Below are 60,948 nucleotides of genomic sequence, written 5' to 3' on the forward strand. Positions count from 1 at the left end.
AAGGAATTGGACAAAGTAAAGAAAAAAACTAATTGATAAAAATATTCTAATTAATAATAATTAAAAGTCAACATTTTTTTTTTTTTGAGAAATAATTAAAGTTCACTTAACAACAATAATTAATATATATATATATATATATATATAAAACAATAATTAATATATTTTTAGCTTTTTTATTTTTTTAATATGATATGGAAATCTCACTCTAACCTAATCTAAGTGTATATATGTGTGAAACTCTATCCTAAAAACTTGAACATTGGCCCTTGTCCCCCACCCCAAAAAGAACTTGAACGTATGAAGTGATCATCATGCCAGGGGTATACAATTGTATTGTATTTAAAAACTATAGATTATTTCCATGATTTAGTCTTAGCAATCATAATTAGTATGTTCATTATATGAAAAACAATATACCAAATGAACTTATAATTTATCTTTTATTATCTTATTAGTACTATGAAAGAATTTGAATAAAATCATGTAAACCACAAAATTCATCTCTTACTCAAGATTCCTTTTTTTTATTGAACCCTAAGAAAAAAAAAATCTTGCAGCCGCAGTCGTATAAAAAGCATTGCTACCCCAAAAAACTTCTACTTTGAACTATAGTCAATTGTTCCTAAAGAAGCCTATGATTAATACTTAAAACAATATATATATATATATATATATATATATATGTATGTATGTATACTCAGATTGTTTAACCTAATTATTTAACCAAGTTGATACTTATGTTTATTATTTAAATCTAGGTTATACACATACAGTCATATTACTTAGTGCGGAAAAGTAAAGAAGGCAAGCAATGTAATGACCTAGGGAAAGCAATGAAACCAACAGTTTCAAGGTAAAAAACCTAGGGAGGATTTAACCTAATCTATAATCAAAGCAACAAATTCGCTATGATAGAATGAAAATTTTACAATAGATTTTTCCCTAAATCTAAAGCTACCTCTTATAGTACTTATTCACACAATTATATGCAGCTCCAAATCTACGGACTCTTTTATTTGAATTTGTCGCACACAAACACCCACATTTGTGACTCTGAGATCTCACTCAAAGCTTTAAATCGTTAGCTATGCATGATTTTGTAGCAGCAACTTTAAATCTACTGGTTCTAATAATGTGTAGATGGAATTCAGGTAGTGATTTTAAAATGAGAAGGCACAGAAACTTTAAGGTCTCAAAAGAGTACCTCCAAAGTCATAATAAAACGTGACTTAATTAGGGTTTCCTTTAAATACTAGAAGACTTAGATCTGAAACATTAATCACTAAATGGGCTTAATAAGTTGTTGGGCAGCACTTTGAGTATTGTCTAATATATATAAACCTATAGACTTAGGAATCTATGTTTAGACAAGTTTGTGCTCTCGATTTGTGAATTGTTCTAAACTTTTAAAACCTAACAGGAATTACAAATTACTTTAGCATTTATATTTTGATGTTAAAGGCACTGGCATATATACCATATAAATAGAAAATAAAAGTGTAAAATTTAAATACTATAACTCGATATAATATTTGTCAACAGAGAAGAAATGTTATCTACATCTTAAGTATCTGCCACCTAGTTATAATATGGTCTTATTTGATGATTATTATTCTTGCTTAATTTCTCCATAGGTCCTGGTTGTTCATCTCTTGCTTATGGAGCAATGCAAGAGCTCGGACCATTTCGTGTGCACAGTGATGGCAAAACACTTTACGACAACAAATTTTCATGGAATAATGGTATAGCTATATATCTCATAACATTTATTTTATGGTTATTATTTTTTTCAAAATTTAATAATGTCATTCTCATTATTTTCCAAAAACAGATTTTCAATATTTATTTATTTGAATTTTCTTTTCAGCCGCAAATGTTTTGTTCCTTGAATCTCCTGCCGGGGTAGGATTTTCGTATTCCAACACAACATTGGATTATAGTAAAAATGGGGATAGAAGAACTGCAGGAGATAATTATGTGTTTTTGTTGAATTGGCTGAAAAGATTTCCTGAGTACAAGAATCGTGATTTTTATGTTGCTGGAGAAAGCTATGCCGGGCATTATGTTCCTCAACTTGCTCATACTATTCTCTTCCATAATAAGAAAGCTAACAAGACCATTATCAACCTCAAAGGAATCATTGTATCTCTCTGTCTCTGTCTCTCTCTCTCAAAACACACACATATAAAATTGTAAATTAGATAATAGTCTATGAGAAACAATTAGTTAGATGTCACACAACAAGCGTTTATATATCTTTAAGCTTTTCGAAATGAAGAATTTACTGAAACTTAGATGATATACTACTTGTTAGTCTTTCCATTCTAAAATATTATCATGATGGTGAAGGAAGACATCCTTAGTATATTAGACTGTAATTAACAACATACTTCGTTTTGGTGATCACATGACTTATAAACTTTAAAATGATTTACAAGGTGAATTGACGTTCTAGAGTGCAATTATTTATTGAAAAACTGTTTGGTAGAAGCTTAAATAAACAAAAAACAGTTTATAAATTTTATAAAGTTTGTTTGGTTTGTGAGTTTTTATTTTTTATTTATTTTTTTCAATTTTAAAATCTGATATTCATTATTCAAGATCATTGAGATGTTTTTAAACTCCAAATTGTTTTTGAAGCCAATTTGTAAAACACAGCGGACTGCAGATATATTCACATATGGATAAAATGAGTATTTTTTTTTTTTGGGGTTGTTGATAATTCGATAGTTAGAATAAGATAGAAGAGATTTAAACTTAGAATATTTTCGTTAAAAACACCAAACATCTAGAAGGTACCAACTAGTTAAGTTATAAGGTTTTTAATAATAAAATATGAGAATATTGATATCGTTTTTTAGAAGTAAAATGTTGATTTGCTAGACTGATTAATCATAGGAATAAGGATATTCTCATTACACATGTAGAGATAAGAGATTTAAGTCACTTTGATTCCATGATTTCTTAAGTTACAACTTTTACCATTTGTAAAAGAAATTTCTTAAAAAAGTTATAAGATATAAATACTATCAAATGAAAATTATAGATGATTTAATTATACAAATTAAAGGTTAAAATGTGTGGGCGGCTGGTGTTTAATTTACATAGAAGTATCCATGATTCAAATTCTCCCAACTATCGAATTGTTAAAAAAAATAATAATAATAAAATTAAAAATAAAAATTAATTTTTTATTTTTAAAGCAATAATGGTGAAGCAACGAAGAGATGAAGGTAAAGGTAAGGTTCTCGGTTCAAGAGGCTTGAAATAGTTGTAGTGCAAGTGACATAATTCTAAAACTACTTATATATAATAAGTATTATAATTTTAAAATTAGTTTCTTGGTTAGCCTAGAATTATTTTGAAGTTTAACTAGTTAACATCTTTGACGTCTCTAATAGAAACATGTATTTAGGGTTCAAAACTTTCTTCCATCGTAATTATAGAATTACAAAACAAATATCTTAATGTTTTTGTTTTCATAATGCAGATTGGAAATGCAGTCATCAACGATGAAACAGATACGCAAGGAATGCTTGATTACCTTGAGACCCATGCAATCGTTTCAGACCAAGATGTGTATCAATTACAAAAATATTGCAACTTCTCATCCAATGCCTCCACTCAGTCTCATGAGTGCATTGCGGCCAGTGAAGCAGCGTCGAAAGATATTTCCTACATCAATATCTATAACATTTATGCTCCCTTGTGCTTCTCTTCCAATCTCACAGCTCAACCCAAGAAAACATCTGTAAGTTGATAAAGTTTTCTAGTGAGTTTGAAACGAGAAAGAATAGAACAAGAGGGAAAATGTGCAAGTGGTTAGGAAATTAAGGAATCCAATTTCTTAAAAAGTTTTGTAATTTTTTTTTTCTAATTTCCTTCATTGCATACATGCTTCTAATTAAGATCCAATGGTTCTTAAATTTTTAACGAACAAATGTGCTTTTAGCTTTAGAAGTTATTACACGCATCATTCATGTTGCATCAGTCTAAAAAACTTGGGTGCGTTTGTATAAGTTTGGGAAATGGCGTTTTGGGTTTAAAATGAACGTTTATAAAAAGGTTATGTGGAGTTGTAACAACCTTTTGATTTTTAAAAATGCATTTTTAACACGCTCATTATTTAAAAAGAGATGTCATTTATAATATATCATATTATGACTTTTTGCTCCTAAAAATGTAACTTACATTGTTCTGTTATTTTGTGGTGCAGATATTTAAATTTGATCCATGCAGCGAGTACTATGTATACGCTTATATGAATAGGCCTGAAGTTCAAGAAGCCCTACATGCCAATGTTACTAGACTCACACATGACTGGGAACCATGTAGTAATGTCATACAAAAATGGGTTGATAGTCCATCAACCATCATTCCCCATTTGCAGGAGCTCATGGCCAATGGCATTCGAGTGTGGATTTTCAGGTAAAAATATTATTGTCATATCTTTCGTTGTTCTATATTGACACAATTAGGAATTAACCTTTATTTTTTGTTGTTGTTACTCTCTCTAATTAATTATGTCCACCAAAATGAAGTCGTATTGGAAAGCGAAAAAATTATTAAAACTGATGATGATGTTTGATGGAATTAGACAAGATGACTAAATGAAAAACAAATTAATGTTAAATGTTTGGAGAAAAAAAAAACTTGAAGAACTGAAGTGAAAACAGGTCAAAGTTAGATCATTGTGATTTGTAATTTAGCATTATTGTTATTATTGCTAATTGGTTTATAAATAATTACATAGTTCATCTTTACTAAGATCAGTACTCCACCTTAATGGAAAAAATTAACATCTTTCATTTGCGAAATTAGCACAAACTTATCTAGCTCCTTTGAGTCTCTTTATTCTAGAGAAAAAAAATTCCAAAATAAAGAGACCTAAAGGAGGGGGCAAAGATCGAGATTTAAGTTTTCAAATGAAACTTTACAGAATTTTTATTTCAGATTAAAAGAAAAAAAAATTTTGAAACCAATAGGTCTTAATCACTATTACTTGGGGTTTAATTGGTTATAAAATGGTTACGGACCACAAACTACAATATATAGAGGAAATCAAATCCCAGATACAAGTCATCTTAACTTCAAAATCACGAGTTTTGAAGAGTTAACCTTAATTTCTAGGATGTCTCAGTGCTTACCACACGTTAACATGTTAAAGGCAAAGAAGTTATTGATTATTTCACTGACTTTTTACCTCTTGTTTAATACTTGTGGATCATATCTTGGCATCCTTATATATTCTGATCAATATATGATAATCAAAGTATATATACAAATCTCAAATGAGTCTTTATTGGATGAAATGCAGTGGTGATATTGATGGAAGGGTTCCTGTTACATCAACAAAATACTCTATAAACAAAATGAAGCTTCCTATAAAGACTGCATGGCATCCTTGGTTCCTCACTAAAGATCAGGTATTGCATAGTTCTGTTTATCTTGAAAATTTCAATACATGTTTTTGCTTCAAAAAGCTCAAAATATTCTAACATCCTTTATTCAACAGTGAAGATAACTTTTTTTGTTGTTTTCACAGGTTGGTGGCTATACACAAGTGTATGAGGGAGACCTAACATTTGCGACAGTAAGAGAAGCAGGACATCAAGTGCCGAGCTACCAGCCCGCGAGAGCATTTTCTTTGATCAAACACTTCCTTGAAGGCAAACCACTTCCTGATATTAGCAGACATAATTAATTTCATTTTTATCTACATTTCATAAGTCTACATAGGCTCTAGCTAAGTTGGTTCCTTTGCCTTTGTAGTTTCAACTATGTTTCTTTTGATCATCTGCTTTTACCTAATAAAAAGTTAATAGCATGTTTCTATTTTGAGCAAAAGCCCAACTTGTTTTTACTTTTCAATTATTTAATATGTGGTCCACTTTTGTTCCAACAATTATATCACTGTTAGGGTTCATAAATGTGTTGGTGAACCCTGGTGTAGAACATATCAGAATTAGGTTGTATTAATTAAACTGTTTTAGGGTTGAGTCTGGGCTAGAAGCTACTCAAAGACGACAAAGGTTGGATTTGTTCAAAAATGATGAGTTGGTGATCTTTTACTTATATATATTATCTTATATATAAATAATTTACGAGTGAAACTTGTTGTTTCATTGTAAGATAAATATTTGAGGCTTTAAAATTGATAAAAATTGGACTCAATTCAGATTTGAAATGAGTGAGATGTGATCATTTGAAGTTGCTACAATTTTGCTATCTCTAAGTGTTTAATTAACCAAAAATTAATTCACTTGGCTGGAAATTGTTTAAACAATAAATTCACTTGATGTGATACTTTATTTAACCAATATTTTTCTCTATATAAACCAACTATTGTTACAAAAGAGGGTGAAAGGCTCACATACAAGAGTAAATCTAAAAGCCAAACTTTCTTGAACTTAAAAGAGTTCTAAATTCCTCTCCACAGTGTTTCTCATTATTAAGGGACTGGATTGTCTTTCTCTTCTTCCATTGCGACCTGTCGTTTCTAGAATTGGGTGTGGGTCCTATTGTTGCCTTTGTTTCTGTGGGAGCTCTTTGGCGCTGCCACTGATTTCTAGGACAAAAGAGAAAGAAGCACAATGACCATGAAAGTGATTTTTGTTTTTTTACTTTAACCGTTTAATCATTCATGTATCAAACTAACAAACATGTCCATGTTGGCAATGGTACTTTTTTTTTTTTTTTTGGGTGCAATATTTAATTTTCTAATAATTTTTTTTAAACATGCATCTAGTAAACAACCTAGCATTTATCTACAATAGCATATCATATGGCATTTTATAGACATATCAACTCGTTGCATCATTATCAACGTTGACGTATGTATCTCATCATGTCCTAAAATTCATCTAAATGGACATATCATCATCTCATCCACAATCATAATCTAACATTCATCTACGCATGTTACACGTCCTACCCTTCGTCTAGCCATTTCATTCTTTATCTCATGGAATAAGATATTAAATGGCATCATGTAGCATAAGGGCAGCAAGCATATCATTACAACATTCAAGGGCCGTAGGCATGGAGTATCAATCATGTTCATCATCCAAGCATTGCACATAGCAAGGCATCATATGTTCATCAAGCACATCGCATTCATTGCATATATGCATGTCCATGTCATAATGCATGACTTACATTCACTTATCTCACTGTTTCACAACACCACAACACATATACATTAATGTATGTCCATGTTCAAACGTATGTTCAATTGTTCACACAAGTATATTAACCCTAGTTCTTAATCTAATAATCAAAGCATGTAAAATGTGTTATGCTACTACATACTAACCTAAAAAAACATAAACTAAACTATACCGACCTAAAACATGCATTTAAACTAATAAAATAAAAAGAAAGTAAAAGAACAAACAATTCTAGGTTTCTCGGTTAAACATGCATGCGCATGTAGAAGCATGCATATGCATGTTCTTGTCCAAGCATGCTTCTAATCTACAAAGCAATAAACCTAAACTATATAGAGGATAATCAAAACAATGGAAACAAGAAAAAAAAACAATAAAATAAAAGAAATTAAGTTAGACCCTTACCTCAAGTACGAGCTCTTGAGGCTTGATTTTGACCATTCCCCTCGGTCAATTTACAAAACAAAATACCCAATGAGTTAGTAAGTTTGACTAGAGGGATAAGAACCAAAATAGGTCTTAGCCAAGAAACTTTACTTTAAGACGTTTTTTGAAGTAAAAAACCTCTCTTAAATTACTTTTTTTGGAGTGGATTTAGCGTGTTTTGGAAAAAGGACCATGAGGCCTTTCATAGTGTTCAAAGAGGAGGGGTAGGGGTCTTCCTAAGTGATGTGGGATTAGCTCTACCACATTTTCCATCAAAAACTTTCCTTACATGACTTTTTGAAACCCTAAAGTGCACGCATGTGCAAGGCTATGTATTCATGCTCGAAGCTATGTACGCATGCTTAAGATTCATGCAAGGTTTTTCTTTTCCAAAACATCTTTCAACTAAAGAGTTCTTTTGGCTAGACCTTAGATCAGCCCTAAACCTTTCTAGTGGTATCGTCATTGGGGAACGACTGAACGAGGGCTCAAGTCATAAGAGATACAAAATGAAGTGTTTATACAATCCAAGGAATCTTATTGGAAAGAATTTTTGTAATTTCAAACAATCTCTCAAACACTCTTTAGGTCACAAGTTGAGTGAGTTAAAAACAAGTTCTTTCAATGTTAAACAATACATGTATGTATCTATATATATATATATATGTACACACACTTGTATTTTTTGTATTAAAAATCTGTCCCCTAAGTAACAAATCCTGGCTACACCCTTGTCTTACAGGGTAATAGTTAGGTACTCAATGCTCTACCTTTCTTAATATTGCAAATGTTAGGTCTCCATCGCCCACTTGTGTACAGCCACCGACCTGTAACACCAACAAAGAACTTAGCTCTCCACTTTAATTAGCCAAGGAAAAATCCATTCCTTGGAGTCATCGTCTTTTGTCTCATACTCATCTTTTCCAATCCTCCTTTGTTTTTATTTCTTTTGTTCAATTAGTCAAGGACAAAGGGTTCGTTTTCTATCAGAAAAGTGTAAGCAGTTATAAACAAATACATTTTCTTTTTCTTTCTTTCTTTTTTAAATCAGAAAAGTATAGAAAATTATCTATACTATTATTAAGACAATAAAACTCTTTGGCGTCTAGTTTTTGTACTTCCAAAAACAACCTAATACACATTGAAAGTTATTTAGCAATTATAAAGATGGACACGAAAATTTGAAACTATCCATCAAATTCTACTCTCACTAACAACCGCACACACCCACATAATTACCCCTTAAGGTTACAATCCCACTAATACAGCAGTGGAAATTAAGTACTTTTCCAAATTTTATTTTTATTATTCATTATTTATTTCATTTTTAGGAAAAACAATTTCTCTAAAATAAAATGAAAATAAAAAAGCCTCCAACACGCGCAAAAAGAGTAAAATGTGAGAAGATACTATTAATTAACTTTTAGTGTGCATTGAATTATAAACGTGATCTAAAATTTAAGAATTTGAAATATGTTAATGTGTTAATCTATAATTTGGAATATGTTAATCTATAATTTAAAGTGGTTTTTATAAAAGAAAAAATTAATGTGTAGTTATTTTGGACCATTTAAAAAAGTGGGCACCAAGAGGTCAATTCTCTTAACAGTGGTATAGATATTCTTATAAATGAAATACTGAAATAGTATAGATATTGGACCGTTACTCTAGACAATTATATGATAGTTTGAAGTTAACTCTATTATTTGGAGTCTCTAATGGGCCACACTTATCATGTGCATTTTTGTTGCCCTGCATTTTTGGTCTTATTTCTAGAAGTGGGAGTAGATACGTGGAGGAGAAAGAAAAAGTGTAGAAAAAGATCAAAAGGCAATATTAATAGTGGTTAAACATCATTATAGAAAATAACTAAAAGTGTAGGGATACGATTTTAGTTAATCCGGTCCTGGACGGTCAGGCCTTAGCCCAAAAAGGTCCCACACAATGAATTTTTGTAGAGTGTGGGTTGAAGAACTCAGTCACAGTTGGATTAAACGTTTTGTTGCATGGGCTCAGGAGATATAGAAACACCAGTCAAGAAAGTGGATGTGAAGAGGGGAATTTTATTCATGGGCACGTATGTGTACAATGAAACTTCGCTCCTCTGTTCCCTCTGTCTCCTGTTTTTCCCGTCCCCCTCTCTTGAGGGACTCTTGCATTTTATATAGGCCCTCTTTTGTCATCTGGGCTTTACACTTCTTAATCATCCAAACCCCTACTTGAGCACCTGTCCTATCAGACGCTCTTACCAGTTCTTTGTGAGTTGCAGTGACCAAAGTAGCACTGTTCAGGGGTCTTCTCTTCATTAATGTGGCCAGGAGAGTAGTTGTGGTGCATTTAATATGGTGGTGACAGCTTTTACTGGAATATTTTAGGTCTCCTTTCTTTTTATGTGTTTGGAGTGAGGGCTATAGTAGCTGGGATGCATCGTTGACCTGGACTTTGGAACATCCGAGAAGGAATTACTCCTCGGACGTGTTCTCCTTGCTCCCATGGGCCTGAGTAAGGATTCTGAGCCGCGACATCTCCTCGGACAGAATGGTCCTCAGACGGGCCCAAGGCCCAGCCAACCTGTTATTTTGGGCCGATCCCCACAATAGCCCCTCAAAACTCCGGTTTTGATCTCATTTCGAGGAGAAAAGCGGGGTTTTGACATTTACAAATGATGGAATTAATGAGGTCTTGGTCCGCGCGTGCGGGCGGTTACTTTTGACGCGCCACAATTTACGAGGCGCGACCATTTACTCCAAACAGCTTTATGTCTCCTTTATCCAACAGCGAGATGTAGATCTGACGACCAGCATTGTTCCTTGAATTTTCGAGCGGGAGGGACTCTCTCTTTCTCCCTCCTGCTATATAAAACGCCAGAGAGGTTCACTTTTTCTTTTTTATCTGCACATCAGAAGTTCAGAGAACTCCAGAGAACTCCAGCGCCCAGAAGTCCTCAAGCACCTCCGTTCTTCAAATTTCCATAATCGTTTCCGCGAAGCGTCCTTCCTAAAAGAGATTTTCAATCATCTCACCGGTCATTTGTGAAGATACCCGTAAGTTCCGTTCGTTTCGTCACTTCGAATTTCTCCTCGGATTTTACTTTTCTCCTCGGTCTTTATTTCCATCCCTCCAGTTCCACTTAGATGGGTAGATTTAAAGACCTAGTAGACACTCCGGCTGCCATGGAGGCCTTTAGGGCAAAATACCATATCCCGTAGGGAGTGGCTCTGTGGTATTGTCCCCTAGAAGGAGTACTGTCAGATAGAGACGTGGGTGAAGTGGTCATTCCTATGATTGCCTTTATACAAGGGGAAATGACACTTCCCATGCGTAGGATTACTCGGGACTACTTGTTCCACCATAGGTTGACACCACACCAGTACGCTCCAAACATGTTCAGGGTATTAGGCTGCATAGATGTCTTAAACGAGCGAATGGGTTTAGGCCTGACCTGGCATGATGTGGTACACATGTACGAGGGCCACTACGTCGAGAAGGGAGGGTATTACCTTAAATCTCAATCCGAGATGGTTAGGCTAATCTCCTATCTCCTCATATCCAATAAGACTATGAATGATGACTTCCTCATTGCCTCAGGAGAATGGAGCGATGGTTTTCATTGTCCAACTCGGGCAGGAAATCCAAGTGCGGCGCCTTTAGGCCCAATCCTTTAGGGAAGGCTTAGCTCCTCGGATTTACTCTCTTTTTTGCTTAAGTCATAAATTTTGTAGTTTAATTCTAATTTCCTTCTTAGCTGTATTGCAAATAGAGTTTTGGTTGCTCCCAAGCTGAGCCATGTGAACATTCCGGCCCTGAACTATCTTCTAAGGTCAAAAATCTACATTGCCAAGGACGGGCAGCTACACGCGTGTCATTTGGTTTTGGGCTATCGACCACTAACCTGTGCTTTCCAAGCTATTAGCCACGCCATCAGAGCTGGTAGTCCCAAGTTGGCTAGGATTGACGTATCCAAGCCTAAGTTTCTGGCCCGAGAAGATCTTAAGCTAGTCGTGCTACCTGGTGTTCGGGATCCTCCACCGGTCGTGCAACTGCCTCCACCAAACGACCATGAAGCCACTGCGCCAGCTAAAGGAGAGACCGAATCATCTCGTCTTTCCCATGAGGAGGAAATAGACGAGTTTTATTTTGAAGAGGAGGTTGATAAAGCACCCTTAATTGAGCTCTCGGACCCTGAAGGAGAGCAGGATCGAAACTCCGTGGCTGGCGCTCCGATTATTATAGCCTGCTCGGACGACTCTTTGGATGAGGAAGTAGACAACATGGCTGACAAGGGAAAAACTTTGCGAGAATTGATGTCCAACCGAGGAAAGGGTCAATCTTCGAAAGCGCCTGCTAAGCCGCAGGCCCAGGACCCTCCCCCAACAGCCCTTTAGGTTCCTTCCAACCTTGGCCTCAAGATTAACCCGGACCTAAAAAAGAAAAGGCCGGTTGACGTTCCTGAGGAAGGTGAAGTGGCCCCTCGCCTAGCCAAACAGCAAAAAGCAACTCGGGGGCAGAGGAGTAAAAGGGCTAACTCCGTGGAAAGCCGAGATGAGGAGAATCGGGCTGAAGTGCGCGTTAATCCACGCGTATGGAGTCCGAAGCTAGAATTAGACAGGGTCGCTATCCCCTATACTGCCTCGGTTCGAGAATACAACAGGGGCAGAGCAGGTTACATAGCTGAGGCCCTGGAGCAACCAGTGCTCCTTCCTCGGGACATGGAGGCTTACAGGCGATTCTCCCAGCCCGAGCTTTTTCTGTCCCTTAAGAGGGACCTTGCGATGGTAAGTCATTCTTCTACCCTTTCGTTAAGTCATCAAACATTATTTCATTCTAACACAATTTTGGTTTCGTTTTGTTGGCAGATCACTCAGCAGGTGTTTGTGGCTGAGGAGTTCTGTCGCAGCAACCGCAGCTTGGCTGAAGCTGAGGTCCAATCTCGAACGGAGGTGGAGAAGACCGTGGGGTCCCTCAAACAGGAGAACCTTGAACTTGCGGAGAAGTTCAAAGAGTCGGAGAAACAGCGCCGGAGCGCGGAGGCTGGCCTGAAGAGTGCTGAAACCCAAGCGGAGGACTAGCGCCAGAAGTTGTTCGTAACCGAGACCAGTCTTGCTACTAAGAAGCCAAATGTACTAGATCTTAAGGCCGCTCTGCAAAAAGCTGAGGACGAGATACGGCGGGTTAAAGAAGAGGCTCAGTTGATCCGGGAGGCTGCAGAGGCTGAAAAGAAAGCTGCTCATCAACTCAGGATTCAAGAAACGGAGGCCAGGCTCTCTGAGGAAATTCTCGAGGTGTGCAGGGACTACTGCAGCATCTCGTGGGCTCACGCCCTTGATGCTGCAGGAATTCCTGCAGATTCGGCGCTGAGATTGCCTGAGAAGGTCTTCTACCCTTAGGAGATCCGAGAGAATCTTGATGGCACCCAAGCAGCTTTTGAGCAGGGCTTGGTTGTGCCTGATGCCATCCCTCTGCTTAATAAAGCCAAGGATCCTGCCAAGGACTCCATCTCCGAGGCTCTTCCTGCTCAACCAGAGCAGAAAAAGGATCCTCCTGCTGAGGCTTACCTTTTAGGTTTTTAATTTTTGTACTCTTCTTTTTTTTTTTTGAATGAAAGTTGTCTTGTTTTTGTTCTTTTGTAAAGACCTCTCTTTGTATTGACTTTGGAATATTAATATAGAATGCTCTCTTTGTTTTCTATGGATGTTTACTAATACTATCCATTTATTTAACGTTCGCAATGATATAAATAAATACAAACGAATGAGAAAGAAGAATGTCGTGCAGCGAATTTGAATAATGGTTGCAATGATGCTAGACTACGCACGCATCTTGAAATTGCACAAGGGTTCTAAGTAATAATTTCCCCTAAGTCTGTGATTCGAGGAGCCATGCAAGACTTAAGTTCTGTTTAAAACTTGTATAAGTTGCATAAGTAATAATTTCCCCTAAGTCTGTAGTCCGAGGAGCCATGCAGGACTTAGGTTCTGTTTAAAACTTGTATAGGTTGCATACGTAATAATTTCCCCTAAGTCTGTGGTCCGAGGAGCCATGCAGGACTTAGGTTCTGTTTAAAACTTGTATAGGTTGCATAAGTAATAATTTCCCCTAAGTCTGTGGTCCGAGGAGCCATGCAGGACTTAGGTTCTGTTTAAAACTTGTATAGGTTGCATAAGTAATAATTTCCCCTAAGTCTGTGGTCTGAGGAGCCATGCAGGACTTAGGTTCTGTTTAAAACTTGTATAAGTTGCATAAGTAATAATTTCCCCTAAATCTGTGGTTCGAGGAGCCATGCAGGACTTAGATTCTGTTTAAAACTTGTATAGGTTGCATAAGTAATAATTTCCCCTAATTCTGTTATCCAATGAGTCATGCAAGACTTAGGTTCTGTTTAAAACTTTGAATAGTTACCATAAGTAATAATTTCCCCTAAGTCTGTGGTCCAAGGAGCCATGCAGGATTTAGGTTCTGTTTAAAACTTGTATAAGTTGCATAAGTAATAATTTCCCCTAAGTCTGTGATCCGAGGAGCCATGCAGGACTTAGGTTCTATTTAAAACTTGTATAGGTTGCATAAGTAATAATTTCCCCTAAGTCTGTGGTCCGAGGAGCCATGCAGGACTTAGGTTCTGTTTAAAACTTGTATAAGTTGCATAAGTAATAATTTCCCCTAAGTCTGTGGTCCGAGGAGTCATGCAGGACTTAGGTTCTGTTTAAAACTTGTATAGGTTGCATAAGTAATAATTTCCCCTAATTCTGTGATCCAATGAGCCATGCAAGACTTAGGTTCTGTTTAAAACTTTGAATAGTTGTCATAAGTAATAATTTCCCCTAAGTCTGTGGTCCAAGGAGACATGCAGGACTTAGGTTCTGTTTAAAACTTGTATAAGTTGCATAAGTAATAATTTCCCCTAAGTCTGTGGTCCGAGGAGCCATAGGTTCTGTTTAAAACTTGTATAAGTTGCATAAGTAATAATTTCCCCTAAGTCTATGGTCCGAGGAGCCATGCAGGACTTAGGTTCTGTTTAAAACTTGTATAGGTTGCATAAGTAATAATTTCCTCTAAGTCTGTGGTACGAGGAGCCATGCAGGACTTAGGTTCTGTTTAAAACTTGTATAAGTTGCATAAGTAATAATTTCCCCTAAGTCTGTGGTCCGAGGAGCCATGCGAGACTTAGGTTCTATTTAAAACTTTGAATAGTTGCCATAAGTAATAATTTCCCCTAAGTCCATGATCCGAGGAGCCATGCGGGACTTAGATTTGTTTAAAACTTTGAATAGTTGCCATAAGTAATAATTTCCCCTAAGTCTATGATCCAAGGAACCAAGGACTTAGGTTCTATTTAAAACTTTGAATAGTTACCATAAGTAATAATTTCCCCTAAGTCTATGGTCCGAGGAGCCATGTAGGACTTAGTTTCTGTTTAAAACTTGTATAAGTTGTATAAGTAATAATTTCCCCTAAGTCTGTGGTCTGAGGAGTCATGCAAGACTTAGGTCCTGTTTAAAACTTGTATAAGTTGCATAAGTAATAATTTCCCCTAAGTCCGTGGTCTGAGGAGCCATACGGGACTTAGGTTCTGTTTAAAACTTTGAATAGTTGGGAATGGACCAGTGGGTACACGATGATCACAGAACAAAACATGGGAAAGCCGTTTTCATTAATAATAATATCTTCTTAGGTTATTTACATTCCACAAGTGAGGTACAGTTTTTTCATCCAAATCTTCTAAATAATAAGCACCTATTCCGGCCACAGTTGTGATGCGATACGGTCCTTCCCAATTGGGCCCCAGCTTGCCCCAAGAGGGGTTTTTTGTGCTGCCGAGAATCTTTCTCATCACGAGATCACCTAGACCTAAAGGTCGCAGTTTAACATTAGCATTATATCCTTGTCTCAGCTTCTGATGGTAATAGGCCATATGGATCATTGCTTTTTCCCTTCTTTCCTCGACTAAGTCTAGACTTTTCCCCAATAACTCGTCGTTGTTGTTTGGGGTAAAGGAGTTAAACCTCAGTGTGGGAAAGCTGTTCTCGATTGGGAGCACGGCCTCAACCCCATAGGTCATTGAAAAGGGAGTTTCACCGATTGACCATCGCGGCGTTGTCCGATAGGTCCATAAGACATGTGAGAGCTCTTCCACCCATCTCCCCTTTGCCTCATCTAACCTCTTTTTTAGTACATTTACTATGACCTTGTTCACGGCCTCAACTTGTCCATTTCCTTGGGGGTAGGCGGGAATGGAGTATCGGTTAGTGATCCCAAACTCACGGCAATACTCCCTGAAGTTCTTGCTATCAAATTGGAGACCATTGTCCAAGATGAGTGTGTGGGGAGTTCCAAAGCGGGTAATAATGTTCTTCCAGATGAATTTCTGGGCATCCACGTCCCTAATGTTGGCCAAAGGTTCAGCCTCCACCCATTTGGTGAAGTAATCGGTTCCAACTATTATGTATCGCTTGTTCCCTGCAGTTTTGAGGAAAGGACCGACAATATCAAGACCCCATTGAGCGAACGGCCAGGGGCTAGAGAGGGGGTTGAGGACCCCTCCGAGTTTGTGGATATTTGGGGCGAATCTCTGGCACTGATCACACATCTTTGTGTATTCTTGGGCCTCTCTTTGCATGTTCGGCCACCAGTACCCTTGGGTGAGCGCCCTGTGTGCTAGCGACCTCCCTCCAGTGTGACTTCCACAAATCCCCTCGTGTAACTCTTTAAGTAAGGACTCAGATTCTTCTGGATGTATGCAAAGTAGGTACGACCCAGAGTAGGAGCGCCGATATAGTTTGTGGTCTTCCGATAACCAGAACCGAGGAGCATTCCTTCGTATCTTCTCGGCCTCCAATTTTCCCTTTGGTAGGGTGTCATCTTTGAGGAAGTTCTTTATAGGATCCATCCAACTGGGATTCCTTCTAATCTGATGGACCTGAGCCGGGTCTCTTCTAATGGGACTCGCTTGGACTAGATCTTCGACAAGGATCATTCATGGCAGATCATGCGCTGAGGACATGGCGAGAGTGGCCAGTGAGTCTGCATGGGTGTTCGCACTCCTGGAAACGTGCGTCAAAATGAAGGATTCAAAACTCAACTATAGGCGTTTGACTCGTCTGAGATACTCTTGCATTCTAGCATCTCTAGCTTCCAACTCACCCATCACTTGGCCAATGACCAATTTAGAGTCCGAGAATGCTTCCATTACCCTTCCGCCCAATCTTTGAACCATCGTCATCCCTTGAAATAAGGCTTCGTACTCGGCCTCGTTGTTCGTAACCGAGAACCCGAGTCTCAGTGATTTCTCAATGGTAGCACCGTCCAACGATATTAAAACTATCCCAACTCCAGATCCTCTCTGGTTAGCCGTGCCATCCACGTAGACCTTCCAACGCAAGGTCCCCGCTGCTGAAATTGTACCAACTGATTTTCCATCCATGTCTTTCTTCTCGGTTATTGTTTCTACAGAGGGTTCAGCAAATTCCACGACTAAGTCTGCGAGGACTTGACCTTTGATGGAGGATCTGGGCATATATTTAATATCAAAGGCCACCAAAAGCGCACTCCACATGGCGATCCTTCCTGTGTAGTCAGCACTTCGAAGCATCACTCTGAGGGGAAGCTGGGTTAGAATGATGACCGTATGCGCCTGAAAGTAGTAAGGGAGCTTCCGTGTGGCGTGTACTATCGCTAGAATTGCTTTTTTCAAAGGTAAGTATCGCACTTCGGCCTCATGTAATGATTTGCTTACGTAGTAAACCGGTCGCTGCACCCCATTATCATCCCGTATCAGTACCAGGCTTACAGCATGGGGAGCTACGGTTATGTACACAAACAGTACCTCGTCCGTCTCAGGGCTGGACATGGTAGGTGGTCGCTACAAGTATTCCTTAAGTTGCTGGAAGGCCCAGACACAATCCTCCGACCATTCAAACCCTTTCCATTTATTTATCAAGAGGTAGAAAGGTCGACATCGCTCTGCAGATCGTGATATGAACCGGTTTAATGCTGCAATCATGCCAGTGAGCTTTTGTACTTCTTTTGGATTCCGAGGAGCCTGTAGGCTGTTAATTGCTTTGATTTGATCGGGACTTACTTCTATTCCCCTGTGGGTCATCATATAACCTAAGAATTTCCTAGACCCGACCCCGAATGAACACTTGGAAGCATTGAGTCGCAACTTGTGCTCCCTTAAGATAGCAAAGATGATTTCAAGGTCTTTCACGTGCTCGGACACCATTTTACTTTTTACAACCATATCGTCTATGTAAACCTCAATGACTTTGCCCAGTTGTGGCTCGAACATCCTGGTCATCATCCTTTGGTAGGTTGACCCTGCGTTCTTTAGTCCGAACGGCATCACCTTATAGTGATAGTTTCCGATGGGTGTCATGAAAGCCATCTTTTCTTGATCATTTTGACGTAAGGGGTATCTGATGATAGCCCTGGAAGGCGTCCAAGAAACTCATTCGAGGGTGGCCCACGATTGCATCCACCAATCGATCAATTCGAGGTAAGGGAAATGGATCCTTCGGGCATACCTTATTTAGGTCCGTGAAGTCCACACAGACTCTCCACTTCCCTGTTTTCTTCTTCACCACCACCGTATTTGCTAGCCATTCAGGGTAGAAAACTTCTTTAATAGCTCCTGCCTTCTTCAATTTCATCACTTCGTCTCTAACGGCACTGGCGTGCTCCTGTGAGGGACGTTGGGGTGGCTGTTTCTTTGGAATAGAAGATGGGTTAACATTCAAGTGGTGACAAATAAGGCTAGGGTCAACCCCCGAGGTGTCGTAAGCGTCCCACGCAAACACATCAACATTTCTTCTCAAGAATCCAACTAGCTCATCTTTTTCTTCAGGAGGCAACTCGGAGCCGACTTGGAAAAATCTCTCCAGGTCGTCATCGATGATAAACTTTTCTAAACTTTCGCACCTTATCTCCTCGGTAGGCTCGTTGTCTTGCCCCACCGAAGCGGTTGGTTGCTATAAGTTCCCTGGGGTCGAGGACTCGGCATGGGACCGATGTGAGATGGCGGCCACCATACACTGTCTGGCCATGGCTTGATCTCCACGAATCTCTTCTACTTGGCCGCTGGATGGGTATTTTACTTTTTGGTGAAGTGTAGAGGGTACGACTTCTAGTGCATGGATCCATGGCTTGGCTACTATCGCTGTGTAGGGTGAGTAGGCATCAACCACGATAAAGTTCACCTCCACCACTTTCGATCTAGTCTGTACGGGTAGTTTGATATGCCCTTTTGGCGTAACAGTCTTCCCTTCGAAGCTGATAAGGGGAGAGTCATAGGCCATCAAATCCTCCGGCCTTAGATTCAGCCCCTTGTATAGATCAGGGTACATTACCTCTACTGCACTTCCTGGGTTTACCAACACCCTTCTCACATCAAAGCCTCCGATTCTCAGTGTAACCACTAAGGCATCGTCGTGAGGTTGGATAGTTCCCTTCTTATCCTCATCCGAGAATCCTAATATCAAAGAACTTCCCTTTTTTGACCTTTTAAGTTCCCTCTACCTGTCCTCAGGGGAACCGACTAACAGCCAGTACCCTGGAAGGAGATGGCCCAGTTCTTCTTGGTGCGGCGAGGATGACATGTATCGTCCCGGTGGGGGGTCTTAATGACACATCCTTTCGAGGCTCTTGTATTGTCTGACCCGGATGGCCGCTCGAGGGGTGCAAAAGGTGACGTAACATCCCTTCTCGGACCAACTGATCTAGGTGATTCCATAGATTCCTGCAATCCTCAGTGGTATGCCCATGGTCCTGATGATAGTGGCAGTACAGGTTTTGGTTACGTTTTGAAGGGTCTCCAGCCATCTTTCCCGGCCATCTGAAGAAGGGTTCATTCCTTACTTTCTCCAGCACTTGTTGCACTGGCTCCCTGAACACGGCACTCACCGTTTGCATGTTATTCTGTCCAGCCTGTCTCGAAAAATCTCTCCTCAGCTGGTTATGGTTATACCGTTCCGACCTGAAATCATTCGCTTTGGGGGGAACGATCTTCTCCTTTCCCTTTCCTTGTAGCTGATCTTCTTCCACCCTTTTGTATTTGTCGATCCTATCTATCAACTGATGAACGTTGGCAACTGGTTTACCAGTGAGAGATTTCCTCAAGCCATGCTCGGTGGGGAGACCGCTTTTGAATGTGCTGATAGCAACATCATCATGGTTCTCATCTAACTCATTATACATCTTCCAATATCTATCCGAATATGCTTTCAGGGTCTCTCTCTCGTGCACGGACAAGGACAATAGAGAACTGAGGGGTCGAGGGACTCTGCTATTTGTAATAAAGTGGGAGCAGAAAGCCTGAGTGAGCTGCTTGTATGAGCCTATGAAATTTGTCTTCAGGCTATTGAACCACCTCATCGTGATTGGTCCCAAACTGGATGGGAAGACTTTGCACATCAGGGCTTCATTCTGCGAGTAGATAGCCATTTTCTGGTTAAACTGACTCACGTACTCCACTGGGTCTACTCGGCCGTTATAGATGGCGAACGCTGGTCGATTAAAGCATCAAGGCAACTTAGCCCCTTCAATTCTGTACGTGAAGGGTGATCTTGAAATCTGGTCTAGCGCCTTATTCATAGCATCGTTTCCTGAACTCTTGCTAGACGGGCTCTCATATTTTCGTACAGGGCGTGGTTCCCTCTCGTAAGAAAAGGTTTCACTTGGGGGGGTTCTCAACCTCCGTCGATAACTCGCGTCCTCCCCATTAGAGGACTCGTCTGAGCTAGAGGGAGATCGCTTGCATTGTACACGTCGTAACTTCCTTTTCAGGTCATCTATCTCTCGCTACATGGCCTAATAACTATTTTGCCTCTGGGACACGTGACTGCCTATCTGGGTGTGACTCTGACTCGTCTGGGTAGTATGCATGCTTCCCTCACGATTCCCTCTGCCGCCTAGGTTGGCAGGGTTATTTTGTCGCTGGGACTCAATGGGTTCTGTCTGTTGAGGGTTAGCCTGGTGAGGATTCTCCTGGTGTGGACCTAGCTCTGCCATGCTCGACCGTTGCGCTTACTGATACCTTAGTTCTTCCCACAGACGGCGCCAATTGTAGGGACACGATTTTAGTTAACCTGGTCCTAGACGGTCAGGCCTTGGCCCAAAAAGGTCCCACACAATGAATTTTTGTAAAGTGTGGGTTGAAAAACTCGGTCACAGTTGGATTAAACGGTTTGTTGCATGGGCTTAGGAGATATAGAAACACCAGTCAAGAAAGTGGATGTGAAGGGGCGAATTTTATTCATGGGCACGTATGCGTACAATGAAACTTCGCTCCTCTGTTCCCTCTCTCTCCCGTTTTTCCCGTCCCCCTCTCTTGAGGGACTCTTATATATTATATAGGCCCTCTTTTGTCATCTGGGCCTTACACTTGTTGATCATCCAAACCCCTACTTGAGCACCTGTCCCATCAGACGCCCTTACCAGTTCTTTGTGAGTTGCAGTGACCAAGGTAGCACTGTTCAGGGGTCTTCTCTTCATTAATGCGGCCAGGAGAGTAGTTGTGGTGCATTTAATGTGGTGGTGATAGCCTTTGCTGGGATATTTTGGGTCTCCTTTCTTTTTACGCATTTGGAGTGAGGGCTACAGTAGCTGGGATGCATCGTTGACCTGGACTTTGGAACGTCCGAGGAGGAATTACTCCTCGGACGTGTTCTCCTTGCTCCCGTGGGCCTGAGTAAGTGTTCTGAGCCACGACGTCTCCTTGGACAGAATGGTCCTCGGACGGACCCAAGGCCCAGCCAACCTGTTATTTTGGGCCGGTCCCCACAATAGCCCCTCAAAACTCCAGTTTTGATCTCCTAAACCTTTCTAGTGGTATCGTCATTGGGGAACGACTGAACGAGGACTCAAGTCATAAGATATACAAAATGAAGTGTTTATACACTCCAAGGAATCTTATTGGAAAGAATTTTTGTAATTTCAAACAATCTCTCAAACACTCTTTAGGTCACAAGTTGAGTGAGTTAAATATATATATATATATATATATATATATATATATATATGTACACATACTTGTATTTTTTGAATTAAAAATCTGTCCCCTAAGTAACAAATCCTGGCTACACCCTTGTCTTACTGGGTAATAGTTAGGCACTCAATGCTCTACCTTTCTTAATATTGCAAATGTTAGGTCTCCATCGCCCACTTGTGTACAGCCACCGACCTGTAACACCAACAAAGAACTTAGCTCTCCACTTTAATTAGCCAAGGAAAAATCCATTCCTTGGAGTCATCGTCTTTTGTCTCATACTCATCTTTTCCAATCCTCCTTTGTTTTTATTTCTTTTGTTCTATTAGTCAAGGACAAAGGGTTCGTTTTCTATCAGAAAAGTGTAAGCAGTTATAAACAAATATATTTTCTTTTTCTTTCTTTCTTTTTTAAATCAGAAAAGTATAGAAAATTATCTATACTATTATTAAGACAATAAAACTCTTTGGCGTCTAGTTTTTGTACTTCCAAAAACAACCTAATACACATTGAAAGTTATTTAGCAATTATAAAGATGGACACGAAAATTTGAAACTATCCATCAAATTCTACTCTCACTAACAACCGCACACACCCACATAATTACCCCTTAAGGTTACAATCCCACTAATACAGCAGTGAAAATTAAGTACTTTTCCAAATTTTATTTTTATTATTCATTATTTATTTCATTTTTAGGAAAAACAATTTCTCTAAAATAAAATGAAAATAAAAAAGCCTCCAACACGCGCAAAAAGAGTAAAATGTGAGAAGATACTATTAATTAACTTTTAGTGTGCATTGAATTATAAACGTGATCTAAAATCTAAGAATTTGAAATATGTTAATGTGTTAATCTATAATTTGAAATATGTTAATCTATAATTTAAAGTGGTTTTTATAAAAGAAAAAATTAATGTGTAGTTATTTTGGACCATTTAAAAAAGTGGGCACCAAGAGGTCAATTCTCTTAACAGTGGTATAGATATTCTTATAAATGAAATAGTGAAATAGTATAGATATTGGACCATTACTCTAGACAATTATATGATAGTTTGAAGTTAACTCTATTATTTGGAGTCTCTAATGGGCCACACTTATCATGTGCATTTTTGTTGCCCTGCATTTTTGGTCTTATTTCTAGAAGTGGGAGTAGATACGTGGAGGAGAAAGAAAAAGTGTAGAAAAAGATCAAAAGACAATATTAATAGTGGTTAAACATCATTATAGAAAATAACTAAAAGAATATATTATTTTGGATAAATAGAATAATATGATTAAAAAAAAAAACATGTGATTGATTCTATTTCTATTTAGTCTATTGTAGATTAATTATAGTAGACCCCAACAATTTTAGGATTAAAACTGAGCGGCTGTTTTAGAAGTGGGATATGTTAAAACCAACCGTGTGCATTGCAAAGCTTATATAAAATTACTTTGCTTCTTACATTATTAATTGCAACGCGTATATAATATTTTATTTAAACTTAGTGTATATAATAAGAGAAGTGCTACAAGTTTACAACCATAATATTTTCACAACAAATTATAAGTGGTAAGTTACTCACACACACTATGGTACACCATTCCTTAGGCCAAGTGCTTATTCTCTCCCCAATGTGGGATTGAGCGAATCCATGAGGGTCACACCTGAACCCAAAGCGGGCAATTACTTCTTGGGGTAGATTCGTTCCTCCCACAATTCTAATTTAAATCCATAATTTAAATTATTTTTTTCTCACTTATAACAATCAATAATAACCTATTATTTAGAATTTATTATGAGAATGTTGTGAAAATATTATGAATAATAATAATGAATGGAAAAATCCATAGACAAGGTTGTTCAAAAGACCGCTCAACCCTACCCTTTTGAATCCTAATTGGTCGCAATGAACACGGTTGGTTTTAACCTTTTTTTTTATATAAATAAAATTTCATAAATCTAAAATTTCATCTAATATCATATCATTATAGATATCATTTAAAATTAGATATGACTATAACACCTCTTGCTAAAAAAAAAAAAAAAAAAAAATCGACGTCCTTATCAAAAAAAAAAAAAAATGATGTCACACCAATTACAAATATATATAATTTTACTGTTTTTTAAAATAAAAATGACGTAACAATAAGTACAAATCTTATCCTATGCCTTTTACTAAATTTTCCTTACATGTGGTTCCTATTCATCACATATTATCTTATCCTTACATATGGATAATTCTTATTGGTTGCATATAATCATATCCCTATAGCACTATCGCATCTCCATCCAAACCTCTCTCTCTCATAGTTGTTATACCCATTAATATTGGTTAGAGAAAAAGTAAAGGAGATTACTGGATCCAAACTCATATGTTTAAGTTTTTTGGGTTAAATGGTATTTTATTAACTCCTCAATTATATTCCCTTGAACGTGTTATCTTCCCAACAAGTGGTATCAGAATCCATTGTAGTGTGGGATAACGAGGCAAAGTTATTAAGGTCCATTTTGCAGTTGGCGTGAGAAAGGTGCAATGCAAGTTGCATATATGATTATAGAAAAATGCCAACAAATTGTCAATGTCGTTAGATCAAAAAAACAGTTTTATGCGAGGTTCCAATGGTTTATCTCCTCGACAATCATACATCCCCCTATTCCTTTGCAATTGTTGTTCCCCTCTCCCTTGCCCACCCAATTCCTTTGTCACTAATTGTTTGCCAATTGATTGTCATCTCCACCAAACACCCTTAACTAAAAATAGGCTTAGTCGGCTTACCCTGAAAAAAGAAAAGAAAAGAGAAACTTCTTGAAATTTGTCATATATCATTAGCTTAGTTTAAAAAAAGGATTATTAGATGATTAGTTATTAAAAAAGGATTATTGCTCGCCAAATGATTCTAATAAGCTTTATATCTTCATTATTCATTAGCATATATGATAAAATGAAGTTATACTTCCATTTTCCAGGGAATGTACAAACGGAGATGTTCAAACAAATCCCAAAACTCACCAACAAGCCCTTGATGGATTTATTAAGGAAGGTGCCATCGAGGTTGGGAAAATTGCATGTGTTATTAAATGGCCAAGCACTTCCTCAACACTAACATTATTTAAAGCAATTTACTTCTCATCATTTTGTAAATATATAACAAAATACTATTTCATGATCCACTTATCTATATTATTTATAATAGGATTTCCTTCTTTGCACTGGACTTTTATGTAGTTTAAAAATACTTATAAATTAATCTTAGGTTTAAAAGGAAAAAAAAAAAAAAAAAACTTAAAAACAACTTGGTAAAAATATATCTTCAATTCCACTTAAAATGCCTACAAAATAGAACATTTTCCTACTAAACTATAATTTCAAAACAAATTTTATCCAAAACTTAAAAAAAGAAAAATAAAATTATGACACTTAATCAAATTAATATATATATATATATATATATATATATAACAAAATTGCATGTGCTTACGATAGATGGCTTAGTTTAAGTATAATGCAGTGCTTTCCTCCTTTCGCACACCATAAGTACATTAAAATTATTAGCATAATTTCTCTAAGTAAAAAATTGATCATTAAAGTTTTATTAAGTTAAAAATATACATTATATCTAAAAAACTTCATAATATATATTTAAATTAGTTTAATTATCTATCATTTTGTTTATATAGACAATAAAAGTTGGGTTTTATTCGTCATACTTGAAAGTAAATGTTACAAATTATATGATGTGCTTTTGCCATGTGGCTATAATAAAATTACATACTTTACTCTAAGTTAAATTCTACTGCCAAAGTTTTGAGAAATTTAAATTACCACTCCGATTTAAAATTACTTATAAAAAATTTCAATGAAATTTTAAAAGAAGTATGTTTCTTTGTTTTATCTTTATTTTAATTTATATGGATAATTAATTAAACAATGTACCTTTGTCACTTAACTTTAGGTATTTTTATTTGTTGATTTTGCTATTTATTTTATTGTTCACATTTAATTATGTTAGTGAAATATTTAATTCAATTTACAAATTATTTTTAATTAATTTGTGCATGCTCCATTTGGCCACATTAAATTATTAGCATAATTTTCTCTAAGTGAAATATATTGTCAAAGTTTCAAGAAGTCAAAAAAAATATTACTCCAATGAAGATTCTTTTATTAATTTTTTATTATAAATTTAAAAGAAAAATCTTTAATTTAAATTAAATTATTTTAATAATCTGCCAAAACGTTTTTCTTTCAGCCATAAAATCAGATTTCATAGTAGTGCATAATCTATGTAGCTTTCTTTTTTTGGCAAGTATTGCAAATTGTATGATGTGCACACTTTTGTCAGTATAAGTGTCCGTTTGGGACAAGCTGAAAATTTCAGCTTATTTACAATTTCAATTTATTTTTACTACTATTTATGGATTCTACTGCACTTTTTGATTCTATTCATAGGTCTCAATCTACTATTCAACTAACTTTTACCTTTATCTACAGTACTTTTACCAAAAAGTTTTTAGTTTCAAATAAATAGGCTGTTCTCAAATGGACACTAAGTACCTACATTGAAATTACTAATAAGTACAGTTTATTTAGGTGAAATTATTAATGAAGTTTTAAGAATTTTAAAAGAAAATTTATTATTTAAAATCTATTAAAGTTTCTGGTTTTGATAAACTTGGTCGCACATGATGTGCTTTCACCCATAATTAAATTTATTTTTATTTTTCTAAAATTTGAAATCTATTTTATGTTCGATTTCAATTATAGTAAATAAGCATATTCTTTAATTTATAATTATTTAGTGTATCACAAGAATACATACATACATACATATATATATATATATATATATATATCATTATTGGCATTATATATATAATAACAATTTAAGCATATTATACTAACCTTTGTGTTTTTGTTTTTTCTTCCTAGAGGTCATGCATCGAAAGGCATCTTTTGAGTACCATCTAGGATGAGAGTGGCACTTGGCGGAAACGCCATTATAACTATTCAAAGTTTTTAACTCATCCTAGAAGGTGAAACGTACACATTTGGAACCATCTTTCTTCTACTATATTATATAAACAACTATAGCTTAAGATCCAAATCCATTATCTTTTTCCATTCATCACTTCCTTATATTTATGTATCATGTCCAAGTAGAGAGAAACAAACACAATGGAAAGTAAGCTTTTTTGTTGGATTCTTCTATCCTTGCTCATTCTTTCATGCTTTGTGTCTCAAACTAATGAAAAGATGCAAGGGCAAACACTAGTCTATCTTTACAAGTCCAGGTTGAAGCAAAACTTTGGTGTGGACACAAGTCTTTTCAAGGTGATTAATCATGTCAATGAAGCTAATGTTCATCCTCAGGTGGGGTTGAAGGAGGAAGATAGGATTGAGAGATTGCCTGGACAACCCCTTGCGAATTTCTCTCAATATGGTGGCTATGTCACAGTGCATAAATCAGCTGGCCGTGCACTTTATTATTATTTTGTTGAAGCACATCATTCTAAGAATTCATTGCCTCTTCTTCTTTGGCTCAATGGAGGTACTTGATCTATTTCTATCCTCCAAGCTATATGACTAGCACAACTTGTGAAAACACATGTAGCATCCGTTTAGGATCCGTTTATTTTGCTGAAATTGAAAATTTTTTGCTGAAAGTAATATAAATAAAGATAAAAGTTAACTAAAATAATATAGTGAAACCCATAAATAGTACCAAAAAGTGCAGTGAGACTCATGAATAGTAGCAAAAATAAGCTGAATAGCAAAATAAACTAGCAAAAATAATCTTTGCCAAATAGACACGGTAGTCTTTTTTTTTTTTTTTTGGTGGTCTTTTTCTCTTATCATCTTATTTGTTTCCTTCTAAAGAGAGTTAAAGAGGGTGAGGGAGAGATAGTTGGTATAAGAATACATGAAATAGTAGTTACAATTTTACTTAAAGAACTTTAACAAATTGATGCAGCATAAAATTTCTTTTGAAAAATAAAGAAACCAAAACGACTTTTTCACATTCTCTCTTGCCTTATTGGATATTTGGTTCTCCGGCTGATCTCATGTCCTCTACCCACTCACAGCCATACTTTATATTTCTCTACCTGTGACCTCCATAGTTTTAACCATAAATCATCTCTTAAGAACATGACCTAGAATTCTAACTGTTGATATGGGATTCAATACTTCTGGGTGTGCAACTTTGGAAGAGTCACTTGGGCTAAAGGCCATGGACCTCTCTCTCCTTTCTTGTTTTACTTTTCAAACTATTGAAAAAATAATTGAATCCAAAATGTCAATGTAGTGGTTTTCAGACCTTATGTATGTGTGGTACATAAGGTTTTTGGTTCAAGTCTTCTGACCAACATTTTAAGGCTATGCTTATGTACATATCCTCTATCATTACCTAATAAGGCTAATATATATTCTCTATCATTACACTTATCCTAGAGATTAGTCCAATGCCCTTGGAACCCTAGGCACTCACATTAAAATATATATTTATATATATATTGAAAAATGAATTGATTGTATGATTTAATAAAATAATTTATTAAACTTTTACCTTAGCATAGTCAAGATGAGCAAGCATTTCGAGTTATATATTATTTTGATCCTTGGGTATTTCCAATGGAGATACCAATTGAGCTATAAACCTCTTGGGCACTACATTTTTTCTTTCAAAACCCTTGTAATTGGGATTATTACTTTATTAGTATTTGTATATTGAGATTATTAAAGGCACTTGCATACCATTCGATTAAAAATAGACATGTAAAATATTATATAACATAACTTTATTATTTTTGAGAACATATAACAATATATATATATATATATATATATATTAACATGGGAGAAATGGTTTCTACATTATGTCAACCTTTATTTATCCACAGGTCCAGGTTGTTCATCTTTAGCTGGAGCATTGCTAGAGCTTGGACCATTCCGTGTGCACAGTGATGGCAAAACACTCTATACAAACAAATTTTCATGGAATTATGGTATACTTATCTAATTATTATTATTTGCCAAGAATTCTAAATTTATTTGTTTTTCTTTGTCTAAAACTGAAGCTAAATTTGATCTTTTGGAATTTTTTTTTTTTCTATAGCTGCAAATGTTCTGTTCCTTGAGTCTCCAGCTGGTGTAGGATTTTCTTACTCCAATACGACATCAGATTATGATAAGAGTGGGGATAGCAGAACTGCAGCAGATAATTATGTGTTTTTGGTGAATTGGTTAGAGAGATTTCCAGAGTACAAAGATCGTGACTTTTATATTTCAGGAGAAAGCTATGCTGGACATTATGTTCCTCAACTTGCACATACCATTCTCTACCATAACAAGAAAGCTAACAAGACCATTATCAACCTCAAAGGAAGTATTGTACATCTCTCTCTCTCTCTCTCTCTCTCTCTCTCTCTCTATATATATAATATATATATATATATATCCTCATACTTTTCAAAAATGAAGACAACTCTCTCTCTCTCTCTCTCTCTCTCTCTCTCTCTCTCTCTCTCTCTCTCTCTCTCTCTATATATATATATTCCTCATACTTTTCAAAATGAAGACAACACACACATAATAATTGGAAGAGTTAAGGGAAATAATTGGACGGGACAATACAAAAGTGGTTATAAATCCTTTTCAAAAACAAATAATGATTGAAACTTAGAAGTTAAAGTGGAAATTACATTTTTCCATAAACTATTCATTCTTTACACTTATGAGAATGTATACTTACCCCCAGAACTATAAGAATGAACACTTGTTTAAAAAGTTACCCATGGAATGAGATGAAAAGTGTTTTATAGATAATAATTTAGAGGGATAAGTTTGCACTCTTATAGTTTAGGAAACTAAATGTTACACAAGTAATAATTTAGGAGGGCACTTATGCATTCTCATAATTTAGTGGGTAAATATAAAATAATATATAGTTTACGAAGGTAAAATGTAATTTTCCTAAACTTAAACCCAACGTTGTTTATTGCCCATTTGGATCCAACTTATTGGCGTCTACGTTTAGCACTTGCGTGTTTTTCTTTTTTTTTTTTTTTTTTTTTTTTTTTTCAAGCAGTAGCTTTTGACTATTCTCCCGTGAACAGTGCACTCGTGCACTGTTTACAAGTCCCACAAACTTCATTTTTCAACCACTTTTTCATTAAAAATGGGTCCCACTGCACTATTCACACATTTAAAAATTATTTTACTACAGTGTTTTCAATTTTCATCAAAAATAAGTTATATTCAAACGGAACCTTAGTTTTTTTTTCTTTTCCATGTAAGGAGAAGAAATAGGGTGGTCACGGTAGGACCAACGCCACTTTGTATGTGTCTTTATCTCTTATTTTCTTTAGTCTATATAAACTCAATAATAAGGATTGATCGCCGAAGAAGAAATAATAATAATATGGGGGAAAATAGGTCAATGGATAAAAGGTTAAAGTATAGCCACTATGAGATACGTATAGCTTGCCTAGTTCTTTACGGTTTCATTTTTGTCTAACATTTCGAAAAGAAAGACATTATAACAATAAATAAATAAAAAATTAGTGATCATATGAGTTATGGACTTACAAAACTCTCACAAGATTTACATGGTCTTATGATTTTCTAGTCCTCAAATTTTCATAAGTATAAAACTTAGTCCTTAAAAAATGGCTAAATTTAGTCCTTCGAAGTTAAAAATAAAAGGACTAACCAATAAAATAACAATTTACTTTAAAGACATGACTTAGACTATAACAATAACATTTTTTAGTGATCCTATGAGTTACGGACTTACAAAGCTTTCATGTGATTGGTGCTATTATCTTCTAATTTGCTAAAAATAATCCTCTTTAAATGGTTAAAAATAAAAGGACTAAATTTAGAGTATAAAACTGAATGAGGTTAAAATTGTTAAAGAAAGAAGATAAAATGAACTTAATGATTAAGGGAAGTGAGATAAACAATAAGATTGTGCCCTAGGCAAAGGTGGTTATATTTAAAATAAACTTATTCTTAACTAAAATTATATTATTAAGGATTTAAGTCAAAAATAAAAATATTCTATCTAATTTCTATTTTTATTTTTTTATGTTTCTTACTTTATATTCTATCAATTACAACTTACTACTTTTTTTTTTACTTATCTTAATTATAAAATAACTAAACTTCAAATGCATGACATACTAAAATTAGTGGAGCATAGATTAATGGAAAACAAAAAATGAGGAGGATTTCTATTATTAAACCACTCATGATAATTAAGAAAAATATACAAAGAAGCTTATTGATAATTATTTGTAATACATGTATTTGGATTAGATTTTTTTATTAGTTTATTAGATTATTTGTTTTTGGACACTTTTAAACTTGATTTTTTTTTCCAATTACGACTGTACTTTTGTCAAATTTTAGGAGAAAAAAAATAAGAAGGAAACATCTCAATAGTATCTCAATCTTGCTCCCATTAATTTCCTTTATAATTATTGTAAAGTTATGGTTTTTACATAATATTTATGTTGGCTTTATTCCTTGACGAAAAGTGTTGTAGTTTCATTTATTTATCTCCTTGTATTTTGTGGGATTTAATTGTAATGGATTTATTCTTAAGTGGTGAAGATTTGATCAAGACAGTTGAATGTCACAGGAGGAGTACATGCCAGAAGCTAAAGAGTCAGTGTATCTCACAAGTAATCTCGCTACTTGACCGACTCGCGAGATGACTCGCGATATGCGCTGATAACTAGGATTTTAAGTGTAACTTTCCTACCCTTCACCCACACTATATATACCATCATTATTTACAAAATTGTAAAGAAACTAATCAGATAGAAAATGTTAGGTTCTAAAGTTTAAGACTTTATGTATTTAGAACTCTAATGTGTATTGTTGGCAAACCATGATCAAAACAATGTGTTTAGAAGTGTTTAAAACTAGCTTAAAGTTATGTGTCAATGTAAAGTTGGAATCAAGTTAAAGCAAGCAGCATTGTGCCTTTTGGCTTGGCTCGATTGATCGAAGCTTAGGCTCGACCGATCGAAGCTCGGGCAGAATGCTTTTCTGCAAATTCGTTCAACTCAGCCCTATTTGTTTTAAAACGTTTTTAGGGTTTCTTATTTGTCCTAAGTATAAAAGATAAACCCTAACCACGTTTTAGTGTTGCTCATATTTGCGGTTTGTATAAATCTCTTGTGAGATCTAGAAGAGCTTTCCTTTACACAAACTTAGGGTTTTCAAGGAGGAGATATTTTCTACACCTTGATGATCAATTCAGTTGCTGCCATTGAAGCTTAAAGAAAACACAAGCGGGTGTGCTTGTAGTTGGTGGTGAATCCAAGAAAGAAGGAGTCCGTGGATTTAGAGCTTGCACGTGGTCGTATCAGTAAGTTCTACTGGTTGGTAGCAATAAGAAGTCGAGCGTGGGGGCTTGTAAGTCTTATTGTATGAACTTCGATTCTTTCAAGATAGTGGATTCAAGTTTACCTTGAGGATAGCTAGGTTAAATCCTCCCTAGGTTTTTACCGGTTTGGTTTCCTGGGTGATCATATCTTGTGTTATTTATTTTTCGCTGCTTTGCATGATTTGATCTTTTATATTGTGATAACCTAGACTTGTTTAATTGGACTAAGTAACAACTTGGCTAATTACCTAGGTTTAATCAATTATTTAAGGGGTCTAAAAACTGTCAAAAAACCCTAGAGAGCGGTTTCTACAACATTCACTATTTTAGAGAGAGCTACTTATCCTTAAGAGAGAAATCCTTATAGTCTCTCCTACTTCCCCTCTCCTATTGTCATACATTGGGAGGAGATTTGTATTCAAACACAATCCACACCCAAATTGAGTGTTGAGAGTGTTTTGGCGCTTGGAAAGTATTGGGTCTTTGCTAAATTAAGCCAGTGAGACTTGGCGGTGCAATCGGGTGGTATTGTGAGATCTGAGAAGCTAGTGAAGACAAGACTCTGTGAAGTTTGTTGATAGCTAGGGTCTGGAGGACTCAAGTGCATTGGATAGATTAGGCTTGAAGAGTCTTTTTGGTATCCTTATACTCCAACTTATTCACTAATAGATCATTTCGGCTTGGAGGGCCGCGAAGAGGTTTTTACACCGAGTTCTTCAGTTTTCCTATTCGATAACACATTGCCGTGTATCTTAGGTTTTTGAGTTTCTTTCCACTACTGCTCTTTACATATATATTTGCATTGCACTTATATGTTCATCCATGCAATTGTTGAGTGCTTTGATTATTTAATATTCTAATCACGTATATTCCGCATCAAGTGTGTTTAGATTAAAATTAATCAAGCCATAATTAAAATTGAGGATCTTAATTAACTCTAGTCATTAGATTATTGAGCTTTCGATTATGTTTCATGGTAGATGGCGTTATTATAATACATGCTTTCTCATTGATTTCTTATTTATAATGCAGATTGGAAATGCGGTGATCAATGATGAAACAGACGAACAAGGAATGGTTGATTACTTTGGAAGCCATGCTATCATTTCGGACCAAGATGTGTATCAAATACACAAATACTGTGATTTTTCACCCAATGCCACCACTCAATCTCGTGAGTGCGAAGCATCCTATGGAGCTCTCGAAGATAATATTATCGACATCAATGTCTATAACATTTATGCTCCCATGTGCTTCTCTTCCGATGTCACAACTCGACCAAAGAAAGCATCTGTAAGTTGACGCATTTTTCTATATTTGTGTTGCTTGAGCCTAAATTAGAAGGTCAAATCATTATTAGGGGATGCAAATTTACCCCATTTAGAAGGTTAAAAAAATTGAAGTGAATTGTTTTGTTTTGTTATGTTGATGTGCAGATACTAGAATTTGATCCATGTAGTACTAACTATATGTATGTTTATCTGAATCGACCTGAAGTTCAAGAAGCCCTTCATGCTAATGTTACTAAACTCACACATGACTGGGAACTATGTGGTGATACCATACAAGTATGGAGAGATAGCCCGTCAACCATTATTCCCCTTTTGAAGGAATTTATGAGCAGTGGAATTCGAGTGTGGATTTTTAGGTAAAGATATGATGTGGTATTGTTACTGGCATAAAGAATTGAAATATATTTCAACCTTTATTTATTTTTTCTTTTATAGAATTATCATTATCATCTTGATAAAAAAAAAAAATTTTAAAAATTATCATCACCATCATCAAGTTACATTTGATGAAATTCATTGTTAATGATACATCACTTAGTGCTTGTTGGCATCCTCTTTCGAAACCAAACTTTTTTCATAGGGTAGATTTTTAAAGTCTCATTTTTTTTTTTTTTTCTCCGTATAGGCTTTTCAAACAGCTCATTTTCAAAAAATTTAAAAAATAAGTTGTACCAAATAGAACTTTAATAAGTGTAATTATATTAATATTTTGATAATACCACTAATTGCATTACGCATTTTCCTTTTCTTAATATTCATATCAAATTTTATGTTAATAAAATGTTATTTACTATTTGATTCATAATTTCATGTTTTATATAAAATTTTAAAATACACAAAAAACTTGAAATGTAAATATTTTATAAATGTCATTAGTTAGTACTCTCTAATTATCTTGATATTTTGTAAACATGTAGTTTGACAAGTGATATATTATTAATAACAGCTATGCAAGGTATTAATTGAACCTAATTGGTTCAAACAAAGGTTGTTGATCATACTTGAAATCATTATCCCTATGAATATATATATATATATATATATATATATATGTAAGGACTCAATTTGTAACGACCCCAAATTGGTGTATTGGGTTCGAACGTTAAAGGCCCAAACAATAAATTTGTAGAGAGTGGGCTAAAAGGCTAGGCCTTGATCATCGGACAATAGTTAGTCATGATGTTCATGATGATCGCACAGGGGTAAACTGAGCGTATCTAAGAAGACGTTCTCCTCGGCACGGCTTGAGTAGCTTTGGTTCATGGCCCTCGTCCGAGGAGTTTAATATTCTTATTACCCCATTTGTGCTAGGTTCCCCCCCCCCCCTAGAGACGATACGTCATTTTCCTTTTATACTAGCTTTTCCCCGTGTAGGTTCAGCTTTATAGGGCGGATACTTGTCTTATCAGCCCATACCTAAAGTGGTTGGGGTGGTTGTAAAAGCTAAAGAGCATGGCTCTGTTAGGCGCAGAGTAATTAATTGCAGTAATGGCAGCCTTTCCCTTGTTCTTTGTCGCCACACTGTTCAAGGGTCCTTTCCCCATTAAGGCGGCTAGGACGTTTGTTGGCGCATTTAATGCGAAGGTGACAGTTTTCCTTGAACTTCTCCTACAATGTACTCGCTCTTTCTTTTGGGAGCGCTCTGGGGGCCGCCTTTAATGGTGTGTCGTTCCTTCCTTCTAGGTTTTGGGACGCAGAAGACAGGATTTTCCTCAACTATATCTCTAAGCCATTTGGACTTTCGTTGCATGTCCTCGGCAACACCTCTCCTCGGCGTGGGCCTTGGGCCCTAATGGAAAATGGGCTGGGATCACAAATTCTTTGGCCCCACAATAGCCCCTCAAAATCCTGCTTTCCGGCTCCTCGGACGGAGAGGAGAGTTTTGGTGACGTCGGGCCTATGTCATGGCTTGCCAAGTCTTGTCCTTCATCAATGCCGAAGCCTCTTCATTTGCCTGGGACACGCTCTTGGTTGTGAGACATTCTTTTAGTTTGCCCACGCCGCGTTCCTGTCGTTTCGGTACAAGAGGCGTGCCTTTAATAAGGTCTCTTTACGAGGCGACGCAAATTCAACAGCTGAAGACTGCTTTGGGAATTGAGCGGGATGTATCTCGTTTATAGTTTTCCTTGGAGATTTGCACAGATTAAATGCCACCAGGCCTACCCCCATATAAGAAACACAGTGGGAGGTCATTTTCTTTATTTGCAGACCCTTTAAGCTTTTCAAATTCCTAACCCTCCAATTGTGCCCAAAGTCCCCACTACCAGTGTGACTAAGCCTTAGGGGGTGATATGGTCAAGGCCAGAATGAGGGTGAGGGGGCCACACCCTCTTCAAAAGCCTTGGGTATCTTCGAGATCCAAAATGGCCTGGTCAGGACGAGAGAGACAAAGACTCAAGACATTTCTTCCCCTTGATAAGGCGAGAAAGGAGCTTCTTCTTCCTTCAGCCAAAATCCGAAGCAGGTGGAGGTCGCATCAGATTTTTGTGCGACAGCACTGAGATTTCTCATCATCGGTACTATCCGTTCTCGCTCGACTGCTGCTAATATGATACTTGCTCAATTGCAGTCAGAGCTGGTACGAGGATTTGGCATCCCCGCTTCTTCCTCTCTTCCATCACTGGTGCCACCTAGGTGCCTCCGCTTCTTCTTCTCTTCCATTACTGGTGCCACCCAGGTGCCTCTGCTTCTTCTTCTCTTCCATCACTGGTGCCATCCAAACGTGCTTAATCGCTGCTAAAGCAAAATTGAAGAATTTATCGTTCTCATGTATCCCTTTTTTTATATATATATTTTTCTTTTTGCTTCTGTAGTTAACTTCTAATGTAGGATTGTTTAAGCCCCTTATTATACGCTGTACTACTTCTTTGTCTAATAAAAGATGACTTTATCCCATTTCGCGTGTTTTTTCTTTTTTGCAATAATTATTTTGTGAATGAATGCTCTGGTGTCCCTTTCTTTCGAGCAGTACTTAGGACTGAAACCCTTATTAACAAAGAGTTATCATTTTGAACTTATTAAAATTTACGGGCACAATAATGTCGACTTGAAGTAGGTTAACCATATGAGACTAACCAGGATAATAGCTGAATGTTCTGTATTGCATATAGGGTGATCACCCGAGGATGGGTAACCTAAAATGAACTGTCCAAGAGGGTTGCCGGGCACTAGGGTGCTTTGCCACGTTTCAGACGATATTCATAGCCTTAACTTGTTTTGGGCATCCGGTCCGAGGACCGAGGTATGACTGCACCAGGTCTAAACACTCGGTTGTGCTAGTTTCCTTAGAGCTGGGGGTCCAAGGACCGCACGGGATCTCTATTCTATCTAGGACTTAAGCCTTTCTTGATGTAGTTAGTTTCCCGTAGGTTTAGATCCGAGGACCATACAAGACCTTTGTTCTGTTCAAAACTTATATGTTCTTAAAGTAGTTGGTTTCCCCATAGGTTTGAGTCTGAGGACCATGCAAGACCTTGGTTTTGTCCAAAACTTATGTTTTCTTAAAGTAGTTGGCTTCCCCATAGATTTAAATTCGAGGACCATGCAAGACCTTGGTTCTGTTCAAAACTTATGTTTTCTTAAAGTAGTTGGTTTCCCCATAGGTTTGAGTCCGAGGACCATGTAAGACCTTGGTTCTATCCAAAACTTATATTTTCTCAAAGTAGTTGGTTTCCCCATAGGTTTGAGTTCGAGGACCATCCAAGATCTTAGTTCTGTCCAAAACTTATATTTTCTTAAAGTAATTGGTTTCCCCATAAGTTTGAATCCGAAGACCATGCAAGACCTTGGTTCTGTCCAAAACTTATTTTTTCTTAAAGTAGTTGATTTTCTCATAAGTTTAAGTCCGAGGATCATGTAAGACCTTGGTTCTGTCCAAAACTTATGTTTTCTTAAAGTAGTTGGTTTCCCCATAGGTTTGAGTCCGAGAACCATGCAAGACCTTGATTCTGTCCAAAACTTATATTTTCTTAAAGTAGTTGGTTTCCCCATAGGTTTGAGTCCGAGAACCATGCAAGACCTTGATTCTGTCCAAAACTTAAAGTAGTTGGTTTCCCCATAGGTTTGAGTTCGAGGACTATGCAAGACCTTGGTTCTATCCAAAACTTATATTTTCTTAAAATAGTTGGTTTCCCCATAGGTTTGAGTCCGAGGACCATGCAAGACCTTGGTTCTGTCCAAAACTTATATTTTCTTAAACCGTGAGGGTTAGCCCCTCGGCATATGTATGTGGCATAAACTTTATGTTAGAAGCCCCTAGAACTGCCCGTGCCACTGGCTCTTCGAAGTGTAGCCCTGAGTGGAAGCTGTGTTAGGGCAACAACCGTATGCTGCTGGAAATGATGAAGGGGCTTTCACAGATCCTTATTGACAGGAGCTTGATCCTACCATGACTAACCGCCGCCTACGCCAACACACAAGCCTTCCTACAGACGACGCCAATTGTAAGGACTCAATTTGTAACGACCCCAAATTGGTGTATTGGGTTCGAACGTTAAAGGCCCAAACAATAAATTTGTAGAGAGTGGGCTAAAAGGCTAGGCCTTGGTCATCGGACAATAGTTAGTCATAGTGTTCATGATGATCGCACAGGGGTGAACTAAGCGTATCCAAGAAGACGTTCTCCACGGCACGGCTTGAGTAGCTCTAGTTCTTGGCCCTCGTCTGAGGAGTTTAATATTCTTATTACCCCATTTGTGCTAGGTTCCCCCCCCCCCCTAGAGACGATACATCATTTTCCTTTTATACTAGCTTTTCCCCTCCCTCGAACGTCCACGTGTAGGTTCAGTTTTATAGGGCGGATACTTGTCTTATCAGCCCATATCCAAAGTGGTTGGGGGTGGTTGTAAAAACTTAAGAGCATGACTCTGTCAAGCGCAGAGTAATTAATTGCAGTAATGGCAGCCTTTCCCTTGTTCTTTGTCGCCACACTATTCAGGGGTCCTTTCCCCATTAAGGCGGTCAGGACGTTTGTTGGCGCATTCAATGCGAAGGTGACAGTTTTCCTTGAACTGCTCCTACAATGTACTCGCTCTTTCTTCTGGGAGCGCTCTGGGGGCCGCCTTTGATGGTGTGCTATTCCTTCCTTCTAGGTTTTGGGACGCCGAGGACAAGATCATCCTCGGCTATATCTCTAAGCCATTTGAACTTTCGTTGCATGTCCTCAGTAACACCTCTCCTCGGCGTAGGCCTTGGGCCCTAATGGAAAGTGGGCTGGGATCACAAATTCTCTAGCCCCACAATATATATATATATATATAATCAAATTATAAAAATAAAAATAAAATAAAAAAATCTCAAATGAGTCTTTGTTGGATGAAATGTAGTGGTGACATTGATGGAAGGGTTCCTGTTACTTCAACCAAATACTCAATAAACAAAATGAAACTTCCTGTGAAGATTGCATGGCATCCTTGGTTCCTCAATAAAGAGGTATTACATAGCTCTTTTTATCTTGAATATTTCAATACGTGTTTTTGCTTCAAAAAGGCTAAAAATATTTTAATATCCTTGATTCAACAGTGAAGATAACTTCTTCTTCTTTTTCTTTTCTTTTTTTTGTCATCACAGGTTGGTGGCTATACACAAGTGTATGAGGGAGACCTAACATTTGCAACAGTAAGAGAGGCAGGACATCAAGTGCCGAGCTACCAGCCTGCAAGAGCACTTTCTTTGATCAAGCACTTCCTTGAAGGCAAACCACTTCATTAGTCTATATGCTCTAGCTAAGTCGGTTCCTTTGTAGTGCAAACTATGTTTCATTTGATTATCTGCGTTTACCTAATAAAAAGTTAATAGAAAGTTTATATTTAGAGCGAAGCACAACTTGTTTTTACTTTTCAATCATCTAATATGTTGTCCAATTTTTTTTTCCAACAATTATATCACAGTTAGGGTTCATAATGTGTTGGTAAATCCTAGTGTAGAACATATCAAAATTGAATTGTATAAATAAAATCGTTTTAATGTTGAGTCTGGGCTAGAAGCTACTCAAAGACAACAAAGTTTGGATTTACTCAAAAATGATAAGTTGAAGATCTTTTACTCATATATTTTATCTTATAAATAATTTTTGAGTGAAACTTGTTTCATTGTAAAATAAACATTCAAGGCTTCATAATGGACAAAAGCTAGACTCAATTTGGATTTAAAATGAATGCGATATAATCATTTGATGTTGGTACAATTTTGCCATCTGCGTTGAATTGACAAAAAGTTAATTCACTTGACTATAAATTGCATGAACAATAAATTGACTTGATGTAATACTTTGTTTAACCAATATTTTTCTCTATATAAACCAATTATTGTTACAAAGCAAGAGTGAGAGTCTCATATACAAGATTAAATCTAAAAGCCAAACTTTCTTGAACTTAAATGACTTCTAAATTCCTCTCCTTAGAGCATTCACATTAAAATTCTAAAAAAGTTTAGCTTTTAGCAACTCAAAAAATCACTTTATCTATTTTAACAACTCATTTTACAATACACTCAATATCAAAGAGTTCTAAATTCTTCTTCTTAGTGCTTCTCGTTAAGACAATCTTTTCATGGTTTATCTTTGAGAGTTCTCGCTACACTTCATTGTTGCTCATCCAACTATAAAAAACCAAAACCTATCTCAGTGAGTTTATTGGTACAGCTAGAAAATCTCTAGAGATTCGCATTGGAATTCTAATTCATTGCTCTTGGGTTACCACAGTAGGAAGGCAAACATGACGTTTGTTGAGATTACATAGAAAGTCAAGCTGCAAAGGTTTTCTAGGTAGGCTATTGTAATTGTTTCTTTTATAGTACGGATTTTTTAAAGGGTTGGATCTCCTGATTTCAGTGATTTGGCTTTTCTTTTGAAGGAGTTCTTCATTGATTTTCTAATACTTCATCACCAAAATTTATGTGTTGTTTTAACTGTTTTGATTATTATTCCTTTTAGATTTAGCAAGTTACAACTGTGCTTGAGATAACTGTTTATGCAATCTGTTTGGAATAAACCGAAACTTTTTCAACCACTATTCTTTCAACAAATCGATCCAACCTTTTCAATTCAAATAGCTCATACTTTTGAGATGGGCCTTGATTCAAAATAATGGATGCAGGTAGCTCTGGCCAATAAGAAAAATCCAATAGACATATTGCCGACATGAAAAGGCTTACTGGGCTATCCAGATGTCTTTTTCCTATAACGTTGATAAAATAAATAAATAAATAAAGGTCCTTTTCCTACTACAAAAACATGCCATATATAATTGTAGCCACTGCTTTTAATCAAGGCGATTTATTATTTTTTATACATTTTCTGCATGGTGCCAAAAGAAGCTATCAAATGATGGTTGTTTAGAATGGTATTCTCCTCTTCTAAAAAAAAAAAAAAAAAAAAAGAATGGTATATGCTTATCTGAAAGATTAAGCATTAGTATCAATTGTGCTATACACAAAATTTACTTTTGTTACTTTAATATAGCATTTGACAACATATCTTACATCAAATGTTCTATTTTAACACTACAGCATATTAAAAAAATATAGACCACTAATAAAAAAATTATTTAATTTCTCTAAACCTAAAATCTCTCTTTCTCTCCTTCTCTTGTATTAAAAAAAGAAAAAATTTAACACTACAGCATATTAAAAAAAATAGACCACTAATAAAAAAATTATTTAATTTCTCTAAACCTAAAATCTCTCTTTCTCTCCTTCTCTTGTATTAAAAAAAGAAAAAAATTTGTTTACAACATGCTACACTACCGTTCTATTAGTATAAAGGTACTGTTGCATGTTGTAAACAAAAAGGGGATCTAAAAAATCTCAAGAAGTGGTTTTTGATGTTTGGTATGTCAAATGCTAAAAATTTTAGTATTTAGCACACCTGATGCTAAGCATGGCTTTGTTTACATACTGATAAAGTGATAAGTGATGTAGTAGCTTTTATAACTACAACCTCTCTCTCTCTCTCTCTCTCTCTCTCTCTCTCTCAATGGCCTTCTTACTGGATTTCTTTAAGTTTTTAGACCCAATTGTTGTTTATGTAGTGAATTAATAAGTTATTCCCATTGTGCCAATTTATCAAAGTTGGATGTGTGTGTGTATATATATATGAGTGAAGTCTCACTTTGAATAATAATGACAATAGTGAGTAATTATTATAAATATAGTTGGACCTAAACTCATATACTTACGTTTAAGTGAATTAAATCAAATAAGACATATTGCATATGATCTCACCAATTGCACAAATAAATCACAAATAGGCAGCAACATGGTGACAAATCCATAGAAAAAAACACTCTTAGGGTAACCTTCCTCAATAAGACAAATCAATTATGATAAGAGAAGTATTATGATCCAAGGAAAAACATTTACTTATTTTATCTGATGCATGAACAACTAATTAACAGTAAAAAAAAATAAAAAAATAAAAAAAAACCTTTTACTACCTCAAAACTTTTGTACTCTTCAATTATACAAACTCGTTACTTCTATGATGAAAGACCACTCCATCTTATCATATGTTTTCTTCATGTCAATCTATAATGTCACATACCCTTGCATTCCTTTTTTTTTTTTTTTTTCTTCATTGAATAGGTTATTTCTTGAGAAATTATGACGCTATCTCAGATCACTCTACCTAGTATAAGTGCACTAGTATCAAGTGTGTCAAATGCTAAATTTTTAGCATTTGGCACACCAAACATCCAAAAATCAAAACTCATCACATGTTCCATATGCCAAAAGTTTTAGCACATACCTAGTAGAAGTGTACTGTAGCTATGTGCTAATTTTTAAAAAATAATTTCTCTCTTCTCTTTTTTTTTTTTTTTTTTTTTGGCTGAATAAGGCAATATATTAACACAAGAAAAGGGAAAGCAAAAACAAACAGAAGCAAGAGAAGAGGAGAGACTTAGCCTACACCACCTTCCATAAACCCATAAACTATAGAGAAAGGGGGGACCCAAGACGGTTACAAAAGTAAGCCCATTGGGCTAGGGAATGAGCTACAACATTAGAGTCTCTAAAAACAAAAGAAGCATTCCAACATACAAAAGAGTTTAGAAACACACAGATATCTTCTATAATAGTATTGATGGACTAGTAAGGAGTTGTAGACGGGTTTATGATAGCTTTTATCACAGATTGGGCATCTCCTTCTATCACAACTCTAGCAAAACCTTCTTTATGAGCCAAACTAGCTGCTAAGAGAGTTGCTTTAGATTCCACCCATAAAGGCTCACCTGGGCATTCTTCCTGAGACTGTGCTGCTACTATGGATCTGTTGCTATCTCTGCAAACCACTGCCAGCACCACCTTATTAGGCTTCACTGCTGCATCAAAGTTACATTTGATCCATCAAAGTTACATTTGATCCATCCAAGAGGAGGAAGCTTTCATAAGGGAGAGTTCTCTTTTTCTTCAAGAATCGATTGCCAAGCTTGCTTGTGTTGAATAAAAACCTTATTTATTTGGATGGAGAGCTTGATTGAGTCTACTGGTTGGTTTCCTCACACTGTTTGGTTTTTGTTCTTCCAAATTTGGTCACAGAGGACTGCTGCAAAAAGAGTAAACTCCATTGCTTCCTTGCCTTGGATCTTTAATAATTCTCTTGGATTTATTATAATCTTTATCCACTGATCAATACTCATATCTTTGATTACAACCATGTTTAAGGGCCAAACTAAATTGGCCCAGGCCTGAACTATGATGGGATAGCGCATAAAGACGTGTTCAACAGTTTCAACCTCTTCCCCTCAAACTGGACACCTCATGTCAGGAATTGGAAATTTTTTACTAAGAGTCTCCCGGATCGAAAGAGATTTGCAAACTATTCTCCAGAGAAGGAGCTTAAGCCTCTCATGTGTTTTATTCTTCCACAACATCTTCCAATCTGCTTCATGCATTGGCCCCAGTGAGGTGTTGCTTTGTTGCATTTTTAACATATATGCTGATTTTACAGTAAACTCACCTAATGGACTCTGTCCCTAGCATAAGGTGTCACACTTTGGGGAGACAGGAATATGGATATTGAGGATCCTTATAACTGATTGAGTCTCAAATAAATTCAAAATTTTATCCCTATCCCATTGTCTTGAGTCATGATGGATCTAGCAAGTTGCTTGGAGCCACCCCAGCCTTGAGTGTTGGTCTAAAATCTGGTTCTTTAGGAACCCAAGGGTCATCCCATATGTTAATACTTCTTCCATCTCCCACTTTATAGCACATGCCTTTCATAATGAGCTTGTTACAACTAAATAAGCTCTTGCAAATCCAAGACGCTTGTTTAGGTGGCCTTGTATTGGTAAAACTTCCACCTCTTAGATATTTTCTTCTAAATATTTTTACCCATTGCTTATCCTCATTGTTTTGAACCTCCCAAGCTAGTTTGGCTAGAAGAGCCTGGTTGAAATCCTCATTTTTCTGAGGCCTAGACCTCCTATGAACTTGGGTTTGCAAATAGAATCCCAGTTCATCAAGATGCAGCAACTGGAACCATTTTCCTTTGAACCCCACCAAAATTTCCTATTTAAAGCATCAAGCTTCTTTGCTGTTTCTTTTGGGATTCTAAGAGAGGACATAACATATGATGGCATGGCTGAGGTAATTGTGTGAATTAGGGAGGTTCTAGCAGCCTGTGAAAGTGTCTTAACTTTCCAGCCTTGGTACTTCTTCTCAACTCTTTCTACCACCTCTTAAAATGTACCTTTCTTTGACTTTCCCATCAACATTGGCAACCCCAAATATTTTCCTTTTGACCCTTTGATTTTCAAACCCATGCTCCCAGCTAGCAAATGTTTAGAATGCCAACTAGTTAGGTTTTTCTAAAAAACATGTTAGATTTGTGGGTATTTATCTTTTGCCCTGACTAGGAAGAATAAGTGGATAAACATTCTTTGATGGACCTTATATTCTCTTCATCAACCGTCCCAAAAAATGAACAAACCGTCTACAAATTGGAGATGAGATATTGGCTGATAGCCCTTAGCAAGCTTGATACCTTTTAACTTATTATCCTCTTCAGCTTTTTGCAAGAGTTTGGATAGCACTTCTGCTGCTACAATAAATAGGAATGGGAAAAGAGGGTCCCCTTGTCTTAGACCCCTTTGTGGTTGGAAGAAACTGAATGGGGAGCCATTTATGAGTATAGAAAAGAGGTAATTGAAATACATTCTAAAATCCAATTTATCCATCTCTCATCGAATCCAAAATTTCTTAAGACAATAAGAATAAAAGGCCATTCCAGTCTATCATGTACCTTTTCCATATCAAGATTAATTGCCATCCACTTTTCCTTACCTTTTTTCTTTCTCATAGCATGAATGATTTCATGGGCCATTATGCTATTATCTTGTATTTTTATACCTTGAATGAAGGCAGCTAGCCAGGGAGATATCATCTTGTGGGGGAGCGGTCTCAACCTGTTTGCTAATAATTTTGAGATTATCTTATATAACACGTTACAAAGTGAAATCGGCCTGAATTGGTTAACCATGGCAGCCCTCTCATGCTTGGTAATTAGGGTGATAAAAGTATGATTTATTTCTCTCAACATACGATCACCTCAGAAGAAGCTTAAAACTGCATCCACAACATCACCACCTATCAAGTGCCAGTAGTGTTTGAAGAAAAGGGGGGACATTCCATCAGGCCCAGGTGCTTTATGAGAATCCATTGAAAATACTGTTGTTTTGATCTCTTCCATCGAAGGCATGGCTAGCAACATTTCATTATCTTCTGGAGTGATGCACCTTGGAATTAAATTATTTAGATCATAAGGAATATCTGGGGTTGAAGAAGAGAACAAGTTATTAAAGAAGGTTTGAAAGCATTGACCAATCTCCTCCTAACCTGAAATCCACTCTCCATTTTCTTTCTTCATAAAATCAATGGAATTTCTTCTTTGCCTTATCACTGTACTTAGAAGAATCTTGTGTTGAGGTCAAAGCTTGTAAGTGATTTGACTCTAGATTTTTGATGCCATAATATTTCCTCCCTCTTCAACAGTTCTTGGATTTCCATACACAAATTTGCTTCCTGTCCAAGTTTTGTGGATTTGGGTCTAAGCTTTGAATTTGGTCTAAATTCTTCCATGCCTCCTTGATTTTAGATTGTACATTGCCAAAGCAAGATCTATTCCATTGTTTTAGCTCTAGTTTTGCTTGTTCGATATTCTTGCATAATCTAAACATTGGGAAACCTGGGCAATTGATCCTCCAAGCATTCTCCACCACAAGATTACTTGCTTCATCCCTTGTCCATATTTCTTCAAATTTGAAAGGTTTTGGTCTAGTAACCTCTTCTCCTTCAATGAAAAGAACAATTGGGATGTGGTTAGAGGAATCTGAAGGAAAGTGCTTCAGCAATGCTCTTGGGAAAATTTCAGTCCACCTAGTATTAACTAGAGCTCTGTCAAGTCTTTCTTTTATGTTGGCAAGGCCTGAACGTTTGTTGGACCAGGTGTAAGGTGCCCCCACAAATTTTACATCAATTAATCCCGCACAATCTACCAATCCTTTTAATCCCCCCGTAGAAGATGAAGATATTGGTTTCCCACCTTTCTTATCACTTGGCCCCAACAAGATGTTAAAGTCTTCCATACACATCCATGCCCCAGCAAATGACTCACCAACCATTTGAAGATCTTCCAAAAAGGCTTGTTTCCCTAACCTTGCACTTGGCCCATAAATCATTGACAATAGCCATGGTTCATTTATTGGGTTCGAGAATACAAGGCCATTTATCATAGGCGAAAAGCACATTTTAGTCCCTATATTTTCAGGCGATTCCTATTTTAGTCCCTACATTTTATTTTTACCTCTTTTATTCCCTATCCTGAAAAACGCTTCCCATTTTAGTCCCTGCCGTTACATTAGAAACAGATATTGCTGACGTGGCAAACGGTAAAGTTAAATAATAATAAACTAATGTCCACATGGCCTAAATTAATAATAAAAAAAATTTTTAATGCCACGTCAGTATCTAAATTAAAAAAATTAACTTATTAATTTTAACTAAATAAAAAAATTAAAAACAGAATTAAAAACTAAAAATCTTATGAATTGAGATCTAAGTGTGCCTTAACAAGAACAACAAGAACACAAACCTAGATCCAAGAACACAAACCCAGAAATTATTATAAAAAAAATAAAAAATAAAACCTAATCAAAGCCAGAAATTCCGATCTCAAAGCCAACGTCAGTATCTAAATTAAAAAAATTAACTTATTAATTTTAACTAAATAAAAAAATTAAAAACAGAATTAAAAACTAAAAATCTTATGAATTGAGATCTAAGTGTGCCTTAACAAGAACAACAAGAACACAAACCTAGATCCAAGAACACAAACCCAGAAATTATTATAAAAAAAATAAAAAATAAAACCTAATCAAAGCCAGAAATTCCGATCTCAAAGCCAACCCACAACCACCAAAATAAAACCCACAACAACCAGGCCAAGAAAATCAACCCACAGCCACAAAAGAAAAACTCAGGCAAGATCGGCAAAAGAAAGAAAAAACTCAGGCGAGATTGGTGAGGAGTGGAGGAAGAAAGAAAAAAATGAAAGGGAGAAGAGAGATCGGCGCTGGGCAGGCGAGATCGGCAAGGTGGGTAGGCGAGATCGGCGAGGTATGGGGTCGGAGGCTATGGAGTCGAGTGCCCACCTCGCTGATCTCGCCTACCCACCTCGCCGATCTCGCCTCCCCAGCGCCGATCTCAACATCCCTTCCTTGAAGCACTGTACGGACCCTCTTCTCCAGTCCTTCACTTAAACCCCTCCAACTTCAAGTCCAAGGTTTTTCCTTTTTCTTTTTTTAAATTTTAAATACTATTTTTCTTTGTAAAATTTCTTCACATTTCACGAACATGTGAAATCGGCATCGTTTCTGCTGAAAGATCGCTTTTCGAAAATCTTAGCTCGGGAAAAAAAAAATGTTGGAATATGTCAAAGTAATTCTTAATTCGTATTTGCTTGTCATAATTTTTGATCTGATTTTATAGTGTCATAGTGCAGCTATTATTATTGTTGTTGTTGTTGTTTCATTGTTGTTCCACTTTTTTCTTTTTCTTTTTTCTTTTTTTTGTCTAAAAGAATTACTTTTTGGGTGATGAGATTTTGGTTTACTATAGCTGGGTTTGGAAATAGTAATTAATGGGTTTGTGACTGTGGGTTGATTTTCTTGGCTTGGGTTGTTATGGGTTTTATTTTGGTGGTTGTGGGTTGGCTTTGAGATTGGAATTTCTAGCTTTGATTAGTTTTTTTTTTTTTTTTTTTTAATAATTTCTGGGTTTGTGTTCTTGGATCTGGGTTTTGTTGTTCTTGTTAAGGCACACTTAGATCTCAATTCATAAGATTTTTAGTTTTTAATTCTGTTTTTAATTTTTTTTATTTAGTTAAAATTAATAAATTAATTTTTTTAATTTAGATGCTGACGTGACATTAAAAAATATTTTTTATTATTAATTTAGGCCATGTGGACATTAGTTTATTATTATTTAACTTTGTCGTTTGCCATGTCAGCAATATCCGTTTCTGATGTAACGGCAGGAACTAAAATGGGAAGCGTTTTTCAGGATAGGGACTAAAAGCGATAAAAATAAAATGTATGGACTAAAATGGAAATCGCCTGAAAATGTAGGGACTAAAATGTGTTTTTCACCTTTATCATATTATTGTTTCACATAACAATTTCCACATCTACACCATTTTTCCATCCTAAAATGATGCCTCCTTTTAGACCTCTTGGTTCAACACATTCTAACTTGTAGAAACTCAATGAAAAAAGGATAGATTTGACTCTATTTGAACTAACTTTAACTTCAAACAAAAATAGCAAGTCAGGACATACCTTATTTACAATGGCTTTAAGAGATCTTTTCGACTCAGCTCGAGCTAGGCCCTAACAATTCCATGCAAGGAGAATCATAGCTTGCCGGAGTGGATTCACGGAGTTGATTCACAGACAAAGAAGACGGCAGAGAATCGATAAGATTTTTGAAATGGGTAATGATTATATTGATACCCACAAGGGTCAGGGACAGCCCACTAATAGGGCTGTCCATGGGTCGGGCGGGTCGGGTTTTTGCCCAACCTGCAACCGACCCGTACAAGATAGGGTGGTCGTTTTTCAACCCGCAACCGACCCATAGCAGTAACGGGTTCGTCGGTTCGGATTGCCGGCAGGTGGTGGTCGGTTTCGGGTGAACCCGATTATTACTGAAATCCTTCGAAACGCGGCGAGCCATCCAAGATCCAATGAGATCCAGTTGGATTCGACGAGATTTCTGCCAAATCGTGATGAGAAATCACTGGTTCGGCCAGATCCGATGTTTATTGTGCCAGAAATTGACGGATTTAAGCGAAAAAGTCGCCGGAATCTGGAAAAAGTTGCCGCCGGAATCTGGGAAAAGTGGTCGGAATCTAGGAAAAATGGTCGGAATCTGGAAAACATGGCCGGATTTTAATGGACGTCGGGCGGGTCGGGTTTCACGGGTTTTAGATGAAGAGATCCGACACCCGACCACCGGCGTCGGTTTTTTGAAGTTGGGACCCGAGTCCGACCACCGGAGCTGTCGGATCGGGTGATTCCAGGTCGGGTCCGGTCGGGTGGGGCGGGTTGGGCGGGTGGGCGGTTTATTTGGACAACCCTACCCACTAACAAGGCAGATGATAGCTCACAAAGAAGCAAAGAAGACCCACAAAGGGTAGTGAATGGCTGACGGCGGAGCTAAAGCTCACGAAGCAGCCTAGGAAGACTAATGCGCACGATAGCAAACTAAGCTAATCGTGTGCCGAAGAGAAAAACCCTTACAAGATTGAGGGAGACCAGTTTTAGTTGCCTAGCTATATTTCTCTCTCCTCTAAGTCCTCTTTACTAACTCTTTCTCTCTTCTCTCTCATATACCTCTCTCCTTTCTCCTCTCTCTTTATTTCTTTTTTGTTTTTAATAGATAGTGGGCATTATTTTAGATTATTTTAATTGATGATATGTTAAAATAAGAGACATGATGCAATTTGTATTGTAAAATAGTGTGTTAAAAATTTAAAATAGATAGAGTAACATTTTATTTTCTCAAAATGACATTTTTTTAACACAGTTGATTTTGATGCTCTAATAACTCTATGCCAAGGTGAAATGATTTTTGGAAGTGCTTGTTTGAGCCATAATCTTTGACAGTGTTGTAGATCACATTACATAAGCTAATTAGCCTAAAAAGAGCCACAAATCCTTTCAGTTTTCCAAAGTCCCGAGTATTAAAAATGGTTAAACTATTAATTTGGTCCCCTCGACTAATTAGTAAAGTTCAATATGAATTCGCAATTGTTAATTGTGTCAACTCCTCGTTTCTGCCGATGATCGTACAACTTTACAACTAATCAAATAAATAACCTTCCCTCTCCACCTCAAGAAAAAAAAAATTTATAATGAAAGAACGTGTATGATCTGAAAAGAGATTTGAACACCAATCTGAAAATAAAAGAATGTGTGTTTTTTTTTTTAAGAGAAAAGAATATGTTTCAAAATAAAAAAATAAGCACGCAGTGAGTGCAATGGAGATGGCCCTTGCTAGTTGATCCATATGAATACATAATCTTTGTGACGTTTTTGAAACGTCGCTATTGGTGTGATTATTTGCGGCGTTTTATAAATGTCGCTAAATGTATTTTCTTACATTATATACGAAAATGTTATATTATTTAAAACGTCACTAAAAGTTTCTGAACGCCAATAAAGAGTACCATATAGTGATGTTTTTCAAAACGTCGCAATAGACCTATAGCGATTGCTTTATTGCGATGTTTTCGAACGTCACAAAAAAAAACGTCGCTGTAGGCCATTTGTGTCTATAGTGACGTTTTACAAACGTCGGCTAAACCCAGATTTCTTGTAGTGTTATCATATAACAAAAGGTCTGATTATTAGCTATATATCCTAAGATTACTAACCCTTTATGTTCGTTAAAATCTACACATTTAGAATAAAAATTCCTGCAATCCTTCTCAATCTGGTTCAAATACATAATCATTGTTAAATAATATAAAGTCATACAATTACCTATCTTAACCCTTCATGCTGCTCAAAATGTGCATATATTTTATTAGAACAATCTTTGTTCATCTACATTATATATATATATATATATATAAACAGCTAGTTTTGGATCCAAATCTCATCTTAACTGTCTTCTTTGTTTAGTTTCTGTGGAGAAAGAAAAACAAACACAATGGTGAACACACTATTTTGTTGGATGCATTTTATACTTTCTCATTCTTTCATGCATTATTGTGGCTCAAACTCATGGAAACAAGCAAGGAAATGCTGTAGACTATCTTTAAAAGTCAATGTTGAAGAAAAGATTTGGTGTGAACTCCAATATTTTGGAGGTAATTGACGATGTCAATGAAACTAATGTTAATGCTCAAGAGGGGTTGAAGGAGAAAGATACGATAGAGAGATTGCCTGGACAACCCTATGTGAATTTTTCTCAATATGGTGGCTATGTCACAGTGGATGAATCAGCAGGTCGTGCACTTTATTATTATTTTGTCGAAGCTCAACATTCCAACGAATCATTACCTCTTCTTCTTTGGCTTCATGGAGGTATACTTGATCTTATCCTAGTATGCATAATCAATGTTTTTAGAATCGTAAATGTTATTGTAATTTAAGTAGTTTGCTTTAAATATTAGCAAAACAAAAGTGTACTTTAAAACTCTCTAATGAAATTTTAAAAATTAGTTTATTTTAAATTATTTTTTAATCTATTATAGTTTTTTTTTTTTATATATAAAATTTGGTGAGAGAAAACATGCTTTTTATCATGTAACTTAAAGTCTTTTTTTTTTTCTGTTTTATTATTTTATTTTAATTATATTTAGAAATATTTGTTTTAATTTATATGAGATTTTTTTATTAATGCTTGTATATCACGGCAGCCATGATATAATAATAATAAAAGCTATGATTTACATTATTGTACTTAAGCTAAGTGGAAATTGTCAAAAAAAAATTTCATTTTTCATACACACATATATAATTTTGTTTTCTATGTCACGTGACATACTATAATTACATTAAAATTATTCATGAAATTTGTTTCAAGTGTAAAATATTATTGTCAAAATTTCAAAAAGAACAAAAATACTATTTGTTAAAATTTTATTACAAAGATTTTCTAAAAATTTAAAATAAATTTTGTTAATTAGTTATTTTATTTCATACTAAACATGTTGTAAAATGTACCTTTGATAATCAAGTACATAAAGCTACTGACATGGTTTACTACTCTAAATTACTAAGAATATTAAAGTTTGGTTACTCCAAATAAAAACTTTGTATTAAAATTTTTAACAAATACAAATTGCTAAACGGATTAAACATAATCATCAAAAAATTTATGTAAATTCACCCTCAAAAAAAAAAAAAAAAAAATATATATATATATATATATGTATATATATATATATATGTAAATTCTATTGGTATACATAATATTTCTATCATGTTGTCAATTATATATTATTATAGGTTGTGATAAATAATAATAATAATTGTAGGGCCCTTGGGCCCAGAGGTTCATTATCTATCCATATATTGGGCCTGTGGCCCAAGCCGAGAACAAGAATTTGCCCGAAGAGGAGAAGTCTTCGTCAGAGGAGACTGTGTTGGTGAATAAAAGGTGGGGTTCGGTCATGATAGCTCCAAAGAGTGTGCCATGGATGAAGGAGTCCTTGGCTAAACAGAGTCGAGGTCCTATGAGATGGTATATCAGTAAGGATGACAATCCCAGAAATTCAGTTGGAGCAGACAGGCATTGCAGAAACATCAGATATGGAGGGGTCCTAAAATATCCTAGAAGAAAGTTGCTGCCTCCGCATTAAATGCATTGCAGCTAACTCTATGGCCGCATTAATGTGAAAGTGATGCCTGAACAGTGGATTTCAACCTTACAGCTACTATATGAAGACTTGTAGGGAGTGCTAATGGGACAAGGATCCAAATCAACCGTCTAGAATGCACATGGAAGGTGGAAATGGGAGGAAAAGACAGTATAAAATGGGGGAGAGGGAGTAAGATGGGGGATCGAAAAATAGAGGGAAGGAATACTGTAGCAATCCACAATCAAACTTGTAACGTTATCTAAGAACATTATATAAGAACCATTGTTCTCGGATTTCGCTAAGGACGTTCTTTCTTCATTTTACAGTTGTTTATTTTTATCTTTTTGTCATCAAGCCTATCTAGCTCGTTGTTTGACCAACTAAAGCCTAATTTTCCTACCCATTTCTTTACAAATTCATTGTTTTGGACTTCTTGGGCTTAAGTTCATCCACATGTTGGGCTAAGAACCCAAATCGGGTCCTTACAATTGGCGCCGTCTGTGGGGAATTATTGGTTTGATAGTGAGTTAGACGTTGAACGATGGTAGGTTCAAGTCCAGATCAAGCAGAATCTAGGAGGTCTCAACGTTAAGATCATTTTCGGGAACTTAAGCAAAGAAGAGAACGGGAGGGAAGTGTACGCACTACCCACACCAGTAAGAATCAATCTCGAGGTAAAAACCATGTCTCTCATAAGAAAAATGCTAGAAACATGCAGAAGGAGATTGATCACCTAAAGAGAAGCTTATGCCACGAGCACAGAAAGCAAGCTCCTTCCAACTCCGACTACTCTTCCGATGATGAGAAGGACGAAGACTACAAACAGAGGTCAAGAACTCCCCCCAGCGAATCTTTTTCATATGATGAGGACTACCGTCATGAGCGCAAAAACAATAACTCATCTTCGAGAGGCTTGGTAAATGATGCTATGAGTAAAGCACTCAACCGAATTTCCAAATCTTTCACCCTATATAATGGCAGAACGGACCCTATTGAACACATTAGCCACTTTAATCAAAAGATGGTTGTACATTCAAAGAATGAAACCTTGATGTGCAAGGTTTTCCCATCCAGTCTGAGACCTGTGGCGATAAGGTGGTTTGACAGTCTGAAGGCAGGTTCTATTGATTCTTTCAAGGAACTTACCCAAACATTTGGGTCCCGTTTTATTATGTGCAGCAGAGCTCCTCGACTTTTAGCTTCCCTGTTATCTCTATCCATGAGAGAAGGAGAAACTTTGAAAACATACTCGGACCGATATTGGGAGATGTTCAATGAGATAGAAGGTGATTTTGAAGACATGGCCATCAGTACTTTCAAGCTCGGCCTATCTGCCAAACATGGCCTAAGGAAGTCTTTGACGGGGAAACCTGTTACTAGTGTACGTCAACTCATGGATCAGATTGACAACTATAAGAGGGTTGAGGAAGACCAGCAGCAAGATAAGGGGAAGGGCAAGGTTATCCCTCAGGAAAGGAGAGATTTCAAGTCGGACCGCTACAATAATAACAAACCCTGGAGAGATTTTGCTGGGCAATCACGGCCTGCGACCTCTCAATTGGTAAACACTGTGTTTAGAGAACCGATGCATCAAGTTTTAGAGAAAATCAAGAACGAGCCGTATTTCAAATGGCCAAACAAGATGAGTGGAGGTCCTTTAAGGCACAACTAAAGCCTCCATTGCTAGTACCACCAAGACTAAGGGCATACCACCAAGGAGTGCTGAACATTGTGGAACTATCTAGAGCAACTGGTTAAGGAAGGGAGGTTGCAACAATTTCCATACCAACCTAACGGACAAGGGGACCAGTCAAGGTCAAGGGCCCAAGGGAATGTTCCTTCAAGGCCCCCGTTAGGTACAATCAATATCATCTTTACTGCACCTAGGAGAACTAGTTCTTACCCTGCCAAAGTGATGTCTGTAGCCAGCTCACCAGATGAAGACGCCAACCCCGAGCCGAAGAGATCTAGACTAGAAATTCGAGCTTCATTGAGTTTCTCGGACGAAGACAAGATTGGAACTATCCAACCACATGATGACGCTTCGGTGGTCACCCTTAGAATAGGGGGGTATAATGTGAAAAGGGTAACGGTGGACCAGGGTAGTTGTGTAGAAGTCATGTATCCTGACCTGTACAAAAGACTAAACTTGAGACCTGAAGACCTAACAGCTTACGATTCGCCTTTGGTAAGTTTTGATGCGAAGCTGGTTACCCCGAAGGGCCAGATTAGGTTGCCCATAGAGGCTGGTTCGGAGGTGATGGAAGTGGACTTCATAGTGGTGGATGCGTACTCTCCCTACACGGCACTTGTGGCCAAACCTTGGCTTCATACTTTGGGGGTTGTTGCCTCAACTCTACATCAAAAGGTGAAGTATCCATCCGGAGACCGGATTGAGGAATTGGTGAGGAACCAACCCATGGCTAAATAGTGCCTCGTGTCTGCAATTTTACATCAGCCAACAGCTGAGTCCTTGACCATAGTCAAGGAAGGTTTATAGCAGTCAAAGTCTCCGAAATTACCTATGAAGGGATCAGCCGAGGAGGCCGAGGGTGAGGATTTAGAGAAATTTCCTGTAGGTGATGATCCAGAAAAGTTTTTTCAAATTGGAGCTCAGCTGCCACCTTGGGAGAAGGAGAAAATGGTAGTGTTTCTTAAGAAGAACGTTGATGTATTCGCTTGGAATGCTTAGAAGGCACCGGGGGTGGATCCGAGCTTCATCTTCCATTCAGATGTTGTAAAGGACGAGGCGATGAAACTTAAGCGGGCTGGGGCTATTAAAGAGGTTTTTTACCCTAAATGGCTAGCTAACACCATAGTGGTAAAGAAGAAGACGAGGAAGTGGCATGTATGTGTAGATTTTACAGACTTGAACAAAGTCTGCCCAAAAGACACTTTCCCTATGCCTCAGATTAACCAATTGATGGATGCAACTGTGGGTCATCCATGAATGAGCTTTCTGGATACCTTTCAAGGATACCATCAGATACCTTTAGCCCTAGATGACCAAGAAAGGACAGCTTTCGTTACTCCTGTTGGAAATTACCATTATAAAGTGATGCCCTTTGGTTTGAAGAATGCAGGGGTTATGTACCAGAGGATGATAATCAGGATGTTTGAGCCACAGTTAGGAAAAAGCATTGAAATTTATATCGATGATATGGTGGTAAAAAGCAAGGTAGAGTTCGAGCATGTTAGCAACCTTGGAAATATCTTTGCTATCTTGAGGAAACATAAGTTGCGTCTTAATGCTTCTAAGTGTTCTTTTGACGTTGGATCACGGAAGTTCTTAGGCTACATGGTCACACACTGTGGGATTGAGGTCAACCCCAACCAAATCAAGGCAATCAACAATCTACAACCACCTCGAAATCCCAAAGAAGTCCAGAGGTTAACTGGGATGACAGCTGCTTTAAACCGGTTCATCTCTCGGTCGGCAGACAGGTGTAGGCCTTTCTTTCAACTGTTGAATAAATGGAAGGGTTTTGAGTGGACTGAGGAGTGTGCCTTGGCTTTCCAGCAGTTGAAAGAGTATCTTTCTCGGCCACCAATTATGTCAAGGCCCGAGGTGGACGAGGTTCTATTTGCTTGCATCGCTGTGGCCTCGCACGTAATAAGTTTAGTTTTGATCCGTGTTGACAGTGGCATGTAGAGGCCAGTCTATTATATAAGCAAGTCATTACATGAAGCCGAGATCAGGTACTTACCACTTGAGAAGGCCATTTTGGCGGTGGTGCATGGCACACGTAAGCTTCCCCATTATTTCCAATCACACACGGTTGTTGTGCAAACCTTCCGAGGTGGGAAAGAGTGTGGTTTGTGTTCATCAAATAAGTTTAGGGCCTAGCTGGATGGACCTTATTGTGCTATTCCTTAAAGAAGATGTTTTGCTCGAGAATAAGTCCGAGGCTGACAAAGTGCGAAGGAAAGCTCCTCGGTTTTGGTTGTCCGAGGACCAGAAACTATATAAGAGGTCTTTTTCTTGCCCGTATCTGTTATGCGTGCACCCTGAAGCAGTCGAGCTGCTTCTAGAAGAGTTGCACGAAGGAATTTGTGGAAGTCACATGGGAGGCAGATCCCTGTCTCACAGGACCCTCACACAAGGCTACTGGTGGCCAAACATGCAAAAGGAAGCACAAGACTATGTAAAAAAGTGTGACCAATGCCAAAGATTTGCACCAAACATTCACCAACCTGGAGGAGTCCTTAATCCCTTGACCAATCCTTGGCCTTTCGCTCAGTGGGGCTTGGATATTGTGGGGTCTTTCCCTAAGGCAGCAGAGAATAAGAGGTATCTATTAATCAGCATAGATTACTTCACCAAATGGGTCAAAGCTGAACCCCTGGCAAACATCAGAGATGTGGACGCCAAAAAATTTGTTTGGAAGAATATTTTCACTCAGTTTGGAATCCTCATACCCTCATCTCGAACAATGGATTTCAATTTAATAGTAAAACCTTTCGAAGGTATTATTCCGATCTTGGAATAAAGAATAGGTATTCCACTCCTGCCTATCCACAAGAAAATGGGCAGGCCGAGGCTGTCAACAAGGTCATAGTGAGCGGACTAAAAAGAAGACTAGACGACGCAAAGGGTAAATGGGTAGAAGAATTGCCACACATCCTTTGGACATACCAAACTACACCTCGTAGATCTACTGGGGAGACGCCTTTCTCAATGACCTATGGGGCTGAGGCTATCATTCCTTTAGAAACTGGATTCCCCACGCTTAGAACATGTTCTTTTGCTCCAAGCAGCAACGATAGGTTGTTGGAAAAGAGCTTAGATTTAATTGAAGAACAAAGAGAAAATGCCAAGGTCCAATTGGCTTACTATCAGCACAAGCTCAAATAAGGATATGATGCTAACGTGATGCTAAGGCCACTAGCATTTGGAGATTTGGTTCTAAGAAAGGTTATGAGGACTGCCAAGAACCCAGCATGGGGGAAGTTGAGGCCCAACTGGGAAGGGCCCTATCGTATCACATCAATGGCCGAGATTGAAGCATATTATCTAGAAGATCTAGAGGAAAAGCCTGTACGACGCCCCTGGAATGTATATAACCTTAAGAGGTATTATTATTAATAAAGGCCTCTCTCACCCTCTTTAGGTTTGTTGTATTATGTGTCATGCATTACTAGCATCTGTCTGAATATCAAACTAAACCTTGGCCATGCTTGGATCCTCAGACCACATGTCTTGGGAAAATTGATAACCTTTAGTCATTATTCTAAGTATTAAACAAAACCTTAACTATGCTTGGTTCCTCGGACCACCTGCTTTGGGAAAATTAATACTCCTTGACATCTATCTAAATATAAATTGAACATTGGCCATGCCTGACTCCTTGGACCACATGTCTAAGGAAAATTGATAATTTTTAGTCATTATTCTAAGTATTAAATAGAACCTTAGCTATACCTGGTTCCTCGGACCCCTACTTTGGGAAAATTAATACTCCTTAGCATCTATCTAAATATCAAATTGAACCTTAGCCATGCCTGGCTCCTTGAACCACATGCCTTGGGAAAATTGATAATCTTTAATCATTATTCTAAGTATTAAACAGAACCTTAGCTATGCCTGGTTCCTCGGACCACCTGCTTTGGGAAAATTAATACTCCTTGACATCTATCTAAATATCAAACTGAATCTTGGCCATGACTAGCTCCTCAGACCACATGCCTTGGGAAAATTGATAACTTTTATTCACTATTTTTAAGTGTTGAACAGAATCTTAGCTATGCTTGGTTCCTCGGACCACTTGCTTTGGGAAAGTTAATACTTCTTAACATCTACCTAAGTATCAAACAGAATATTGGTCGTGCCTGGATCTTCGGACTGCCTACTACGGTTGAATCAACGTTTTCTATTAAATTGCTAAGGGTTAGGGCAAAGCCTTAGTTATTGAAGACTTCTTGAATTAAAAGTTTAAGGTAAGTCCCTTATTGGTGACTTCAGTGTCAAGTGAAATCACTTCAAACAGCAATGATTTTCTCTACAACAAGAGTCATAATGAAATGCTCATGAGCATCACTTAAAGCATTTACAGGAGTATTTATATTTGTTCAAGGGATAATTATCCTTTTACTCCCTCAAAATTACCAATAAATAGGGAACAGATTATATTTGAAACTATATGCAAGTATTGTGGTAGACTATGTTCTTGAAATTGGAATTACCCCTTGCTAAGGTGGTGGACTTAGTAAATTTTACTTATTGTTGCTGTAGATCATGTGAAATGGGAGAAATTTTTTTCCACTCGAGTAGATTAGTAAAGGAAGTTCTATTTTATCACTACGTTCATTAAATGTTAGATAAAACAAAAATCATATTGACTTCAACATATAAGCCACAGGGAAGAAGAAAGAAAGCGCCCATAATTTTCATTAATAACAGCCTTAAATCAAGGCAGATCAAGTACAAAAAAGGCAAGTTTCTTACCAAAAAAAAAAAAAAAAAAAAAAAAGAGAGGCAATCTATTTTTTCATTTTTATTACAAGTTTTTCTTTGGCATCCTTGGGAAGTTGAGTATCTGCTGTCGTGGTAGGCTCATGGGCCTTGTCCTTGGGATCCTCTTTTGGGGGTATGGCAAGAGTTTCCAACACCAACTCCATACTCTGGGAAGTCCCTTTTTCCTGGGAGAGATCCTTTGGAGCAGGTAGAGGTAGTTCGGTGCTTTGGGTTGTCTTTTTGTGGGCATCCCTTGTTTCTGTGGTGTCCTAGGCCAACTCTGCCCCCTTTGAGGAAAGGTTGGCTACAAGAGGAGTTTTGGATGGACTGCCCTGACTCTCGCCAACCTCTGAAGACACTAGGTCAGCCTTGGAATCCGAAAAGCCTAAGGGGCGTATAGTTGGGGGGGTAGTAGATATTTTCTACTTTTCTAAGTACAGAAGAAGCCTCAACCCCAGCTTGATTGAGGGTTTCGTCCCATACCAGGGCACAGTACACCCTACATACTGTAGGGACCTCAGCCCTAAGGGTGTCCTCAGTCTTGGCCACCCCGACGTCATACCCATGCTGCTCCGCTTCATCTTTGGTTTTCTTTGCCTCATCCCTGGCTTTCTCGGCTAAAACCTTGGCTTTTTCAACCTCCTCTAATTTCTTTTTTAGTGCAACAATTTGATTCTTGGAGGAGGCCAGCTGGTCCTTAGCATTGTGCAACTGTAGCCTTTGACTCTCGGCTTGTTTTTCAACATTTTGAAGGGCGGTTGCTGCATATTTTCTTTCCTTTTCCTCCTCTTGCAGCTTCTTCTTGTGCTCTTGGAGGCTCTTGTCGGCCACTTGAAAGGCCTCCACAGTGGCGATACGCTTTCCTTCCTCTTCCTTCATCTGCCAATGGCAGTAGTTGGTCATCTCTTCTGCCCGGAAGGAGGCTTAAACGGCCTACCAAAGAGAGAAACAATAGTTGGGAAAAGTAAGTTAAGGAAACAAACTAAGAAGGAAAGGAAAATAAAAGATCATACCATGGCCAAGTATCTCTTGAGGCTGAGAAAGACCTCACGCCTCCTCATGGACCACAGCTCGGCCATGTCCCCAAGGAGCAGTAAAGCCTGCTCCACTGCATCGGCCACATAACCGGCTTTTCCTCCTTGGAAGTCCCTGATGAAGGTATCGACTAAGAGAGGGGCCCCATCTAGCATTGGCACGGGAAGCCCAGCTAAAGGCTCAACATGAAGGTCACCTCTCCTTTTGGCACCCCTCTACCCTACTTTGGCCTGCTTAGCCACCCTTTGGGCCACGTCCTCCTGAAAGGGGAAGGATTTACTAGCGTTCGCCACCTCCTTGCCTTTACTCTTCCTTTTCCTCTTCAGGTCAACAGGTCCAGGAGTGAGAGGCAAAGCAGGTGGAGGAGTGGGGGGCTTGGTCTGGGAAGTCTTTACCGATGCAGTCTTCCCCGGCTAGGACTCTATCAAGTCCATCAAGCTGGATTTTGTTTTCGTCGTATCCCCATTTCATTGAGTATTGGTGAGAATGATAGGCCGAGATCAAGGGTTGAAGCTTCTGGGGACAATGGTCGGTTGAAGACTTCAAATTCGTCCTTGGACTCTAATACTTCAACTACTTCTTCTTCTTTACCGGTAGGTTTAGAAGAACCAAATGCACCAGTTGTGTGTTGGAAGGGAGGATCCGCTCTAGGAATACCCTTCGGAATCGATTGAATGAAAAGATCACTTTCCCAAACAAGTTGGGTGGAGAAGGTGCCTTCTGGAATGAGGACACCCTCAGGTAGGAGAAAGGCGGGGACAGCTACACTGATGCGATGAAGACGGGGGTCTCTGGCCCTGATCACGCACTTCAGTGCCTGAAAGCCGGACGAGATCGGCTTGTACCCTAGGATTATGTGAGCTGCTTCTAGTTGGCCATCCTCATGTACAAAGACCTCAGCATGGAGTATCTTGTCTAAGCTTTCCTTGTTGTCCAAGTTAAAATTCGGTTCAGCAGCACGTTTATCTGCAAATCCAATAGGGAAACAGAATTGTATCAAATATGAAAATATAGTGAGTCAAAAGAAAGGACTTATAAATAAGTACCCTAGACCTCATTCCAAACCTAGTTCTCCCTCTCTCGTCGGGCAAGGGAGACCATCACTCCACTCCCCAGACAAGATCAAGAAATCTTTGTTCAGCCCTTTGTTGGATTCGGGAAGGCATTGGATGAGCCTAACCTCGGAATACCTTGATTTCAAGTAGTATCCCTGCCCCTTTAGATGGTGAAGGTTATAGACCCAATTGTCATCTTATTGGGTTAGACCTAAACCCATCTTTTTGTTAAGGGCATCCACGGAACCTAAGATCCTAAACATGTTAGGGGCAAATTGAGTGGGA

At 37.3% G+C, this 60,948-nt stretch overlaps 4 protein-coding genes across 6 annotated transcripts in view; all 4 read left to right on the forward strand.

The window, feature by feature from the left end:
* LOC115987485 (serine carboxypeptidase-like 40) overlaps window positions 1–5,776 on the forward strand; it is a 9,011-nt gene extending 3,235 nt beyond the window's left edge. Inside the window, exons 2-7 of the mRNA XM_031111045.1 lie at window positions 1,638–1,745; window positions 1,871–2,145; window positions 3,494–3,754; window positions 4,220–4,431; window positions 5,321–5,429; window positions 5,549–5,776. Of these exons, the coding sequence (XP_030966905.1) occupies window positions 1,638–1,745; window positions 1,871–2,145; window positions 3,494–3,754; window positions 4,220–4,431; window positions 5,321–5,429; window positions 5,549–5,707 (1,124 nt within the window). The 3' untranslated portion in view covers window positions 5,708–5,776. The remainder of the gene's footprint in view (window positions 1–1,637; window positions 1,746–1,870; window positions 2,146–3,493; window positions 3,755–4,219; window positions 4,432–5,320; window positions 5,430–5,548) is intronic.
* A 20,731-nt stretch (window positions 5,777–26,507) lies between these two features.
* LOC115987486 (serine carboxypeptidase-like 40) lies at window positions 26,508–39,068 on the forward strand. 3 transcript variants are annotated; one of them, XM_031111048.1, is made up of 7 exons: window positions 26,509–27,111; window positions 28,463–28,567; window positions 28,678–28,952; window positions 32,992–33,252; window positions 33,504–33,607; window positions 38,576–38,681; window positions 38,820–39,068. In XM_031111048.1, exons 1-7 carry the CDS (start codon window positions 26,739–26,741, stop codon window positions 38,958–38,960), a joined length of 1,365 nt encoding a protein of 454 aa, XP_030966908.1. In that variant the 5' UTR covers window positions 26,509–26,738; the 3' UTR covers window positions 38,961–39,068. The 3 variants fall into 3 exon arrangements, with proteins under 3 accessions (XP_030966909.1, XP_030966908.1, XP_030966907.1); XM_031111047.1 differs by having other exon boundaries at window positions 26,511–27,111; window positions 33,396–33,607; XM_031111049.1 differs by lacking the exon at window positions 38,576–38,681 and having other exon boundaries at window positions 26,508–27,111; window positions 33,396–33,607; window positions 38,820–38,956.
* Window positions 39,069–52,831: 13,763 nt separating this feature from the next.
* On the forward strand, window positions 52,832–54,550 carry LOC115984567. The gene is made up of 2 exons (XM_031107594.1): window positions 52,832–53,771; window positions 53,865–54,550. The coding sequence occupies exons 1-2, from the start codon at window positions 52,832–52,834 to the stop codon at window positions 54,548–54,550; spliced, it is 1,626 nt and encodes a 541-aa protein (XP_030963454.1).
* Window positions 54,551–55,970: 1,420 nt separating this feature from the next.
* On the forward strand, window positions 55,971–56,974 carry LOC115984568. Its single transcript, XM_031107595.1, has 2 exons — window positions 55,971–56,410; window positions 56,587–56,974. The coding sequence occupies exons 1-2, from the start codon at window positions 55,971–55,973 to the stop codon at window positions 56,972–56,974; spliced, it is 828 nt and encodes a 275-aa protein (XP_030963455.1).
* The last annotated feature ends 3,974 nt before the right edge of the window (window positions 56,975–60,948 follow it).

The sequence above is a fragment of the Quercus lobata genome, chromosome 4, assembly GCF_001633185.2.
Source record: "Quercus lobata isolate SW786 chromosome 4, ValleyOak3.0 Primary Assembly, whole genome shotgun sequence".
NCBI classification, from domain to species: domain Eukaryota; kingdom Viridiplantae; phylum Streptophyta; class Magnoliopsida; order Fagales; family Fagaceae; genus Quercus; species Quercus lobata.

What these genes read in the sequence shown, in the direction of transcription:
- LOC115984568 (XM_031107595.1), top strand. Translation starts at nt 55,971, where the DNA reads ATGGACCTTATTGTGCTATTCCTTAAAGAAGATGTTTTGCTCGAGAAT. An exon ending in AAGGCAGCAGAGAATAAGAG is followed by an intron (nt 56,411 to 56,586) that starts GTATCTATTAAT and finishes AACCTTTCGAAG; the next exon opens with GTATTATTCCGATCTTGGAA.
- LOC115984567 (XM_031107594.1), top strand. Translation starts at nt 52,832, where the DNA reads ATGCAGAAGGAGATTGATCACCTAAAGAGAAGCTTATGCCACGAGCAC. An exon ending in GCCAAACAAGATGAGTGGAG is followed by an intron (nt 53,772 to 53,864) that starts GTCCTTTAAGGC and finishes GGAACTATCTAG; the next exon opens with AGCAACTGGTTAAGGAAGGG.
- LOC115987486 (XM_031111047.1), top strand. Translation starts at nt 26,739, where the DNA reads ATGGAAAGTAAGCTTTTTTGTTGGATTCTTCTATCCTTGCTCATTCTT. An exon ending in TCTTCTTTGGCTCAATGGAG is followed by an intron (nt 27,112 to 28,462) that starts GTACTTGATCTA and finishes ATTTATCCACAG; the next exon opens with GTCCAGGTTGTTCATCTTTA. An exon ending in TCAACCTCAAAGGAAGTATT is followed by an intron (nt 28,953 to 32,991) that starts GTACATCTCTCT and finishes TTTATAATGCAG; the next exon opens with ATTGGAAATGCGGTGATCAA.